This window comes from Aplidium turbinatum, chromosome 5, assembly GCF_918807975.1.
Source record: "Aplidium turbinatum chromosome 5, kaAplTurb1.1, whole genome shotgun sequence".
Taxonomy (NCBI): domain Eukaryota; kingdom Metazoa; phylum Chordata; class Ascidiacea; order Aplousobranchia; family Polyclinidae; genus Aplidium; species Aplidium turbinatum.
This window is the reverse complement of record NC_137476.1, coordinates 33174344-33246266: the sequence shown is the minus strand read 5'-3', so window position 1 is coordinate 33246266 and position 71923 is coordinate 33174344. Positions and strand designations below refer to the sequence as shown.

The 71923-nt window shown below is 36.7% G+C and overlaps 4 protein-coding genes and 1 pseudogene across 7 annotated transcripts; all 5 read left to right on the top strand.

Annotated features, from left to right (window-relative positions):
* Positions 1 to 3986: 3986 nt before the first annotated feature.
* On the top strand, positions 3987 to 8651 carry LOC145770607 (uncharacterized). Its single transcript, XM_082582296.1, has 6 exons — positions 3987 to 4171; positions 4517 to 4677; positions 5002 to 5266; positions 5638 to 5762; positions 6422 to 6619; positions 7256 to 8651. The coding sequence occupies exons 1-6, from the start codon at positions 4015 to 4017 to the stop codon at positions 8483 to 8485; spliced, it is 2136 nt and encodes a 711-aa protein (XP_082438422.1). The 5' UTR covers positions 3987 to 4014; the 3' UTR covers positions 8486 to 8651.
* A 10954-nt stretch (positions 8652 to 19605) lies between these two features.
* LOC145770415 (protein AMN1 homolog) lies at positions 19606 to 60306 on the top strand. Of its 2 annotated transcripts, none has more exons than XM_082582059.1 (2): positions 19606 to 19616; positions 55279 to 60306. In XM_082582059.1, exon 2 carries the CDS (start codon positions 58641 to 58643, stop codon positions 59421 to 59423), a length of 783 nt encoding a protein of 260 aa, XP_082438185.1. In that variant the 5' UTR covers positions 19606 to 19616; positions 55279 to 58640; the 3' UTR covers positions 59424 to 60306. The 2 variants fall into 2 exon arrangements, with proteins under 2 accessions (XP_082438185.1, XP_082438184.1); XM_082582058.1 differs by having other exon boundaries at positions 55279 to 58773.
* On the top strand, positions 22424 to 41399 carry LOC145770042 (cytoplasmic dynein 2 intermediate chain 1-like). Of its 3 annotated transcripts, none has more exons than XM_082581629.1 (31): positions 22424 to 22515; positions 23635 to 23743; positions 24085 to 24149; positions 24344 to 24399; positions 25046 to 25277; positions 25767 to 25804; positions 27242 to 27269; positions 27887 to 27927; positions 28545 to 28569; positions 28711 to 28751; positions 28860 to 28887; positions 29442 to 29488; positions 30306 to 30333; positions 30883 to 30917; positions 31376 to 31400; positions 31658 to 31750; positions 32313 to 32429; positions 32917 to 33014; positions 33443 to 33569; positions 34406 to 34517; positions 34865 to 35086; positions 35626 to 35770; positions 36117 to 36192; positions 36613 to 36724; positions 37197 to 37309; positions 37762 to 37868; positions 38324 to 38402; positions 38856 to 39012; positions 39386 to 39551; positions 40434 to 40482; positions 41141 to 41399. In XM_082581629.1, exons 1-31 carry the CDS (start codon positions 22507 to 22509, stop codon positions 41255 to 41257), a joined length of 2697 nt encoding a protein of 898 aa, XP_082437755.1. In that variant the 5' UTR covers positions 22424 to 22506; the 3' UTR covers positions 41258 to 41399. The 3 variants fall into 3 exon arrangements, with proteins under 3 accessions (XP_082437755.1, XP_082437754.1, XP_082437756.1); XM_082581628.1 differs by having other exon boundaries at positions 24082 to 24149; XM_082581630.1 differs by lacking the exons at positions 27242 to 27269; positions 27887 to 27927 and having other exon boundaries at positions 24082 to 24149.
* On the top strand, positions 44212 to 51129 carry LOC145771162 (uncharacterized). The gene is made up of 7 exons (XM_082582899.1): positions 44212 to 44336; positions 44737 to 44921; positions 45477 to 45572; positions 47220 to 47257; positions 49242 to 49357; positions 49865 to 50037; positions 50810 to 51129. Exons 1-7 carry the CDS (start codon positions 44212 to 44214, stop codon positions 51127 to 51129), a joined length of 1053 nt encoding a protein of 350 aa, XP_082439025.1.
* On the top strand, positions 53067 to 55277 carry LOC145770414 (tubulin delta chain pseudogene; annotated as a pseudogene).
* Positions 60307 to 71923: the final 11617 nt, after the last annotated feature.

Sequence of the window (71923 nt, the reverse complement as noted above, 5' to 3'; positions counted from 1 at the left end):
GAGTACGCGTGCCGAAGGCACGCTCTAACCCCCCATCAGCTTTATTGCTTCCCTTGCTTAACCCATCAGGATGCGCCACTGCACATCAGGTGGCGATGTCTTAAATTAAACACTTTGTCGTTCTCTTCAATTCATCAAATATTTGGACCCCCCAAATTTTTTTTCTGGCTACGCCACTGAGCCAAAGCCACGACTAGTGCATAATGTTGGCCTATCTTTCACGTTTTTTATTTTGCAAAAGAATTAGAAAAAAGTTGCACTTTGTTTCGACAATATTATTAATGTCATATAATTGGGTTTTCTACTAACCTTATGTCATACGAAAATGATTTTCTGCTCTTTTCCAACAAAGCAGAGCAAATATTTACTGTGAAGAGAGGGGCGTTCTTCCCGGCTATCAGCACAAGGCTGAGCACTCCCAGCCTCATGGGCGAAACACGGTGTCTATCGCTGTCAATTCTTGCTACAAATCGGCTGCCGAGAAACAAATATTTACTGTTACTTCAGATTAAAGTTACCTCCGACTCGGCAAAGACAAAGTCTTTGTGGTAAATAGAATAGTTCGAGGATTGACAAAGAAAAAGATCAAACATGGCCGTAACAATAACATTAAGTTTCTTGCATTAGCATTTACACTTCAACCTTGCTCTATTGTTGGAAGTGGGAGCTTAAATAAACACGGACCCATCTAAGCAAATAGAGTCTGATAACTCAGGAAGCAAATCGTTTTGTTTTCTACATTGGTTGAACGTTGGCAGGCGTTGCATCAATGCAAAAAAAGGAAAAGTGTGTTGGTTGGGAGACTATGCTTCTTTACAATGTTAAACAAGCATTGAATAATGAACATGCAATCAGTACGCCTATATTTCTAGCTAAATGCTTTTTAATGTTGGAGAAACGTAAAAGCGAAACGTAGAAAGCTAAACATTGGTTACTACGTCCACCATCGACCACAACTTAACAAAGAATAAAGAAAAGAATCCTTGTTAATAATTGAAAGATTTTGTTCGAAATTGGCATTATGAGCTTCTAGAAAAGTTTCTATGGTAACGTGCCATTTAACGACTGTTAGACAATGTAAGTAACACCTAAAACGACGATTCATTTATGTAAACTAAACTACCTGTTTCATCTTTATTTGCATTAAAAGTCGTCCTTCTCAAGCCAGTGATCAATCCGTCTACCGTGAGAAGCATCAAATTTCAAGTGTAGGTTGTAAGAGGGTAAGAGTGTGATAATACACCTCTTATCACGTAGCTTTAATAAAACCATTGAAGTTCACTCAGTTAGAAAAATAAGTTGAGGATTTAGCAACTTAGAATTTAGCAATTCTTCAATACGACTGAATCAAAATGAAAGAGGAGCCAGATTTGTTGCTATAGGCATGATACTGTAATAGGGATTTGCCGTGCAGATCCAAAGGGTTTCTTTTTGTTTGATTTATTTTTTTGTGGAAATAAATAAATACCTTGTGTTATTTCGACCACAACATATTTTGATAAGGCAAATTGGAAACAACATAAAAATGTGCAAAAGCAAAAATCGTAATTGTTTGGAGCAGCCAAAACCAAATCGTTAACGTCAACAATGATGTGTCCTTGCAAAGAATTAAACTTCTAATTGAGACAGCTTCTTTAAAAGCTTAATTCTGACAGTTTCGCATGCTGCTAGAGACTTTGAACCACTACCGCAGGCCCGATTTATGAATTATTCCTTCTACTGGATGTAGCTGTATTGAGAGTTGTCTTTTATTGCGTTGCCCAAGCGCACACACCGGTAACCGAACCTGCGTTTTTTGATCTGGCTTTTTTTCAGCTATCAGGACAAGCAATTGCTTGCAGGGATAACTGTAAGATGAAGAAGTCCATAGACCTATCCGTAATATTGTAAGTGATCGCGATAATAATTATAAACCCGCAATATAGACGTTATTAAATACATCTTATGTGTGAGTAAACATAGTTCCGGACTTATACACACTGCACTGCACTTTGTTAATATAAAAACCTACTTTTTTGTTGTCTACATGTGTAGTGGTGGGCGTAGTGAAAACCGAAACATAAATTTTTTTTATGTGGAGTCGAAACGTTGATTTTCTTAAAATCGTCAAGTTAAAGAAATGGAGATAGCTGCCCGTAATATTTGTTATGCACGCAATGGGCACAAGAAAAAGGAATAAAATTACTAGTTTGTCTTTGTGTGTTGTTTGGTGTAATTTTGCAGTTAACAATAGGCAGAGATTTTGACAAAGAAGGTTGGATGAAAATTACAACTTATCACTTTTCACTATTCTTCCCGATTCGTTGATTTATTGATTTTCGTTGTTAAAACAACATTTAGTCGAGTTTCTTTTCACGAGAGCATAAAAAGATATGCTGCTGATAAAGAAACTACACAGGGACAGAATGTTATTTTATGAGCTTCAGTAAACAGCTTGGGGTTTTTGCATTGAACAAACGCATCTAAAGTTAGAGTTGTATTTGTAAACTTTGTAGTTACGATAGCGTAGGTTTGTGCTTTGATAGCAAATAAACGCTGTGGAATGTCATAGGTTGTATGTGTTGTTACGTTATGGTAAAAAATACTGGTTTAAAAAGAATAAATTTTTCCAAGTGTGTTAGTAGTGAGTTGAAATTCTCAGTTAGACTTCATTCAAATGATTGACAGTTTGCTAACGTTTGGACAGTTGTTCTAGAATATAACTCTATACACCTGCTTTAGTTGTTTTGTGCAGTGAAGAAGTTGGCAAGGAAATAAGATGAATTTGTTTAGATGGAGCAAAACTATACACAAAAACAGGCAAAGAGTCTAAGAATAAACAAAAAAATGGTTTGAGAAAATGTGTTTTGCAAGAAATAGTTGATATTATTGTACATTTTTCTTGCTTTATATAAAATACATAATTATAAATGAATTTTATATGGCTGCAACTTGTGCGCTTATAGCCTACATTGTGCGTAGACATGATGGTTTCCGCAGTTGAATCAATTGCGATTGTGATTAAATGCACATTTGCAAGTATTTATCCGTGGTATTTATAATCGTAATTGACACTTTTGTTGTGTAATTGTCATTTCAACAAATTAAGGTCCAAATTGCCATTACATTTGACAAGTTACACGCATGACATAGTAGGCTACTTTTGTTGAGTCGATAGTTGGGGTTCAATATACAGTTAGCCTACATTACAACCTAATCTTTATTCATTCTACTTGAACAAGATACTGAATAAGCCGCCTTACGGCGACGAAAGCTTTATCGATAAATTATAACAAGTTTCCAAACCTGACTGACTTTGTTTACTTGTAAATCTTTATGAAATGCAATTCTACTGTCTTTGATAAAATCAAACTGTAAAAAATAATCTAATAACATTTCTATTTGATTATTATTTAATTAATATTATTTAATATTAATATTAATTCTATTTGAATAAGGAATTTTGGTGAAACCCTTTTAGGGTGAACCAGACTGTAGAGGTTTTAGAAAAGAATAACAATATTTGATCTATTAGCCTACATAATTAAAAAAATTCAATTTTGGTAATTGAAACGTGTAATTCAGTACATTTGGAAGTAATAGTAATTCAAAAATTTCAGAAAAATGTAATTGTAATGGAATTAACAATTTTGATGGTTTGGTTAATTTGTTGTTATGATTGTAATTTAACTGAAAACTGTGTAATTGATCCAACTCTGATGGTTTCCATAGGTTGATGGCATGATAATGCTTGAGTAACTTACATTCTAAATAGCCTACAAGATGTTTATAGCTATTCAGTGTAACGTATGAGAAGCGAGAAATCATCCTTCTGTAAATTTAACAAGACAGCAGAAACTTGTTGAACAGATCGTACTTTGGATAATTGAAACCATTCGGACTTAACATTCTCGAAACCTAATTACGTAGGTCAATTTACTAGTGAACTTAAAGGTGCTCACTACAAAGTTACATAGCCCATAATTTTCTGCTGGCTTATTATTTGACTTGAATGCAAATTTGAAGAATTTGGTCATGAGAGTCACCGCGGTATTTGAAGATTCCCGTATGGGCATTGATGTAAATCCGGAGGATACTGTAAAGTCCTTGAGGAGGAAAGTTAAATCTAAAATGGTTGTTGAGACCTCGGAAGACAAAAAAGTCGGAAAAGTCTTAGAAATGAGATTTGGAGGTAAGAAAAATATTAAGCAACAAACTATTTTTATTTCCAAGTCTATAAGTTCAAACTTTCCCAAAAACACTAAACACCAAAATGGAATTACTAAAGGACTTAGCTTATTTTGTATGAGCTTACTTGAAAACTGTAAAAACTTGTAAGAAAAAAGTGCAAATATTAAGTTTACCAAAATTGTGAAAACCGTTATTGGTGCCGTAAAAAGTAATTGTAAGCACTTACTAACTAGTATTCATGTAACCCTGTTATTTTTCAAAAAGATTTTTCACGTTTTTCACTTTTTTAAGTTCCGTTCTGATGATTTAAACTTTAGAATTTTTTTACCATCCCTAATTTTTTTAGGAGCACCTCTGCAAGACAATTGGGTGCTTCAAGACATCGCTGTGGCTTCTGGGTCGGTAATTAAATGCGCATTGAAGATTGTAGAGAAATCAAAGCTAAATGTCTTGACTGTTTACAATCAAGGAACGCTTGCAATTACTGACGATATTGACCCAATTACCGTAAGTATTCTTTGCAATGGTATAGCATCAGAGGCGTAGCAAGTTGATGTATCAAGTTCAAGTATGTTCCGAGGGGGCCACGTTCTTTGTTGCTACGGCCCTGTATAACACACAGCAGAGGTTCTCAGACTGTGGGTCGCGACATCCTGGTGCGTTGCGCCAATTTTCCAAGGGCGTCACACAATGATTCCGTTTCGTGTCGAAACTTGATTCCGTTAATAAAATGCTTACAAGTATTGTTTTTCCTTGACACGTGCATTCGAGCTCATTATTACGAAACTAAGCTTTTAATAAATTAAGATGGCGATGACGACGACTTTTTAGATGACAGTTGGGAAGCTGCGTTCCATCCTCTCCTCCAAACTGGGAATTCCTGTGTCAGTATTTCGTCTCTCTTTCAATCCTGGTAAGAAACACTTATCATCAAGATCGAGAAAAACTTCTCCTGGTCCAAACAGCAGTCCAGTTAAGGTGCCAAATGAACTGTACGACACCAACACATTAGATTACTATGGAATTGAAGTTGGGTCAAAAGTGGTTTTGGATTTGTGGGATGGATGGAACGAATTGATATTGTCTGCAATAGCAGGTAAAATTTTCATAATTTTGATGTAAATTCCGGAGGATAAATCCCACTAAATAAATTTACACATTTTAAAATAATAAATTGTAATATATTCAACAGATAAACTTTTGAATGTTTTTTTTGTCATTTGCTTGGAAAGAAAAGATTTAAGCTAATTTATGTCGTGAGTAGTCGTATCATTTTTTGGTTTTGTTTGATGTCTGCTGCTTAGATGAGCTATAAACACTCTTGCTCGATACTTGCGTCTTTGGGAGGTCCGTCATGACACCTTTGAAAGTGGACACAAAGATCAGCTTCCTTACCTCATCGTCCACACAACTTAAATCTTCCACCACCGGATATAAACCAAAGTTAAACAAAAACATGTTTAACAGGTCATGAGAAAACTGTGGCTCAATACTTTTCATGGGAGAGACCTGTTCGCCACTTTCAACAAAGAGTGGCGTTGTATATCGCTTCTTTCTACGGTCACATGGGTTTGGCCACTGCCATGATGAAAGTAAGGTAGCCTGAGTTTCACGTGTGTGCACTATCTGACTAACTGTTAAATAGAAAGTATTAAGTGAAATACATTTTATTATTTACAAATGGCCTAATGTTTTGATGTCTAGTAGCCATTGACAAGGGCAATTTCAACATATTTAATATATTAAATTAAAATAGGTATTTTCCCTCATCAAGCAGCGTTGTTTGTGTTTTTGAGTTTATAATTTTGATCACATCCTTGAACTCGTTTCGATAGTTCAATGCGAAAGCCATCACTTCAATAGTAGGCTACACAAGCTGACAGCAGTTTATTGTTTCCGTCACTGCTTCTGGCAGATCGATCGAAAAGTTGATTTCAGATTGAGGCATATCAACATACGGCAATATAGGATGTGTGCTGATATGATAAAGAGTCTAACCAAGACTCACAACCGCAAGAGTAGTGGTTCGACGCCCACCGAATCCAATGTCTTGTTACTTGATGACATGCAAAGTTGACACAAAAATTGATAGCTTTGACTTTCTCTCCACTTTATCTAAACCTACACTACACTACACCATAAGGCGACATAAGCCTGGATTCCATAAAAAAGCAAGCAGTTTTTCACTTACATTTTTTCCGGTTCTTGCATTCGAAAAGGTAAGCAACAACGAAATATTGATTGTTTTCAGTATGGCGCGAAAGGTCATGAACCCGTAGGAATGCATCCATATCGGAAGTGGTGCTTTGAAAGCGAACATCCAGAAGCTAGGAAGTGTCCGTTGCATGTAGCTTGCGTAAAAGGCCATCTTCCAATTCTCCGACTTTTCATCAAAAGCAGCCCCCTTTGCTTCATCACAAAAGATGAACAAGGACGAACTCCAATGCGGGTAGGCTACCTATTTTAAGTAGCTTATGACAAAAGCGGTCTCGTTGTGCTTAAAATTTTAGCCAATCTCTTGTAATTTCTACAATATGCGAGGTATATTAGTCCGCAAGAGCAATAGTGTTGAAAGAGGGGTCAGGGAGTACTTTTGGACCCGGCCAGGCATGATTTACGGAGCCCAACATCTTTGAAAGGGGCCCGTGAGTTTAAAGAAACTACTGCGTATACTTTTGGATATTGTTCTTTTTTTTTTTTATAAGTGTCTAAAATTGGGACTCGACGATCTGCGTCAGTGATTCAAAGCCTCTACAAGTATGCGAAACTGCCAGGATTAAGCTCTGCAAGAAGCTTTCCCAGTCCGAGGATAAAGATTCAATCAATCAATTTTTTCTAGTAAATGTCCCCACCAACTTTAGAGAGCGATCGGCGCCCATGCCTCCTGGACAACTGAATAAACATTGATTCTCTTTAGTTACCTTAGGCCTACTGGTCCTACTTTGGTATTCTTTAGTTAACGTAGACTACATTTTGGGATCACTCGATAGTGTAAAATTCTTGGCCAAGTTGCTAATTTTATTCTTTGTTTCATAGCACGAATCTTTAGTGAAACTGGTTCCTAACAATTATTATTTGTTGACAGATTGTTCTGCGCTATCGTCACAAAGCGTGTTTTGAATTCATTATTGCAAGACAATGGGGAAGAAAATCTGGAAAGGACTTTTCTTTCACACTAACACTGTATTGTCGTATCTTGCAATGGTGTGAGAGAGCAAAGGCTAAAACATTGTTGATGATGGGAGTGAACAAATCGACGTTGAAAGGACTTCCAGAAAAAGAAGGGGCTTTAGTGGGAACTTCTGTCATAGTTGACGGGTTTTCAAAGAAACCAGCAAATTCGGTGCCCTATGCTCTGATTCCAAAACCAGCTGTTCCCCCTGAAAAAATGATATCTGCCATCGCTTTGACAAAAAGGAGATTGAGAGCAATGAGAAGACGCAAATCTTCTTCGAGAATACTAAGTCGCCGGAGCTCAGCCATTTCACTGCAAAGCAGCACCAGAAAGAATCGACTGACATCAGCAGACACGAACAACTCTACAACGTCATACACCTCGTTTGATAAAAGCCAGTCTTCGTTTGAGCAATCTTTAAATTTGAAGTTTTCTCACGAACGAGAAATCAACGACAGTGGTAACATCAGATCACCGAGAAAAAACATCAATCAGACAAATATAAAAATGAAAAACTCATTGACACCAAGGCTAAAACAAAACTTATCAAAACAACCCAACCAAAGCAGCAAAGCAACATTTGAAAAGACAATCACGGGAAAAAACTCTGACGATGTGTTCGATTTAGTGAAGTCTGATGTCATTTTGCCAAGTTTAGATAAAGCAGAAGTGTCTAAAGTAATTGGCAGAAAAGATTCCAAAATATCTTTTAAACCTATCACAGGTTCCACAAGTGGTTTGTTTGATAAAAAAGAAAATCGATGTGTTGCTTCCACCAATTCTCGCACTTCACTTTTTTCACAACTTCCCCCAGCAGTCAAACGCCCTCCAGTACCTTTCCAGTCCAAAGTGACAGAGACTGAAATCCCTCTTCCTTCAAAAAGTGTGGATTGTCAACCAAAGCCTTTCTTTTATTGGTCTCCCTATGAACAAATAGAGAACCCTGTGCATGAAACAATGCAACGATTTGAATCATACAGAGGGGAAGCACCCAGACAGCATGCAGTGAAGTGTCTTGGTGTAACAAGTTCCTTCACAGAAAAGACATGGCTTCAACAACTACGCATGGCAGTTTGTCTTACCAAAAGAGACGTGAAAAGAAACGTCGCTTCGCAATCTGTAATCGCTATCCGTAGTTGAATGACATTGAATTTGACTGCTTGTGTGTAGAAATTATGATAAATGTCACAAATCGCCCTTGAACTGATGAATAGGCCTAACACACGAAAACGGTTTTTTAGACTACTTTTATGCTTGTGGCTTAAAAAAAGAAGCACCATTTGTTGTATAATACAACATTAGACGTTAGACCTAACTACTGTACGGTAGTCTACGGCAGAGTTGCAAAAGCCCCACTTGTAGGCGGCGCAAGGCTATTTTGCACCCTAGGCAAAGTTCAATTTCTGCGCTCCCATTAGCTCAACATTTCACTGAATGAAAAACAATAGCAGTTATAATTTTTTCAGTTTCTGTAACTCCAATTGTTATTGGTTAAATTACTTTACAGTAGTAACAGTTCAAAATTTACACAATGCTGGTAGGCCTACACAAATACAGCTTAGGCTACAGTACATCAAATATCACTTTTCATGCTTGCATTTCCATTTGCAAGTTTTGTTCCTACTTTTGCCATGTTGAGAGAAAAAGCACAGCCAGGCTCGATGTAGGCTATATCGTAGGCTCTAGCGTTGACGTTGAAGGTCTAGCCAATTGAGTGCTTTTGGACCAGGGCCCGGGACCATTTAAGCCTTGAGGTAACCAGAGACTTGTTAAAAAGCCGAGATGTTTTAATATAAGTTTTCGTTTTTGCACTCCAATAATTGAGGTATTCTTCGTTACAAAACAAACACCTGACTTTTCTTTAAAAAATTAATTTTTTAATGACCTAGTTTGTTCAGAAAAGGTCCGAAATTACGCATGACATCGGGCCGGCTGTCATCGTAGCTACTGTAATCCATCATCCAGACAGCAAATCAATTATTTTTTTTATTACACTTATTCAACCTCTGTAGACATTGAATCAGTGTAAAAAAGAACTGATTTGCTGACTACGCAAGCCTATCCTGAACTATTGCAGAGTATACAATCGTTTAGTCGAGTTTTAGTTTTGAAAAGCTTCGCTCAGCGCTTGCCACGGATGGTGGAAGCGTCATTGACATATGCAAATCTATAAAGCATATTTTGGTATATTGTCTGAAAGTTCTTAATGCAGCAAAAACGATAGCACATCTTCAAGTGCCAATTGCCATATAGAAGTTAAAAAAAACTGTATGAAAAAGAAAGTTTTGCACCCTCTTATAAAGACTACGCCTCAGGGCCGTTGACAGGATATCTCAGGCCCGGTACCAATTTAGTTTCGGGCCCCCTTCATCGACAAAGTTATGAAAGGTTGTGTTCAAACTTTTATTGATGTCGTTTAAGCATGGTCATTGGTTATTTATAACAAATCTTGCGCGATTAAAATTTCTTGAACCGCAAAACTTACTATCTCTACCTAGCGGTTGCGTTTTTGAACTTTTATTTGTTACATGGCGCTAGAGTATTACTTCCCGATTCCATTGATGTTTCCATTTCACTGATCATTCTAGGCTCACCAAAAGAGAATTTACAGCACTGCAGACGGTCAGAAAGTTTTCAATTTGATTTGGGAAAGGTGTTTGGGCCTAGGTCAAACATTTGCTGATTGTTGCAATCTGAAAAGCGGTTTTGGTATAATTTTTAGTGCAGAAATAGGGATAGTAATTTTCTTACCGGTGGTGCCATTTCAGTTTTTAAGTATGAATAAATATTAGCCTGTTTATTTTGAAATTCGTGTTTCGGGTAATATTTGTGGTTGAGGAAATCATTATACTAAATTCTTTATTTACTGTTTGGTGGCAGAAGTGGCTATTTTACCACCAGAAAGCTGGAGTGGGCCCAGTACCCAGAAGGGGGCCCGGCACTTTACCATCTGACGACTGAAATGGCTGTTTTAACCTTTGTTGGCAATTCCTTTAGATCTGATTGTATTAAGATCTTGATATGTTTGAAGTCGCGGGGAATTTTTTAAATCCGGGCCCTGAAATATTCCGGGCCCGGGTCTAAAAGTACCACCTAGACCCCCCCTGCTGCGCCTTATTGGCGACCACCTAATTTGCCTAATAAACGCGCCGGCCTATGGAGTGTGAAAGTTGGCTATTACTGTAGCCTACCACCCTGTGAATATTCTAGCTAGGCATTTTAGCACGTTGTTAGCCTATGTAGTCTTGGCCAATGGCTAGGATTAAGCTCTGCAAGAAGCTTTTCAGTCCGAGGATAAAGATTTAATCAATCTTTTCTCGTAGGCCTAAATGTCCCCACCAATTTTAGAGAGCAATCGGCGCCCATGGGCTATCTAAAGAATACGGTAGGCTGTGGTTTCTTTATGTTTCCAGGCGCCCCGACAAGGTTCCAGGCCCTTAAAATTATCTCGGGGTGGGGTTCAAACGTACCCTCTGGCCCCCCTATTAACGCTATTGCGTGAGGTGCGGGGGGGCGGTTATAATACAGCCCTGGCTGCTGTTAATTGATGGTTATTTGGCAGTGAGGCAAGCATCAAACGCAAACTCTGAATCTACCATAGCCTATTTGGTTTGAGCATTATTGAGAACAAGTAGCCTACGGTACCTGTGTATTGTCACTCAAGTACCGTATAATGTCTTACAGGCTACAAATTAAAAGCATGAAAGATTGGGTTCAATTGTTCAAACAACTTTCTATCGATCGTACAACATCGCGTTAAGTCAAAGGTAGCCAATCAATCAATCAATCAATCAATGTTTTATTTGTCAGTAACAGGAACATAGGTACATGTTTGAAATATGCAATATACACAGTACAAAAGTTACACAAGTTCCCATACCGACAGGGAGACAACGAGACGACCATACGGTCTACTAGTCAATTGCCACCCTACGGAAATTACGATTTTGCCATTTAAAATAAGCTTACAAGAGAAAAATAATAATTGAAACGTTCCCGCGCTTCAACAACAGCATACGCACAAAAAAAAAACATATTGATGATAACGTAGGCCAAAACACAAAATTCCATGAAGCAAGCAGAGAATAATAAAGTTTCCGAAGCAACTGACAAGTTGGTTTCCATAACATATCACTTACGATGCACTGTAGCTTTGTAAAATTAACGTTTTGATCTCTTTTTTAAAACAATGAAATGATAAGTTTTTTAGCCTACTTGGAACCTCTGACCAGAGCATTGGTCCCAATACCTGCATGGATTTCTTGCCAAATTCTGTGTTTGATCTGTTTATAAAATAATTGTTGCCTGTTTGATATCTTGTGTTATGCTGATGAATAGATGAAGCATTTGTAAATAAATCACAATACGTAGACGGATACTCATTCATATGAACTTTGTACATATGTTTTTTTATTTCAATGTTATGTATGTCTTTTAGTTTCAAGATGTTCATTTTGAAAAATAAAAAATTAGTGTGAGCATAGTAATTTTGTTTAGTAATTATTCTTATAACCTTTTTTTGTAATTTTATTAATGGATCCAGTGCACTGTCACAGGCCTTTCCCCAGCTTGAAATACAATATTGCAAATGACAGTAAATCAAAGCGTGATACACATCTTTTAAAGTGTCTGTGTTGACATAATTTCTGAGTTTAAGCAACGCCCATGAACCTTTTGCTACTTTTCCGCAAATTTTATCTATGTGATATTTCCATGTTAATTTGTTATCTATGTAAACGCCAAGGTATTTTATTTGATCTTTTTGTTGAATGCTTGTGTTACCAATGTTAATGTTAAAATTTTTTATGTGTTTTTTATTTGTTATTAGCATGTATTCAGTTTTTGAGAAATTTAATGATAATCTATTAAGCTTCAACCAGTTGTAAACTTTTTGCATTTCGGCATTCACATTGTTCTGCAAATTTATTTCACATTTGTCGCTCATCGTAAGATTGGTGTCGTCAGCAAATAGTTTAACATTCATGTTTGTTGAATTTGGTAAGTCATTTATATAGAGTAAGAAAAGAAGGGGTCCCAATGTCGATCCTTGGGGCACACCGCAGGTAACCTGTCTTGAGTTTGAAGAGATTCCATTGACGACCGTGTGCTGTAGACGATTGCTGATATAGCTTTTTAACAATTGTAATGGAAGGCCCCGAAAACCGTATGTTTGCAGTTTCTGTATGAGAATAGTGTGATCAACTGTGTCGAAGGCTTTAGCTAAATCAAGAAATACAGAGCAAGTTGTATCTTTATTATCTAGGTTAGTTAAGATGTTATCACAAACGTTTGACACAGCTAACGAAGTGGAATATTGTGGTCTAAATCCATACTGATGTGGTGTGATCAGGTCTTTTTTTGTTAGATAATTGTACATTTGTTCATACAGGCATTTTTCGAATATTTTGGTGAAGGGGGACAATAGTGATATGGGCCTATAGTTGGAACAATTTTTCCTGGAGCCACTTTTGAAGATTGGGGTAACTTGAGCGACCTTTAGTACATCAGGATATACACCTTTATCGATACACTCATTGAATAAGTTGGTGAGGAAAGGGGCGATTATTGGTGAGGATAGTTTGACAAATCTTATAGGTATTCCATCATGTCCCGTACTTTTAGAGACAGAAAGATTATTAAGATGTTTTAATACTTCTTCTTGATTGACAGGTTTTAGGAAAAAGGAGAATGGGACACTTTGCAATTTCAATAATGAGCCAGGAGACGGTAGAGGGATTTTAGATGCCATAGAAGGACCAATTTCTGTGAAATAATCATTAAAACAGTTACTTATTTGTGCAGGGTCAGATATTTTTTCATTGTCAGTGCTAATTATTTCTTCTGGTATGTGAGCTGTGTGCTTATGTTTGTACTTGATGATGTCATTTATGGTTTTCCATATTTTTCCAGTGTTGTGCTTGCTTTGCGTAATAAGAAAACTGTAATGCATTTTTTTTGCTTGCTCTTTGGTATGAGTAAGTACATTTCTGTACTTTTTGTATGTTGCTTGTGCAGAAGTGTTTGTTGGGTCTTTTATTTTTAAGTGATATAGTCTGTTTTTAGTTTTGATGGAGTTCAAAATTCCTTTTGTTAGCCATGGTTTGGTCTTGAGTTTTCTTTCTTTCTCTCCAATGGTTTTACTAACCAGTTTAGGAAGCTTGAGGTTGGGCTATTTTAAGTCAGATATTTTTATGTTGTGAGTTTGCAGAAAAATATGGGGGTTCGCTCAGCTACTTACCCTGCACAACACCGAGTTGCTATTTTTGGAAAAAATGAATAAACATTTTATTGAGACATTTCGATATCAGGCAATAGGCTATCTAATTTTTAGAGTATTCGCTGCCAGGTCACAGTCTCTATATTAATATTACTAGCACAGTCTCTATATTAACACAGTCTCTGTGTTACTAGTCTGGAAGCTCAATGGCGTTGTTATGCGAGGCAGTGTCGTAGCACAGTCTCTATATTAGGCTACAGTAATATAAAGACTGTGGCCAGGTTGAAGAAATGTATCATGGTTTACGGTACTCAAAAAATTGGAACGGTCAGTGATACTTTGAACACTAAAGATTAATAAAAAAAGATATGAATGTCGTTTTTAATTGTTACTTTATTTAGACAAGTTTTAAATTCAATAATTATTTTTGCACGAGGGTTTAAGCAGAGGTTGAAGTTTGGCTATTTGTCAAGCGTCATTTTTGCAAGTCAACAGCTGGATTTAAGAACTACGCACATAATGCTATGCAAATTGAGAGACGAGAGATGTAAGCAGAGATGTAAAGCTACGGCCTAGTATTTACTTTCTATGAAAAAAATAGTTCAGTTTGTTTATATTTCTGACCATCACAAAGAAAAACAATATACTCTAATCATAGTAGAGGTCTAAGTAAGTTTTTTTTATGTGCATACCCAAGAATTAAACCACATAAACTTAATTTTAAGTAGGCTATAGGCTATAGTATCATAACAGCTCTGGTCTGACCTTATGAGAACTCTTATTCAACATAGTTTAAGAGCATGTGATTTTGTTCAGTTCAGCTCGATTCACTTGTTTTGTTGGCGAAAAAATAAAATTATGCAAACCACAATAAACACAAAAAATCCACATAACAAGGATGGCAGTGAAAGACCAAAAGGTAGCCAAAGTCACCTGCCACCAAAATATTTGTTTGTGGGTTTGTAAAGCATGTTTTTGGAAATTAATTTAAGTTGGTTGTATACTTTTTAATCCATTTTTTAGCTTCTGGAAAAACATTAATCAGCCAAACTGTAGTACGGTATCCAAAAGTTTGTGATGATTACATTTTAAGAACATAATGTATTTCATAGTTTCTATGCCATCTTTTATATTTTCTGGGAGCTGGTATACAAATCCCCCCTCCCCTCTTGGCAACTCATGACAAAGAGGAATTGACCAAAACATGTGGATTGAACTGTGTGAACAGTAAAGCAAAGGTAAAGTAGTTTGGATACAACCTAGTTCGTACCCTGAACAGTTCGTACCCTGAAAAGATCGAGAGAAAAAATTAAAAAAGCGGAAGTCGCTGATCGCAGTTTCCGCAAACATTTTAAAATTCCCCCCTGAAAAGATCGAGAGAAAGATAGCACAAAGCCGAAGTCGCTGATTGCCGTTTCCGCTATCCCTCACCCTAACGCTAACTCTTGCTGATTGCAGTTTCCGCAAACATTTTTCTGTACTTTCCGCTAACCCTAATCATAGACTAATCTATGCTCTAACCCTCGCTGATTGCAGTTTTCGCAAACATTTTTCCGTAGTTTCCGCTAACCGCAGTTTCCGCTAACCCTTACCCTAACCTTAGAGTAGTCTATGCTCTAACCTTAACCCATGCTGATCGCAGTTTCCGCAAACAATTTTCTGCAGTTTCCGCTAACCTTTACCTTAACTCTAACCATAGACTAATCTATGCTCTAACCTTAACCCTCGCTGATCGCAGTTTCCGCAAACATTTTTCCGCAGTTTCCGCTTACCCTAACTCTAACCATCGAGTAATCTATGCTCTCTAACCCTAACCCTCGCTAATCGCAGTTTCCGCAAATATTTTTCCCCAGTTTCTGCTAACCGCAGTTTCCGCTAACTCTAACCAGGGATATCTGTAACTACGGGATTGGAAACTCTATTCAGTGCTATACATCAGTAGGGTCATTACATTACTACGACTACAGAAAGATTAACAAAATAAAAGATATACAAAATTATATTTTACAATAATAATACAAAATGTACACTCACATTAAAATTTAATTGATGTATAAAAGTACATTTACAATTCTAGAAAAAAAACGATGAATCCAAAAATGACTAAATGCAACGAGTCCAAAAACCACCTACTGTTGTTCTTTAGCATTTTTTTTGCTGCAAATCGGATCAGAAGTAAATGAGGAGTGTTCAGCAATTAGTGAATATGCTGTTGTATCATCAACTTGTTCACAGACCAATTCAGTATGAAACCAATACGTTTACGATGTCATCAGAACTAAAACCAATAGTCATTCTGGAATTTTTTTGAGGAGCAAACAAAATACAACATGACTGCAGTAATGGAATACAAACAAATAAACAAACCAGGCAAGCGTAGACCTTACAATTTACAGCAGGTAAATTGATTGTTACGCTTTTAGTTGTTCGTTTAGCCTACTACTTGCTGCCCTTTGAGGTCAATTTATGTGATTGTTTACCACAGCAGCGCACAAAGAAAAATGACCCTACTGGTGTATAAAATGGTTTTCAGTTCCACAGAGTTTCCAATCCCGTAGTTATTAGGGCTACCATATGTCCTCTTTTAGGAGGATTTGTCCTCTTTTTTCATAAAAAATGAATTGTCCTCCGAGGACACATGAAAATGCTCAAATGTCCTCTTTTTTGCATTGCTATCATTTTCAACAAGGTTTTATTTTGATGTAACGTTGGCGAAAGCTAAATAAGGCTAAGCAACCATACCAAAAAAGAAAAGTATGTTTTCTATGAGTTGTGGCAGAAGTACAGTAAGCTATCCTTGTTCAAGAAAAGTGTTTAGGGTTATTGACTTTGAGGTTGACAATACATTGCTTGCTGTAGATATGATGGATACATTTATTTCTGTGGCAAACGAAGGCAGTGTTTCTCGATGACCATGTCAGATGTATTTCTATAGTTCGACTCTTGTGTTGCCCATTTGGATGAATGGACCCGACCACTAATTTCATTTTCCGAGTTCATATCCTTTGATTGGATGCTTATTGCTTATGCTGTCTTACACCAAAGAATGGCAGATGGAGACAGCAGAAAAATGGTCTACCACAAGGGAGTGTTTTAGCCCCCATCTTGTACAACATTTATACAAACGACCAACCAATCCATCCTGGTACAAGAAGCTTCATATACGCTGACGATTTGTGTATAACAAAACAACACAAACACTTCACTTCCACGGAGAGAGTACTTAGCGATGCTCTGGATGGGCTGACAACATACTACACGGACAACCACCTGCGTGCCAACCCCAATAAAACTCAAGTCTGCGCATTCCACCTTAGATCCGGGGATGCATCACGCCAACTAAACATTTCCTGGAATGGAACCAACTTGGCACACTGCATCAATCCAACATACCTCGGTGTCAAACTAGATAGGTCCCTCACATACAAATCCCATATCGAAAAAGTAAGAGCTAAGGTGGCTTCTAGAAATAATATTTTATAGAAACTCGGAAACTCTGATTGGGGTGCCCTCCCTGACACAATACGGTAAACTGCTTTAGCCTTATGCTATTCGGTTGCAGAATATGCTTGCCCAGTGTGGGAAAGCTCAGCACATGCCAAGAAAATTGACCCCATATTGAACCAAAGCTGCCGTCTGATTACAGGTTGTCACAAACCAACCAACATCACGTCGCTGCACATTCTGTCTGGAATTGCTCCCCTCAACATTAGAAGAAGCGTGACCAGCAGAAAGGAAAGATCTTGTCAGGACATAGATTTGAGACATCCACTGTATGGTCAAACTTTAGCACACAGGCGTCTGAAGTCAAGAAAAAGTTTCCTTGCTTCAGTTGTCCCATTAGGTCAAGACGATGTCGCCGCTAATGTACAGATTCAACTATGGCAGGAGGGACTGGCAGCCGGACCGACAATGGCCAATATGGAGCTCACACCCATGGAGAGCCTTCCTCCGGAAAACGTGAACCGTGGAAGTATTGGCGATGCCTCAACCGCTTAAGAACTGGTATTGGCAGGTGTAAAACCTTGATGAGACACTGGGGGTATTCAATGGGGAGCACAAGTTGCAAATGCAGACAGTAGCAAACGATGCAACATCTACTCGAATGCCCTGATCTAAAAGCAAGGTGCTCTGCACAAGATTTGGCCGAGTTCAACGATAGAGCAAGAGCCTGCGTGATGCTCTGGGCTACGGCCGTGTGACACACGATGAAGAAGATCAAAGAATAGGATAACGCTTTTCAGCGGTGTGTGGAAGTATCTGTCAGAGAATAATGTTGGCATTGATGATGTTAAACTGTTCGATCTATAAGTATTGTTCGAATTAATTGAAACTGTCAAGAAAACAGGCTGAATTTGTGTATCTTATATTTGGTTTATTGCGATAATTTAACAGATGTGTATAGTTTCATGTCTAATATGGCCTCCAGCTTCTTTCAATATTGCACGAACACGGTTTGGCATGGATTCGGTTAGTTTTTTTGCAGTTCTCTACAATTTTTTGGATCCGAAACCACACCTGAATGATGGCCTCCATGAGCTTCCTTATGGTGGTGCAGTCCTTCTTGCGTGATCGTGCCTTGATTATGCTCCACAAATTATCGATAGGATTTAAATCCGGAGAATTGCCAGGTCAATCTAACACGGTAATCTTGTTTTTTTTTCAAAAAATTAGTGTTTTTTAGAAGAATGGCATGGTGCGAGGTCCTGCTAAAACATGCCCCCACCTTCTGGAAATGCCCTTCGCAGGTCTGGGATAACTTTTTTTGTGATCACATCGATATATCGTTCAGAAATCGTCATTCCTTTCACCGGAAACAGTGATTCAACCCCGCTGTGGCTAAAACTTCCCCAGAACACCCTTCCCAGTTTCCACGTAGCAGAAATATTCCTAGTTAGCATAAACATCCCAGTTTCAATTAATTCAAACAATACTGTACCAAAGCTGGTCTTAAACCTGATAGCTAGCTTGCATTAGTTTTTTTTAAAATGATGGCAGATTAGAAAATGGACAGAATAGTTCAAATATTGCAGAACTATAGATTTGTTTAATGAATTGTTAAAAATCCAGCATTGTTAAAAATCGAGCATGCAACAGACTATGGCTCAAAATGCAAAACGCATGTTTTCTGTGAAGAAAATCAAATGAACAGCAAAATGTTCATTGACTGAATCTGACAAATAAATATGTCGTTTCTAGCACTAGTTGCTACGTTCATCTGATGAAATTGAAAGTAAAATCAACAACAAACAAGATGGTTTATTGTTTCACTGACGTTTCGCGCACCATGACAATGCGCATCCTCAGAGCGAATAACATACAAAATAAAATTTCACCAGGTTATATACTGCAGTGCGATTGAAGGCAAGAAAAAATAAAACACGCAATATTTTAAAAATTGGCCAATGATGTGTGAGCGGTTACTTTCCACGTTGATTTATGTAAAAACTTCCAACAATAGACATAAAAATTCGAAGCGGTGACGACCAACAGAAAAAGTGCGATTGAAGGCAAGAGAAATAGAACACAATGCTTTAAAGATTGACTAATGATGTGCGGTTACTTTCGACGTTAAATTACGAAAAAACTTCCAACAATAAACATAAATTCGAAGCACTGACGACCACTAGAAATTCGAGACAAAATTAGATTGCAATAACGTTTCCAACTGTGTTTAAGTAGGCTTGAAGCCTGCACGTCGAGACAATAATGATTTATAAGGTTTTGGTAAAAAGTTTCCGTCGTTCCGGTTGAGTACATTGCAATGTTTGGATGTGATGTTGATGAAGCAACTTTCTGCGGTGGTGCGTTGATAATAATTACTTTCATTTTTCAAAATTTTCGTATCTGACCAGTTAATTTTGTGATCCTCTTCTAACATATGCAAACAAAGGGCTGACTTTTCATGTTCCATATTTTTGACCGCTCTGCGATGTTCTTTGACCCGGGAATTTATACTACGTTCAGTTTGGCCAATATAAACTGCGTCACAATCATTACAAGGAATTTCATAAACAACACCACATTTATTGTCAAAAGGGGTGGGGTCTTTTGGTAGTGATAAAATATTGCCGATGGTTCGAAATGGTTTCATAGCGACTTTAACTCCGGCGCGATTCAATGCTCGTCTTATCGACTCAGAAACTCCCTGTATGTATGGAATGGTGGTGAAACTGTTATAAGTTTTGCTGTTGCTTTGTTTGACCTGTCGTTTGGTCGAGAAATGAGTGTGCCGTTCTGCCATTTTCTTGGGAAATCCATTAAGTTTTAAAGTGTTATAAATTTGTTTGTTTTCGTTTTTCTTGTTCTTTGCAGAGGTGACCAAGTTGTTGGCGCGGTTGTAAAGTGTTTTGGGAATAGATAATTTGTGTTGAAGAGGGTGGTGTGATGTGTATTGCATGTACCTGTTGGTGTGTGTTGGTTTTTTGTAAATCTCTGTGGCTAATGTACCGTTGGTTTGTCTGGTGACCTTCACATCAAGAAATGCTATGCTTTGGTTGTTTTCAACTTCTTTAGTGAATTGGATGGAGTCTGATATGGCGTTTAAGTGTTGATGAAATTGATCTACTGCGTGCTTTTGTAGTATAACATAGGTGTCATCTACATATCGAAGCCAAATTTTGGGTGGTGATGAAAAAGTGTTGAGAGCTAATTCTTCGATGTGTTCCATGACTAAATTGGCCAAAACCGGTGCGCGAAACGTCAGTGAAACAATAAACCATCTTGTTTGTTGTTGATTTTACTTTCAATTTCATCAGATGAACGTAGCAACTAGTGCTAGAAACGATAATTGTCCTGATGAACACCCAAACTTTTCAGTATTCAAATAAATATGTTATGTTTTTAATTTGTCACTTTTGCTACGTAGGCCTATAATCATCTAAGAAGATGTAAAAATTGTTTAAACGTAAAAATCCACTGGCATTTTACTTGCTTACTAAACATGTCCTCTTTTTGGGTGATGAAAATATGGTAGGCTTAGTAGTTATAGATATCCCTGACTCTAACCCTTGAGTTGTTTGCAGAAACTCCGATCAGCGACTTCGGCTTTGTGCTATTAAACTGCGATCAGCAACTTCGGCTTTTTTAAATTTTTTTTCTCGATCTTTTCAGGGTACAAACTGAGAGTAGGCTACGAACTGTTCAGGGTACGAACTAGGTTGCACCCAAGTAGTTTCACCCTATATGTTTGGTTGAGTCCTGTTTTTGTCATGAGTTGCCAAGGGGGAGGGGGGACTTGTATACCAGCTCCATTTTCTGAATGAAAGACAACTCATAGCCTATCTCTTATTTTTACTTGTATTTTTTTCAGAATTTGTTACAATGCTATTGATATTTGCTGAGTTGTTTTTGAATCAACCTAAAAATATGACTATTATAAAATAATTACTACCTCCTGTACCCATGAAATACAGAACATGTTAACATTGTTAACATGTGGAGATTCTAAGTATATTTGATTAAGGTGTTTTTAATTTTTGTTTAAATAAAATGTAGCTTATTACTGCAATTTAATATGAAATCGGCTGCTAACATTACTTTGACACAGTGATTCGGCTACAATTACATATATTTTAATTGTTTCACCATAGCTGTAAATATTTAAAGATTGTTTAGAAATACAGTACTAAAATGAGATAAATCAGCATTAATTTGTAGGCCTATATTGCCTTTTGAGGTGGTTGGTGTGCTGTGCACCTGGAGAACAGTGGCATACGGTGACCATTTTATGAGTGTTCACTTTTTTTCAGCAGGCTTTAAACACACTAGGTTTGCTCAATGATCTTCTTCATCTGTTCAGTCGTTTTCGACTCTCGGTTACTCTACATGTCATCTTTCTCCGCATCTCTCGATCTCACGCAGCCTCCTTCAATTCATGCACTCCCATACCACTGTCATTTACGATTGTGTCAAGCCATCTTGTTTTTGGGCGCTCCCTTCCTCTTCCTTCGCTTACCAAACCAAGCATGATGTCTTTTTCCATTGATTTGCTTCTCATTATGTGGCCAAAATATGAAAGTTTCTGCCTCACGATTCTAGCTTCTAGGGATATGTCCGGTTTAAATTGTTCGAGAATTTTCTCAGTTGTTATTTTGGCTGTCCAAGGAACACGCAATCACCTTCTCCAACACCACAATTCAAATGCGTCAATTTTTCTTCTGTCTGTTTTGTTCATTGTCCATGTTTCGCATCCGTCAGTTGCAATTGGGAATATAATAGTTTTGATCAGCTTCTTTTTTGTTTCTAATTTTACATTCTTGCTCTTCCAAATGCTATTCATTCCAACAAATGCATTTCTTCCCAGCGCTATTCTTCTCCTTATCTTTGGTGAGTTATTAGAGTCTCAGCTTATTTTTGAGCCTAGAAATATGAATTCCTTCACTATTGCTCACTGTTGCTCAATGATCAGAGCATATCAATCAAAGCAAACTGATGTGATATGATATAAAGAGTCACTGTGCAAATTAAACATGTGTTTGTAACTTTCGTAAAAAGTAAACACCCAAAAAAATGGTCATTGTATGCCACTGTTGGAGAATAATCTATTCGGAGTAAGTGTCATGTGATCACTGTCACGTCAAAATTTGAAAATTGTTGCAAATAAGACCACCCTTTTCTCTTCTATTACCTATATAAGACCACCCTGTCAGAAACCTTATAAGATGCTATCCTCTGACTAACTTATATTGAATGAGTATGGTGAGAAAAGGTTCTACTGCACAGAATGAATTTTCTGAAGATCTGAAAATTAACAATGCATTATTCCCAGTGCCATTACTGTATTGTTGAAGATACAGAACTGTGTTTTAGTTACTGATTGCCACAGTTTTATAGCATTGTTTACAAGATAACTCTTTTATAGTTCGAAGATTAGGCTGTAACTAGTTGCTGATTTGTGTACTTTATATCATTTTCAAGTTTGATCTAACTGATTACGTCCACAATGAGTGAGGTATGGCTGTTGATTGCAAATCTACAATGGTGTTTAAATTTACTGTAGTAGGAGATAGAAAAACTCCAACTGTTTTATATATCTTTATGGATATTGTCTAAAGAAATGTAAATTGTTCATTGTATATCACTTGACTGTAGATCACAAATATTTTTTTGAAAAAATTCCTTAGACTTAAATAACATTATACACACATTAAATCTAATTGTGAAATACTTTACACTTTTAAAAAACTTTTATACTCTATTGGTTCCTAATTTCTGACCTATGTTATATATTTTATCAAAAGATTTTATGCTAGTCTTCTCTATCATGTATCACATAGCCATAATCATCGCGCACTCTCGTGCTCTGTCATTAAACTTTAACTTGGCAAAATATCTTGTAGGATATTTTGATTTCAGATCAAAGGAATTCAAGCAGATGTCTCTTTGTTTGTTCCAGTCTACCTTTGCAACTAAAGTTACTTAAGTAATACCAGCGTTGCTGCATTAATGACATATATCTGCCGATGCTAGCTCTCAGGCATAGTTTTCCATTGATGTTAAAATGATGTATATAACTGATATAAACTGATGTAATATGATATAAAGAGTCACATTGCAAATTAAACGTGTGTTTGAAACTTTCTAAAAAATCTGAATACCCAAAAAGATGGTCGTCATACACTACTTATCATCACCTAGATTAAGTGAGTAGTGTTTACTGCCAAACAACTATATGCTTGTCAATATATGCATCACTAAGTAAGCCTTAACAGTCTGTTCCACCATTGATGGATCTTATAATTTGAACAAGAATAGATTATTAAATAAATATATTGTTGAGTTTGATTCTATTTGAACACACACCACTCAGCAACAACTTGGCATTTAACATAATAAAAACAAGTAGAAAACGTTTTCAGCTATGCATTTAACCCTTAATAAGTTATTAAAATATTCTATTTGAATGAGCCCTAAATATCAGACCAAGGGTGAAAAAAACTGCTAATTTTTTTTTGGAGAGTAGGTTATGACATTATTTGCCGTGACTCTCTTTGACTTTTTGCTTAGCATTGAGCACTCTTTGTTAGTGTTGATAATATTTATTGTATGCATAAAAACATGCACTTTTTAGAGACGGCCTAAAAAGAAAGATGACACTTGGACACAGGAAGAATTATCTTCAGCAATGCGTAAGAAAGAAGAACGTCGAGTTAGGAAAGAATCATCTAAATTGGCATTAGGTTAGATTTTTTTTGTTAGACATTTGTGTAGATAATTGTAACTTGATTTTTATATCCTAAATCCATTATATACATTATAAGTTTCTTTATGTTTGTCTAAATTTATTGATCTACCCCCTTTTGATTAATTGCAAGATATTTTGACAGCATTTTGTCTCAAATTTAGTAAGCAAGATTGATTTGTAGACTTCTTACAAACTGGCTTTGCTTAATTAGTCAATGGGGAAATTATTGTTTTATTTTCTATCTTTGGTGCGATTTGTACATTAATGTGAAAATTAGTACCAATTCACTAGCTTATCGACTGTTTTATTTCTCAAACTATGTAAAATTTACAGCAGATGGTCCTCACAGTTCAGCCAGGTACAAAAGTGAAAGAAAGAGTGCTAAAACTGGTGCTGACAAGGTAAATTAACGAATGGCTTGCATTGATAGCCCAAGTAATGCTTGCCAAAATTTAGCTCCATTTGGATGTAATGTGACATTTTAAACTTATTAGAAATGAGCCACATTTGAATAATTTTTGTTGTCACAAGTACAGTATTGCAATTGCATGATAGTTTTCTTGTATTTAATTTGCTAACTCTTTAAATCGTGCAGAGGTATGAAGAAGAAGATGGTAAAAGACACAGAAGTAAACGAGAAGAGAAAGAAAGGTTTAGTTTCAATAACTTGTTAATTTTTTAGTTTCAACTTTATGTTTGTTGGAAGTGTTCCTTCTTAGAATCATAGTTACATACAGTTTACATTTGCATACGTTTTGTTTTCCTTGACACTCCTATTAATTATTGCAAATTTTTTATGTATAGGCTACACAGTTTTTAAAAAGTTTGATAACTTAACATCAAATACACAAAGTTTTGAGAAAAATTTAGAAATAAAAACTTACCATGAAAAAGACCTTTCGGAATAATGAAACATATAAAGGCAAAAATCAGAGACGACTATTCGATGTAGGTTTACAGAATGTTACAAATACAGCCATCTTCTCTCAATCAGACTACACCCGGTCCAAGTCCCATTTAAGAGGTGTTAATCGTATTATTACTGTATATATCATTTAAATTTTGACCTTTGTTTCAAAGATTCCCGTGCAGAGGGGATAATAATTTAGAATTGAAAAATGCAATTTTTATTGGTGTCCCAGACAGCAAATCAGCCGTTTTTTACACTGATTCAACGTGTGGAGACGTTGAATTAATATAAAAAGCGGTTGATTTGCTGTCTGGGATTGTTGTAACTGATTCGGGTTCAGTTCAATCCAATTCAAATAAAGTGACCAGTTTTATGGTTGTGGCGCAGACCATCGGCGAGCGATCGTAAACGAACAGATCCAAGAAAAGAACGAGATGGGGAAAGGCGACGTAGGGATGGAGAAGATGATGAAGAGTATAGAAGAGAGAAAGAAAAACGAAGAAGGGAAAAAGAAACAAGAAGAGAATTGGAATCAACTGAAAAACGAAGAGAGGAAAGAAGTAGCAGGAGAAGTGATAAACACTATGATGAAAATGGACATGACAGAAGAAGCGAAAAGGTGAGACTTGTCCCGGCTGATAACTTTGTTTTTTTTCGGAATGGCCCGATTCGGTGAGTCCGATTCGGTGAGTCCGATCCCTTAACGGGGAATTTTTTCAATTTTTTTTTAATTATCGGGTACCGTGGCCTAATTATCATTGCCGTTTTAGGGTTAGGGGTTAGAGGTTAGGAACTCACCGAATCAGACTCACCGAATCGGACTCACCGAATAGTAGCAAACCCGCTTTTTTTAACACAAAAGGGCCAATTTTTTGTTGGGGCATTGTTTTAAAGTTAGAATTTTGAATACTAAAGTGTGGAGTGTACTGTACACTGTATGGTGCAGATGTACAGTTCTTAACTTTATGACCCGAAGAGCCATTTAATACTTTTGCTCTGGTGGCACAATCGTGGTTTGTAACTAGCTGTTTATTAATTATACAGTATTTTTCTATTGTTTGTTGAGTGGAATGGGACAGTACATGATTCTTTGCACTTACTTTTACAGGAAAGGAGACACAAAGACAGAGATGACAGAAAACATAGGTATATATTTATGAAGTTTTTAATTTTATCAACAATCATCCGACTTGTGTTTTGTGACACCTCTCTTGCTTGTATGGACCACACGCACAACAAACATTTTGCAAGATTACAGAAGAAAGTTCTTTGCATACAATGTCACTACGTCAGCGGAGCCGAACCCACCAGTCCAGCTTAGGGATAGTAGAAGTAGGGGATTGCTCACTCAAAAAGATGGACAACTGGAGGGTTATAGTGTTATGACAAAATTTGGTGCAAATATAGCTTGACGTCTACCGCCATATGTCGTATACCAAGGTGCAGTGTGTGTGACCTGGCTGCGTGTGCACAAAGTGTGTATTGCCAAAATATATGCATGAAAATACGTGATATCATATTTATTTAATATTGTTCTAGTCATAATAATGCAGCAATAGATTTCACGCTACAGTGGTAACAATAGTTAGCCTCACACAGCTGTAGTAAGGTTCTGCCGATGTTTTAGCACCCAAAATCCCACGTAAAATATAGCATTTTATTTGATAAAAATGAATTTATGTAAAAGCAAAGAAAACTTTTTGCAGTTTTGCCAATTTTTTAATTTCGCAGTGACCTTCCAGCTGTCCATATTGCGAGAAAAATCAGTAAAGCGAGTCGTCCTGATATTCCACTGTCCTTAGTCCAGCTAACTGTTACTCCATGTGGTTACGGAATAGATGAGATGCGGTAGTCTTGTTTTCTACACTTGTCCTCTCTGTATTTCAAATACTCCCGGTTTCCTCTCTGTTATTCTCCATGTGCCCGGTTCACACTTGTCTCTGTGATGGACGAAAAGGCAAATTGAAGCAACAATTGTTCAACTTTCGACGTGGGCTGTTGAGCAGCGCGCTTCAAGGACAACATTTTATCCCGCAGCAGTAAATGGATAGAATGGTCACTTGGTCAGAAAGCAAATACACTAAAAAATAAGCTAAAAAAAATTACAAAAAATTTACATTAAATTTTTTTTTTAATCTTAGTTTATTTTCATGTTATTAAATTATGTTAAAGGCCGTCTGGTTGTTAGGTCTTATTTGTCTATGGTTAAAAAAATCACCTTTCTACCAAAATTGTACTTTAAGTTTAACATAAGGCGAAAAATTCATGCTTTTTACCTCAGTGACCAATCTTGCGTCAGTAGTTCAAATCTTTTCAGAGTTTACTATCCTGTCAGGATTAAGCTTCAGACGAAGCTCTATTCATTCTGGGATAAACATCCTTTAAATTTAGCAACCTCGCTGTGATTCGTGCGTAGTAATTCAATTCAAGTGTTAGTGTTTTTGTTTGTAGCTATGATAATAGCTACAGCCTACTGATGTGTGTATGTATATGCAAATTGTACGTTAAAATTACACAGTAAAATGCACTTGTTGGTTGTGGTAGAACATTAGAAGATTGTTTGAATTTTTGGTCTGTTTTCAGGCAAAGAGATGAAGATGTCGACACAAGGGTATGATATTAAGTGAAGGTTTTTATATTGGTCATGCTGTGCCTTAAGATACATCTTCTTCTCTCGTTTGACTTGTAGTAGCTTAGATTGGCAATGCCTTCTCGTGCAGCCAAGATACGGTAGTTGGGTCCAGTTGTCGAATACCAGTGATTCCACTTGGGGGCCGTAAGATGGGACATTCGTGGAGTATGTGTTGCATTGTTTGTTCTACCGCTCCGCAGACACATATCGGCGTATTATGCAACCCCCACCTAAACAGATTAGCTCCAGTGCAGCCAACGTCACATGTGATCCTGTTCAAGATACATCATCGCTTAATCACAGAACTTTGAACAAGAATGTAAAAAGATATAAACTTAAAACATCAATTGACAATTCAGTAACTTTGTCTTTTTACGTAAGAATAGTAGAAAATCAGTTGAGTGTTTTTATCATGTACTGACACGTTTTACCAACGTTTTACCGTTTTACGTTTTACCAAATGGCAACAAGGCAGTCTAACCTGAAGTTATAGTACGGTAGTAAAATAAAACGAAACTCATATATGTTTATTACTTGCAAAATTTGCGTTTATTCAATGTTAAAATATTCAAGTTAATCGTTATTATAAAACACAGGAGAGAAGACACAAGGAAAGACGTGATGATAGATATTCAAGGTGATACTGATAACTGATCGTCTAACATTAAATTTTGTTTCATTAAAATCTTCTATTTAACCAGATAGCACTGAAGGCATGGAATATTGTTTACAACTAAGTATCCATTTCTTTCTCAAGGCATAGGTAGATTGGAGAAACTATCCCACGTTTAACGGTTTGCACGTTTGAGGTATTACCCCCCAGACAACAAATTCCGTCATTTTTACATTGATATAACGTCCGCAGACGTCATTTTCTTTACATTGATTTAACGTCTGCAGACGTCATTTTTAAATTGATTTAACGTCTGCAGGTTTTTACATCAAATCAATGTAAAATGACGGCTTTTGTTGTCTGGGCCTGCCTGCAAATCAGTTGTTTCAGGATTGATTGCATTTCAACGTCTTCAGATCTTGAATCATTGTAAAAAAATAACTGATTTGTTGACTGGCTAATGGTGAGAACGAACACGGTTTGATGACATGTTTGTTTTAGAATTGAAAATCTTAATTTGAAAAGGATAAACTGGTTCAATACCATTCAATGAGGAGGGTATTGGCAAAGCAATTAAACGCAATTTTGGTACCGATCTAATTTATGTTACCAACATAAATTACTCTTCATTTTCTTCGCAGGGCTTTGGATGTCGATCAAGAACAGGTGAGTTATGTTTTATCAGGCTTAAAACAGTTTATTCATTGAGTGTTTAAATATATGTATGCTCTTGATTGTGGATTTTGGTGACATCACCTCGAATGAGTCAATTTCAATATTCACGCCCTTTTAAACTTTTATTTTAAGGAGGTAAGAAGAAGAGAAAAGAAGGAGGAAAGGCGAAGAAGGTAAGTTGATGTCAAAGTGGCGTTGGCATGCACAACTGCGTAATGCGATTTAAGATATTTTTATGAGATGCTAATATTTTGTATTTTGTTTTATCTCTATAACTTTAGAAAAGAAGAGGAGAGACTGGAAGACAAAGTGAGTAATTTTCATTGATGATTTTTCTAATCCAAAACTTTATGGATGGAATACAGACATAACGCTGCATTTTTTTTCTCTTTTTATTGGGAAAGGACTTAAACGTAAAAATGTTCAAAAAAGGTTTCGTCTTGCCTAGTTTTGTGCTGTGATACTGTACAAACAAGTCAAAACAAATTATGTGTGGCAACAGTGCAAAACTCTCCGTTCAAATGCAAAGTAAAAGCGGAGATAAACTATTTAAGTGCCTGTGAGAAGACTGTATTTTAGCTTGCTTATATTTGTTGAATTAATATGCGATGATGTTCAATGTTGGAAGCCCAGTTGTATTAATTGCGTCGTTACACAGCATGTCTGAAGCTAACCTGCAAATTGGTAAATATCTACATTGATTTATTTACGAGCATTAGCCTACAACCAAACCCAAATGTGACGATGTCTTGCCACTGGTACAGCAACTGACTTGATCAAGTTGGCTCGGGCCTTCTGATGTTGTTGTCTGCCGCGGTCAATTAATTATATTATTTAAAAAGGTAGCGACAATTTATTTCTAGGAGAAACGACCCCGTGACAAAGACAGAGAGAGAAGCAGTAAACTTAGGTAAATGCCAAAATAATTATTTCTGATCTATCGGTTTATTAAGTGATGAGACTGATAACTTTATGTGTTGTTTAACAACGTAGGAAGCGCTTCAGCACTCCTTTTCGACATTGGTCAGTAACTCCTGTTTTTTTAAGTTTCACTTTCATTCGAGTACAATGAAGTTTTCATATTGTGGAGGGAAATGGGATTCTTTTTGCAAGCAATAATGTTTCAATTACACCTATCTCTACTTCTTCTTCAATTGCCTTGTCTGAAACAGGCATTGACGGCCTCAGAGTAGACCAAATATTCCTATTATATGTTGCGTAGATGGTTACCTCCACTAGTGAGTTCTATTGAACTGGATTCGTTGGTATTGTTTCAGTTCTCACGTATTTAACGCAAGGAAGTTTACTCTTGACTTTGCTAATTTTACTTGGTGTATCAGCAATATGGTAGTAAATTCTGCCTCTATAGCCCTGTCGGCTGCGCCTGCCTTTGTGAACGAAGATACGGCGAGACCAAGAAATGGTGGTTTTACTCTCCGATTGTACAGTTAGTCAATGCATTTCAAGGACTGCCTTCCATTCTGCGGCAACTAGTAGATAGAATAATTTCATGCAACAACATTTCAACGATCAGAAACTTTATTTTGTCAATCTTTGTGACCTGCGTCCATGGTTCAAAGCCTTTACAGCCCATGTATGCGAAACTGCCAAGATTAAGTTTTTAATGAGGCTTTCTCAGTCCGAAGATAATAATTCAATCAAAAAATTACTTCCTCAACACACGACCTTGATCACGTTATTTATGATCACGTGACTTTATTGTTTAGATTGAACGATTCGGAATCTTCTTCAAAGGTTGGTCTTGTCCTTTGCTTGTTGTATGTTGGCTTGTAGTTATAAGTTCTAGACAGGATCTGTGACGTTGAAAGTTGTAATAATGCTTCGCAGCTTGAATCGTTTTGCAAGCCTACAAGGAGTTTCTCTTTTTGTTAGTCACGGAATTGCAATAGGAAATTAGTTCAATTGTCTATACTTAAGGCAACATCACGGCTGTTGAAAGAAATGCTTTGCTTAATCAAAGAAAATTTCTTGATCACTAATTCCCACATTAGTCAGCGTTGCTATTTTTTGATCTCAGTTTATTGTACTGTTAGATATTTTTATGTTTTTGTCTCGATTTAATTTTGTATTGAAAGTTATTTGTTATATAAAATTACTTTCTACGGTACTTCCATTTTATTGACGTAACAGTGTCATAGCCAATTTTGTCAATTTTAAAGATTATCCGCTATCTGAATAGTTAGAAGTGGAACCTACATCATAACTAAGACTTCTAAGGTGTTTTCCGGTCATGAATATGTGTGTGCTTGTTTCTATAATAGACTATATGTTTTTTTTCTCCAGCAATCATCATCTATCAGAGAGCTAACTTCTAGCAGGTAATTTCCATGAAAAATTGCAGAATATTGCATAAAATTGTTATCTCATAGTGTTTAAATTAGCCGGACAATAATAATTTACAATGTATGTGACGTTGTGGTTATGTTTATAGCTTGCTTCCATTAGTAACAACTCAGTCCTTCATGAACTGATTTGCTACTAGGAATGTATAACCGCTTGATGCAATCAACCACTAACATAATTTCACTTTTAAAAATCTTTACTATGTTCCACTCTGGAGTCTTGATCAATTAAAACCAGTGGTGGGAAATTTGATTCTCTGACTCTCAGCTGATCATGTTTGTTTCATTTCTTTTTGATGAATTTGATTAATACTTCATTAGGCTATTATTTTATTTAATGTTTTGTGGTTTTTTGATTTCATTCCATGTTTTTAATGTGTCTTGCACCTATTTTGTTTCAAAACTAATTTTTAACAAATCTACTTTGTTTCTAGGTCTGCAGAACATGGGCTGGATAAGGTAAAAAAATATATACATCCAGATAATTAACTTAGCCGTTAAAATGTTAATAAAAGAACAGATAAAAACTAACTTTGCCTTAAAATTTCTGCTTTTGCTTCAAAGCAAGTCATTTGATGGGATTTCTTACATAAATCGTATTTCTGATTTCTAAATTATCGTATGATAGTTTTCATGTCGAACAAAATGTACGCTGAGGAAATTAGGTCCACAACTTCATACTTCGATTGCTTAAATGAAATGTGGTGCACTACTAGGAGGATCAAGAAGATTATAATTACGATGATGAGGAGTTTGAAGATTACGAAGATGATTTTGAAGATGATAATGAAGGGAGAAGTGAAAGTCACGTAAGATAAAATTTTGACAAGCTTCTGTATTTTATTACCTTGCACTATAAGTGACCTTTATTTGTGATGCTTGCGCAAAACCAAGAAAATACTCGTTTTCGAAACAACATTTTTCAAGTAACTTTCAAAAAGCACAATTTAAGAAATTCATTGCAGTGAGTATATTTTAACATTTTGAAAATATTTTTTGTCGTATCCAGGCTTTGGCCAGGTAGTTGAAGATTTAGATCCGGTGGATAGGAAGGCAAGGAAGCCAATGTCCACATTCAGGCATTCTATTAAATGTCTTGCCGAAGACACAATTGAATGCTCTTGACCGGTGTCGAACCGGTGTCATTTCATGCGTTATACCAAAGCTTCACCATTCTGCTATGCAGCCGATTTTGAAAGTTTTGTGTGTATGGAAAGCTTTCACAAACATCTTGTGCGCCATCACTTGCACATGATTTTTCAATTAATGTTTTCCCAATTTCTTCGATTTAATTCCCAGCTTGGTTTCGCTTTAAACATTTCATATTTTTATTCCATACTTAACTTCCATAAATATTGAAATAAAATTTAGGCTGGTGAGGAGGAGGGAGGCTCGGAGGTGAGTGCTGTTATCCGAGCCATCCAGGAGGAGAACCAGAGGGTAACATCCGCCAGAACTTCCTCTGCCAAGAGCGATCGAGACTACGCGGTACTTGGATTAATTTTAGAAATGTTTCTTTTCAACAGTGATGTTCACCCATTTGTTGTTTGGTGAACATAAATCCTGTTGAAATCATTACCGATATCATGCATTGGTAGAGTTGGAGTTAAGCTTTGTGTAGTTCATTCTGTGTGTTTGCGGTTTGCTGCTGTTATTCTTTAATGTCTTTTTTGAAATACTTTTAAGTGTTTTGTTCCATTGAACTTCATTATTAAACAGGCAACCGCAGTGACGGTTATGGCTAGTTGTTGTTATTTCTTTTAGAGGAGTATATTTGTTTTGGGCTAATGAATGAATTGGCTTTCGGCTCTTGTGTTGGAGGCTCACACGAAAAACTTCCGTTTACTAAGAAGATTAAGAGTATTTGTAGTTATTCTTATGAGAATGCGACAGTGTCCCTAGCCGCCTTTTGAAGTTTGATGTCTTCATTTTTTCCTTTGTGCTTTATGCCATGTTTTCTATCTTGATGTTGCAGGTATCAACAGAATCAACTCCATCCCCTCAAGTGATGACGACTAACATCAATTTCAAAGCAGCCAAAAAGTCAAAGAGTAAAACAAGTCAAAGGGTCTTGTGAGATTGCTTTAAACTTTTTTTTGTTTAATACGTCTTTGTATATTGATATAATGTCTGTAAACGATGAATCATTGTAAAAATGACCGAGTATAAGTTCTGGGTATGTAACATCTTCACACTAGACGCATATTTGTATGATTGTCAGTTTACTGATTCATTGCAATGTATTTTCCACCTAGTGTTTTTGTTATTGGATTACTGCGAAGGAAAATTGCATCTCTACAAGCCTTCTAAACATCCCGTTTGATGGAAATTGAAAGGAAGAAGCTATGGTCGAATATTTTTCATTACTTTTAATGAGAAATTGTAATTTTAATGGCAACTTATTGTCTTTTTGTATTTTAATGAAGTTACTTCTTTTGTCTTGTATTTCAATTGAATTTTATTATTTTCACGTAACATTATTTCAACGTAATTGACAACAGAAAGCGTCGGGATGACCTCATCAACCTCATACAGCTCGACGTGATCGCCTTCGACCTGTTCGACCTCCCCCCGGTTACGGAGTATAATTTCTACATCAAAAACTTTGGAAGTCAAAATTCTCGACAGGTCGGTGGATGTCAAGAGAGACGATAAAATTGATATTTTGAATTTTTGAACTGCTTTTAATCTCCCCGCTTTCGGCTTTGTGACTAATAAGGAAAGCGTATTGTGGGTGTTCAGGAGGTTAATGGTTCGCCCCCTTTTCGAAAGTACACGTCTTTGGCATAATACTCAATGACATGCCCCAAGGTGGACACATGGCTGTCTAAAGGTACGGCTAGACAGCCAACGGCTTGACAGAAACGTGACAAATCACGTTTTGCAGAAATTTCTAGATTTTGCCAACTTTTGGCGACTGTTTAAATGAATTTTTCTAAAAATTATATTTTTTCGCCTTCTTTACTGTTTTCCCCAGATGACACAACAGGTTTTAACATCTTCAGATGTTGAAAAACAAAGACAATTTGATTTTGAAAATTTTAGTCAGACTGTTAATTTTTCAATAACAGTCTGGTTGAGCGTTTTTCAACTTATTTTTTTCTCATTTGTTACTGCTTCCCCAAGGCAGCAAACAGCTTTTATGTCATTAAGAGATAGTAAAAAGATCTCAGAAAATGTCAGTCAAACACTAGCGGTAGCGGTAGTCAAAATCTGCAAAATGTGACAAATCAGGCCGCATCTCTACGTGGCCATGGTGGACATAAGCTTGTCTTTCATACTTTTCCGTCCATCTTTCTAAGTTTTTAACTTAATCTGCACCCATTTTGGAACAAAATGATTCCTCCATGTGTAGTTTTCCTATGCTGATAGACTATTCTATCGAGACTACATTGCAATCTTTATACGTTTGTTTGCGTTATTTTAGCATCATGAAGCAGTTGAACACCATAGTACATTCGCAGATTTCTACTCAATGCAATGATGATGCCTTGACTGTCGAAACACAGACAGATCTTCCTGATGGTGTTGAAAAGTGGACGCAGAATCCTCAAGAAGGGGAGGTTGATTGTGGAGGTTAATTTATTTGGTTTTAGGTTTAATCAAAATTGTATAGAAAATTAAGTCCTGTTGTGGTACCATGATATAAAATGTCGCACCTACCTTTAACCACTTTTATGGGCTCCTCTGGGAAAAAAAACTTATATAACCCCAAGATTTAAACCTTTTGATGCGATGGACGTTTAATTGTAGAATGTTGTTCGTGAATGATTTAATTGACCATTCCATGATTTAATTGACCATTCCATGATTTAATCGACCATTAAGAAGATGCTAAACTTCCTCAGTAATATTAATGGATTGTTTCGTATTCCTAAAAGCCATGAATCGCAATATCTTTTGCTTTTTACGTCGATGTCTAGGGACAACAACTGAGCCGGATACAAACCGTGGAGAGGCGTTCCTTGCACTCATGCGAGAGGGCTCAAACCGCTTCGGAAGTTTCATAACTCACGCCAGCAGCCTTGTAGATGCCTCGTTTGCTGAGGCTAACATATGGAGCGGCAGCAAGCCAGGGAACAGGAGCTCCCTGTCAAGTTGTGTTTCTTGCACGAAGTTCAACACCAATCTCTCGTACTTGCAAGGTGAGTTGTCGCGTTTTCCACGCAGAAACATACAGCTTTGATGATATCTAGTACAGTATATTGACTCACTAAGTATATTTTAACTCGTTGAAAACTTTTTAAACAAGGTTTGTAAACAATTATCTATATCAAAGAGAGTTAGCACTATTTTGAAAATAGAATGAAAAGCATGTCGGAATTTAAACAAAAGGCCAAACAAGACGCAGACAGTTTAATTCTTAATGGAGACTATAGCTGATCAAGCAAGATCAATCTGTTGAAGAAGTAAATCACTAAGCTACTGTACTTAGCTTACTTGATACAGAAAGCACGTAAACTGTTGAAACATACCTTGTTACAGAAATTAACATGGCGTGATGGTTAATGAACGAGAAGTTCATATAGTTCCCATCCAGTTCATATAGTTCCCATCCAGTTCATATAGTTCCCATCCAGTTCATATAGTTCCAATGAAGTTCATATCGTTTCCATAAAGTTCATATAGCTCCCATGCAGTTCATATAGTTTCCATGTAAGTTCATACAGTTCTCATGCTTCAGGTCGTCGGATACTGCACACTGTGTTTGGAGACGGAGGAATCATGGCTCTGTCCTTTGGAATGTCCGACCGTGAGGTAACGACCAGGTTTGATCGGAAGGGGATAGTCACTATATGGAAGCCAACCAACACAGAGCAACCTGACAAGTAAGTACGGATCGAAGGGACCCTGGTTTGATTCCCAGTCATGCTATTGTTTTTATTTTATATATCTATAGCCGATTCAACGCTAGAAGTTCTTTTGAAAGTTCCAAGTTAAATATTTCTTGGAATCAGACTTAATTGAGCTCGAAGTCATGTGGGAGAAACTTCTTTCCAAGTTTTAGTAAGAGGTTGAGAATCATGTTGTGCATTTTGCAAATCTGAAAAGTTTTAACTTTGAGATTTGACAGGTTGTCAATGGCATACCTGAGTGAATAAGGTGATGCCAAGCTGTATCCAAAACAAAACATTTATCAAGAAATTCTAAAATAGATATTTATTAAACATTCAGGCTTCTGATCTGCGATGCTCTTCCCATTACTTGCTGTTTTGTGCCAAACAAAAACAATCTCCTTTTCGTAGGGGCGGTGAGTGTTATCTACTTCACATAACTTTACGAAGATAATTTCCAGACAGCAAAATCCGTCATTTTTATATTGATTCAACCTCTGCAAACGTTGAATCAGTGTAAAAATGACGGATTTTGCTGTCTGAAAATTTCAATACGGTTGTTTCATGCAGTCAATTTTCGTGCTGATGTCGTCTTAGACTATAGATCGTGGTTAACTTTCTGTAATTTTCATTCCGTATCGATCCAGCCAGTTTTTATGTAGATTCCACGTATGCTATCGTGTTTATTCGGTGTCGTCAAGGTTGTTTTCGTTGTTCTTAAAGTGTATTGATTCTGATTCCCGGTTACCTTGCGCCGATTGCTATGTTACCTCATGCAACCATCGGAGGAGCACAGTGATCCTAATTTTCCGTAATATCTTGTACTTCCACCTTAGGATGACGGCAGTGTGTTGATGTACGACCTGAGTGAGCCGTCCACGATGCACCAATGCATCGAGATAGAGAAGAATAAGACAACTGTCTTCAGAAATCCAACTTACACAACCGGTGAGGAGTTTACTTTATTACAGTGGTTGTCAGCTTTGATCAGTTATCCAAACCCCGTTTAATGGCGGCTCTAGAGGTAAATTATGCGGAATTACTCCAAATGACTGTACATGGGTTTTAGTGCACTTTAATAGTTTTTCCTAAAGTCAGTGGCATTAATAAATGCCCTTGAAAGTTTTTCTTTACCCCAACTTAAGCCATTGGTTTATTGTGAGATAATTTTGTAAAGTTGTGGCAGTTTATTTGTGATCACATGATCGAAAATCGTTCTTTACGTCAGTTTTGCTTTTGCATTCATTCGAAGGGACCCTGGTTTGATTTCCAGTCATGCTATTGTTTTATTTTACATATCTATAGCCGATTCAACGTTGGAAGTTTTTTGAATGTTTCGAGTTAAATATTTCTTGGAATCGGACATAATCGAGCTGATTGTCTGGTATTGTAAAGTAATGCAATTTTAACGTATTTTTAGGTTGGCAAGCGGACGTTCATACCAGTCCAATTGTTTGTTTAAATCCTGTTGGAACCTTTCAAAATTCCAATCAAATATTTTCTCTTGAGGAAAGTGCTAGGTTATGCGTTTGGGTGAGTCAATGAATATAAATATCGTGAACTTCATATCACTTACTTTTTCCGGTTAGTTAAAGCAGTGATAAAAGTATGTAAGTGAAAGTATGAAATAACGAAAATAAAGCATGTATAAAGTGAATGCAATCTTATAGTGTATGTGTCTTACTTGAGTGAAGAGCTCTTGAAAACATAGATGATAAACTTTTTTTTGTATTTCATATAAAACTCTTAAGAAAAAGGATTTCTGTGCGTTTCTTGTTTTCCTTCGCAAGTTTAGACATGTGCTTTGGTGTAGCGTTTATCATTACAGTCCTGTGAGCTTCTAGGGCCGAGAGTCTATCCTTTCACCAACCCAGATTTACAATATTCCGGACTCCCGGACAGTTGGACAGTTTATAAACATCAAGAACAATTGAAATAACGGATTGAAATTAACATGACATGTATATGCGATTCTAACTTTTCAGACGTTTGTTGAAATAATATCCGACATTGATGATGACGTAGGATTAGTTCCTCAAGGCCGAGTGAAACTTGTTAAAAGCACAACGATTGATGTAACTTCTAGGAAAAAGTAAGAATGTCTGATTTTTGGAAAAAAAGCAGAGAGATCACACTACATTGATGAATTCAAGTTAAACTTGAATGTAGATCAATGTAGTGTGATGCTCTTACTGTATTGTTTCATTTGTTGTTTTAATTTATTTATTTTATTTTTATTATCTTGTATTTTTTAATTATTATTTTTATTATTATATGACTATATTTAATTGTTTTATTTTTTAATTTTACTTTATTTACTTTTATTTCTCTGCTTTTTTGTTATTTATGGTTAGTTTTTGTTTCTTATTCAATTATGCATCCCGTTTAGATCATTGGTAAACTTAAAAGGAAGATTTTTAATCAAAAGTTCATTGACAAAGTTATATCTTGTAGTTTAAGAAAGTTGTTAACTTGTTTAAGGCCCCAGTGTATTGACGTACATGCGGTATGCATGAAGCTGTTCATTGACTTTTCTTGTATTTCCAGCACGTCTGCTGAGTTGGGATGCCGAACCACTTGTGCCGTGTGCCCTGATTCCAGTGTTTTCTACGTAGGCACGCAATCAGTAAGTGCAGTTTTGTATTCATAACAAACAAACTAATGCAACTTTGTTCATAAATTACCTCACATCGCTAACATGTGTCACATTGGATAGCCAAGATCTTGTATGACGCTACATATGCAAATAAAATCCAACACGTAGCTCAGGCCGGTGTTTAGAGATACGAGTTTTTCTATCACACATGAATTCCATGAATCATTAATATTAATTTGAAACCGCTGCAACCTGTGTCACCTTTTTGAGATGTCAGGAGATTCTTATACAAATATACTGTATGTAGATCAAATCTGTTATTGTTATTTATGAAGAACATATTTTTAGTTTATTTTCATGTTATTAGCCTATGTTAAATATGCCGTATGATTGTTGGGTTATATTTGTCTATGGTTAAAAAGAATCACCTCTCTACCAAAATTCTATACTAATTCATTAATATATCTTTGGCTGTTCTGGTAGGGAGAGGTATTGAGCATGTCACGTGACCATACTTTGAAATCATATCGTTCCCACGGCGTTGGAGAGGTGACTTCAATATCCGTCAGCCGACTCAGTCCTTCCCTGATGCTGGTGTCATATAATGATGGAAGGCTGTCCCTTTTTCAAATCAAACAAGGTAGTCTATCGCTTTGAGTTGTATTAGGCTATTATTGATGACTGCTGAGGATACTGGGTGTAGGGTCTCAAAAAAAAAAAAAAAAACACAATCACTTCCGATTAAGTGCTTAAAACACAATAAAATAATTAAAGATGATGGAATGAGTCATATTTTCAGTAATATTTGCAGGGGTCAAAAAGTTGGCTTGTAGTGAGAAAAGTTAACAATTACTCCAATGAAGATTGGTATTTGATAGATCAGAATAGAGTAATGATGTAGAAATTTACATGTAGATTAAATAAAAGGCCCATCATACGTTTTGCTGGTATCACTGTAACTTACATTCACTTGAGATATATTGTATTACAAAGCATCGTTGACCGTTTTTTAGAATTTCCTACAATGACGTGGTCATTAAATGGTCCCGTACTCTTCTGTGATTGGTCAAACTGCCGTTCTTCCGTCTTCTTTGCACTGGATTCGTCCAATCAGCTTCATGTATGGGACTTAATGGCATTAGACTCTGCCCCTGTCGCTTCTGACGCATTCGAACACAAGTGAGTGACTCTCTCTATTTGACTACACAATATTTTAAAACTTAATAGTCTTGTTTGTTTCTCTTTCAAAAAAAAAGAACGTAGGCCTACTTAACGTTTCCAGCGACGACGAACATACGTAACGTTTACAGTAACGGAGAATGTAAAGAGAACGTACGTAACGTTTACAGTAACGGAGAATGTAAAGAGAACGTACGTAACGTTTACAGTAACGAAGAATGTACGTAAGAGAACGTACGTAACGTTTACAGTAACGGAGAATGTAAAGAGAACATACGTAACGTTTACACAGTAACGAAGAATGTACGTAAGAGAACGTACGTAACGTTTACAGTAACGAAGAATGTACGTAAGAGAACGTTCGTAACGTTTACAGTAACGAAGAATGTACGTAAGAGAACGTACGTAACGTTTACACTTTACAGTAACGAAGAATATACGTAAGAGAACGTACGTAACGTTTACAGTAACGAAGAACTTAGGCCTACGTAAGAGAATGTACGTAACATTTACAGTACCCAGACAGCGAAATCCCTCATTCTTACATAGACGTTGAATCAATGTAAAAATGACAGATTTGCTGTCTGGTTAACGAAGAACGTGCGTAACGTTGGTTGCGTTTCAGTTGTTTTTGAGCTGAACTGAAACGCAACCAACGTTACGTAGCCTGCTTACGTTCTCTTTGGTACGTTCTTTGTTAAAACGTTGGTTGCGTTCTTGCAGCTGATGCGGTAGATTGCTTTAAAAGCGATTAAAATGATAAAATTGACGTTTGGTTATATTTCTTGCTATGTTATTAGGCTACTTTGAAAAGCTGATGGAAGGTTGTTTTAGCTGAAAAGCAAGAATTTACTGACAATAATTTTCTACGTTTTCTTTCAGGACACTTCGTTTTTGCGTTGATCGCCAATCAAGTAAAACGACCGATTTGGTATGTTGTAGGTTATGCGGTTTTAAATGCAAATTAGGGAATGTGTACTTAGTTCTCTGTTTTTTTCCAATGTGAAGCTGGACAACACGTCAATAGAAATCTTATTGTAGCCTACCATTATTTTTAAATTTTTGCACTTCAAAAAATTTTGCATCCTAGCCATAGTCCACGATCATGGTATCCTTAATGAGACAGTGAACCTATAGTACGCGTATTTGTAATAGCTTAAACCAGCAATTCTTAATCTGGAGAAGATTGTCTTCAGTTTTTAATCTTGAAAGAAAGTTGCATCAAGCGATAGTTGCAACACATGCTGCAAAGTTTCCATCGGTCCACTGAGGAATCTCAATCCGATATTTTTTTTGTAGCCAAATCTACTTTGAGTGTTTACATTTGGAATAAATCTGGCAATCGTGTGTGGGGAAGAGTAGCCTAATATATGCGGAAAAGGTTAAGAACCACTTGCTTAAAATAATTAAATAGATCGAATTTTCTGCGTAATCTTGCCTTGTAAGCCTTCGACGGACTGTGCACGTTGCTTGGTCGTGATGAGGTCGTATCATGGAAGGTTACACTTTGAATTCTAATTGCTCGTTCATTGGTATTTCTTTATTCGCAAAGGCGTTGCTTGGTCATTGGTCAACTTTATGTTTTACAGATGATTGCGTATGATTCATGTTCTTTTGAAGTCCATCGCATTTCTCCTCATTTTACCGATTCAATATCTGCAGATGAAGATGAGCAAATGATGTCTTTGGTTTTATCTTTCGGCTGACATCAATTAGTTTCTTTTTATTAGCTTACTGTGACCCATTTTTAAATTACATTCAAATGATCAGATTGATGTTGAAACAATGTCATGTAGTGTTGGATCAACGGAGCATTGATATCGAATGGAATTTCATGGAAAAGCTGCAATTATGCTCATTTGCAGAATAAATATATATTTTTAGAATAAAGTGTCATATGTTTGTGTTAAGTGAACTGAATAGACAAGGCTTCTAAGCTTAGTGTGGTAATATATATTTTACATGTAGCCTAAAGATGATTGTAGGCAAACCGGGGCGTGTTGTCACAGGTTTGGGGTTTTTCGATTTGTGCTTTTGCTATATAGCCTACAATGCAAGTGATTTGATTATAACATTCGTACACTGTCCACTTACACTTCCTTTTGCCACTAGTTAAACTTTTTAACCGCAAAAGGATTTCAAGAAAATCAAATTTTTGTAAAAAAAAATTTGTGACAATACGCCCCTGCACGGGGCGTGTTGTCACAAGATTACAACCGTTTTTTTGCACATTCAAATTTTGAAAAGTTAGGCTAGTGAAATTTACATCGATGACCAAATTTTTGATACCGTAATAATTTAATTTAAGCTAAACCTGCTGTCTTTTCTTGACTTTGCTAACCTCAAAATAAAGATGACTCTTAACGAAGCACGTGCTACAAATATAGACTCGAAGCAGTCAGTGCAAGTACAAAAAAAATTGCTGTGACAACACGCCCCTTGTGACAACACGCCCCGGTTTGCCTTACTTGTTTTGAGATTTTAGATGTTAATTGGCTGTCTTATGAAATTCTGTTTGCTTGGTAGACATTCTGACTAACTTGGCTATCCAACTCCATTAAAGTATTTCCACACAATTGTTAGCCTATTATAGCCTAATTGTTAGTCATCAGAAGGTGTTCTCATAATGTTGCAGGCCTATAAGTTAACAAAAAAGAATTTGACATTAGGCTACACTAAGGCCTACAGAATAACGAAACAATAGCCTATAGGCTAGGCTAAGGTTACGAATTATCACATTTTAGCAGTCATCCAAATTGTAACTTATACGTTCTAATTTTTACTTGCTTTCATGTCTGTTCATCTCTGTCCATCACAGGGCGAATGTGAACAGTTTTATTTTCTGCTTTTTCCTATTTAAAGCAGCTTAGACTGAAAAATACAAAATCTTTAAAAAATGATGTAGGCTAGACCTATGGGTCAAAATGGTTCACTTGTTAGGAAGGAAAACGTGTTTGGGCATGATACTGGATTGCTACATTATCATTCGTTCTGATAGCTGTTAGATAGGCCTAAGCGCTGACTTTGCAAATGAAGAAGTGGAAAAATTAAGCAACTCTAGCTCAACTCTCGTTACGTGGTAGGCTATTGAGTAACGCATTTCAAGGATATCTCTCCATTTCCAGCACCAAATAGATAAAATAATTTGCGGTCAACGGTCAACCACACTTTAAACCGTCACGATGATCGCCAGAGTCGTTAGGAGGTTAATTTATAGCCAGTGGGAGTTGGACACCTGTGACATTTCTTGATCTCCAAAACAAGACAGACCAAAAAATCTTTTGGAGATAGCTTACCTGAAGAGTTGAAATGGTGGTAAAAACATTGAGAAAAGTATCCCAAACTAAATGTACTCAATACAGAATTACTACAGACAGCTTGTAAAGTCTTAATTTAAAACAACGGTTGTGAAAAATGACAACACTCACCAAACAAAACAAAAAAGTCCACTAAAATTCAATAGGCTATAACTGGTCGAAAATATATGTTTTACCCTTTCCTTTTATTTTTTGAAATTTTAAAAACTAAGTTAAAGCTGTATTAATTTTAGAAGTGGCTTTCTTGAAAATTAAACTACTTGCAGCAGATTAAATTTTCAACGATCCTTGAAAATAACAATCGAAGTTGGACGTTTGCCGTTTTTGCGGAAACCCTGGTACTTGTAATTTTGAATGATTTGTTTTGATTTTTAAACTAAATTTAAGTTGAGTTGAGGTCTTACTTTACTCTTACTTGCATCCTGGTTCTTGTAGTTAGTCAAACTGTCAAAGACTTGTTTTGTTGCAGTTGTCGTATGATCAGGCATGAACAATTGGACTCTTGTTTGAACTTGGAAAAACTGAGCATAGGCAAGAGACTGGTTAGAGAAGGAGAGTATGTTTGTATTTGTGTCAGTCTGCATAGGACTGATTGTAGGCCTATGCCTCTGCACTGCATTTTTACTGTTGAGTGTAGGTTTAGTGGCTGTACAAACCAACAATAGTGGTTTCTAAAAAAACAGTTCATCAATGTATTTTTCGATTTTTCCATTTTTTTATTGGTGCCAATTTCATTTTGTTTGTACGTCCCCAAATGGATGATGATGAATGATGACGCTTGAACTTATGCTTTACAAATCATACATACACTTAAGCCCATGACATCTTGTTGATTTAGCATATAGAAACTATAGCCTCATAGATAGATTAAAACTAATTCATCCCTGAAAAGATCAAGATGAAGAATGGAGTAGGCCTAGTGCTGTGGTCGTTGATCAGAGTTTCTGCAAATATTTTTCAATTGTGTTTGGAAGAGTTGGGCAGTGCCAAAGTCGCTGAAATTGATGAGAGTTGGAATTTGTTGGAAACCAACATTGAATTGTTATGAACCACCACAAACTCTAAGCTTAAACTATTCCTTTTTTGACAAAGAAAGATTCTTAACTACTTTCGACAAAATTGAGAAAATTTTGTGGAAACTTCAATCAGCGGTTTTGGGACTGCTCTATTTTTATTTTGATCATTTTGGATAAATTCAGGCTATAAATTAGTTAGAAAATTGCAACCCTAAGTGGCTATGGTTATTATACATACATGGCAACAATAGCTTTTGCCTTTATTCAAATATGATCTAACATTTGTTTGATATACACATAGTGCAAAAATTTTGTTTTTGTTGCAAAATGAATGAATTTGCCTATGCAAGCATCTTGGAATTTGGTCATGCTCCTTTGAAAGTGATTAACCACTTCTTGTCTCTTTTTCGTGAAAAGACATTGTCACAAGCACTAAAAGATCTTTTAAGCAGGTATTGTAATTTGTCTCAATGTAAATCAATTCAGTTACCTAAGTTCAGTTATTATTGTATTGAATTGTTAGTTGATTGTTTATTAATTTTGGTCGAGAAATTACACAATGATCTATGATGTGCTGTTAGAGGTTTGCCACAAACAAATATTAAGCATACATCATTGTGTGTAGTCTTTGTGTTTTGCTACAATGTGAATATGTAGATCTCATAGATCTTAACACTGAGGCAGTGTGCTGGTTACAGCAGTTGAGAGATGTTGCCTGAAGTGCTGCCTTATAAGCAAGAACACCACAAATAATTTTTTTATGTTTTGTGTTTGCTTTTTAGTTAATTATTTTGTGTTTATGTTCCAGCAAGTAGTACAATCATACTTATTATTATTTTTGTTGGGTTTTAGAAAAGATCAGCTTCACTACTACTTATTTGAAAACCCAATAAATTGCATCCAGTGGAACATGCCGTTACAGGATGTTGAAAATGTTGATGAGTTGCGGAATATGTTGTTATTGCTTGATGACTTTATGTGGCGATCACGATTGGATAGCCGTGCTGCTGCCATAGAGCTGTTGATGCTTTGCAAAAGTATGATGTGTTTAACATGATGTTGCCTTCTCTTGCTAACAGTCAAGGGCAAGTTATGGCAACTTATCCCAACTTTACCAAAAAAAAAATATATATAATAAATTGTGATCACTTCATCACAAAAAGTTTAATCAAGAAAGGGAAGTCTTTTAACAAAAATTACAAACGACTTGTCTTCATGTCATGCAATACAGTGTGTATGCAATAGATTGAATTTTGCTTTTAGCAGCATGATCTTTGCTTACTTCACAATGTAGTGTAGACTTCATAATATGACTCATTGACTTCAACATCATTCGTCATATCCACGGCACATGGCATGACTAGGGAACTGTGTTTCGAAAGAAGCTAATGTAACTTGCGATTACTACAGGGAACTCGCAGCATCAAGCTAAAACAGGTTTTTACCTATCTATTCTACATTGTGAAGTAAAATGCAGTAATCTGTTATCACTTAAGTTTCATTGTTGTCAAGCAAGCAAACTTCCATGATACTGTTCGATTGAAACTGTTTTACATACCATGCTATTGTACTGAATATTCTTTGATATTCAGGAAATGATACTCGGGATGCTTTTGTACAGACAGATGAATCTAACGCATCAGATGTTACAAATTATGGCAGTGTGGACCAAGAGGAAGGTGATTCCGGTAGAAGACCTAGTTAGTGTACTACTGCACTGGTACAACTAACTCTTGCATAGTTTATCATAGTAAATGATACTTGAAAATAGTGCTGGTAAATAGTTTGGTCACACATCTAGGCATCTATCGTTGTGTATAAGTGTGTTTAAGTTGCTGAAGTAAAGGCGGCCGAGAGAAAGGAACTGGCCACCCTACTCTCGTTAGTGCCGAAGGCTTAGTCTAATGAGAACCTTATCTTCTCGTTCCCCGATGCTTGGATCAAGTATGGGACTCACCTTTACCTTATAAGTGTGTTTAAAAGAAAAAAGAATGTTCATACGTCATATTTAAAGAAAATGATGGAGTGGTACCAACAAACATCTACAGCTACCGCAAAATGACTTCGGACCTTTTTGCGTACAGCAAAATTATGCCAGTTTGTAGCTGCGCGTTTTACATCAGATCATACCACTAACATTAAGCATTATGACAAACAATGCAAAGATTGTGAATAATGTGAAGAAGATTTTAATAATGTCAAAATGTTGAGCATGGTCGATTGTTTTTAATGAAAGATTTCATTGTATATATACAAAATGTTAGTTTTTCTTGAAAATTTAGAAAGGTCCAAAGTCATTCTGCGGTAGCTGTATAGGATTGGCTCATGATACGAGAGAAGAATCCAAAGAGCATACAAACTGGTATGCGTGAATCAACAAGTTTCTTTGATTTTAATACTTATTTGTATCATTAGTACCGGTATCCAATGTCTTGTATTTTGAATCCATCTTAGATGATTGAATGTTATGTCCTAGTTTAGTGATAAATTTCTGTCTTTTTCTCAAGTTTTTATTTTTTACAAATTTAAATCATTTCTTAGCACAACTTTTCTTAAAAAAATCACGCTTTCTAATTGACTGTTTATGTTTTGCTGAAGTCCAAATTTAAAAATTGTATTTATATACATAATAAATCAATTCTCATTGGCTTGTTAAAATCACTCTTAGAAACCATCATCTCAAAACTTCAAGACAACTCTCTACTTTCATTTTACTACGCTGAAGAGATCGAAAGATTAAAACAGTGGTCACTGTCAGTAGTTAACTTTTAACGATGTCTTTTTAGACATTATATATCTTTAAAGAAGTAAAAAAAGTCAATTAAGTCATGTTATTTTCACTTTGTGTGGAGCTACATGTACTAGAGAGATTACTGTTGTTTTTTTATTCACTTTTTAAGAATTTAATGGTGTTAAAAAAGTGTTGAAAAAAAGCTGTGTTTACCGTATATATATTAAAAGAAGTAAGACGATTGCCTTTTTGTGTTACATTTAAAGGAAATACAGAATTATAGTTTTATTGAAAGTAAACCTTTTGTTGTATAGATTAATAAATATTATATAACTGGAGCCATAGTTCTTTTGCTGTCAACTAACAGTGCAATAACTTTTGAAAACCACTAACTGTTTTTTCATTACACGTTCGGTTTATGCTTCAGCTTTTTTTAAGACTAGAAGAATGTAATATATTTTTGATATTTATCCGACTTTGATAGTTCATTTTCAGGGTTTCACTTGGAACTAAGCACCCCTGCAACATGCAATGCATTGTAAGTAAAATACTTTCAAAGGAATTATTTTTGTAAACCAGTATTCAGATCTTGTATCTTTTACAGAGGAATTTCCAGACCTCGTTGAGGATTGCTATGAACAGGTATGTTGTCGCTTGACTTTAACTGTTCAAAATTGCAGGCCTCGAAATTCGTTTTTGTTGACGGCGGACAAACGTGTCCGGTCTGAGCAGCTATCTCGGCAGACAAATTAAGTCTCACGGCAGACACACCAGTTTTAACGTCGATGGTCATGCTTAATCCCTTTATCTTGATAAATCTTCGCCATTTGAGAACCATAGCTACGGTTTAGGCTTTTTTAAATTTCAGCAAAGTCACTCTGAAAGGCTTTCATCAGATCAACAACGTGCACTTGACGCCGTGTAGCTACTAAATATGATGATGATGATTGTTAAAAATTTGAATTCTATGGACTTTTTGTGTCTGATGCAAATAAATAATAAAAAAATAATATGCCACATAACTGATTAAATTCCACCGAACGAGGTCGTGTGGCTTCTTGCGTCACAATGCTCTGGGCACGAGTCGGAAAACTCTAATGCGTAACGCTACTATTTTCTGATGCGCAAAGTTTCACTATAGGCTTTTTTCTTTAGGTTTATTTTTGCGTGTCATGTGAGCGAAAGTGACGAAAAAAATAAACAAAACATTAGAAAAAAGCACAATTATTTTTCCCCCTCTCCGTGATGCGGTCGCCTCTCCAAAATAGTATCAGTATTCCACGAGACCACGGCAGGCTTGGAGTTATAATCAGCGCAGTCAAGGCCATCCAAACATATGCGCATGATGAGAGCTTCAATAGCATCGATCTTCAAAGACGTGCGCCAATCTCCACGAGATCACTGCTTGGATTAAGCTCTGCAAGAAGCTTTCCCAATCCGAGGATAAACATTCAATCAATCAATCTATTCCGTTTCTTTTCTCCAGACCGGCTAGTTGAGGGAAAAGCGTAAATGCGAGCTCTTCTTTAGCGATGAAATATGTGATTTCAAACAACCTCTTAATTTTTTTCGTTGTCACTCATATTGTCGATGGTCTTGATGATCGGAAATTGATGGCTTGGGGTAAACGATGTGTTGTGATCTTTGACAGAGCTAATCCTTACATTCGTTGTTCGTTTAATATATGCGTCTATCACAACTAAATTTCCTAGTAGTAGGTTCATCGCCCTCATTCTCATTTTCAGAATTTTCCCTGGGCCTTTTCTTTCTTACTGTAGAGTGTAGGCCTAATACCAAAACTTAAGTTTTGCTGCATCTTGTTATAGTAGCCTACTCTTATAATCTAACTTTGTAACCAACCTTGCCTTATCAATATTACTCGGAGATCAAAGCCAGACATTGTGACATAAAACTTGAACTAAGTTGCGCGTGATTAGTGTAGAAGTACTGGTACTCCCATCGATTCTTAGTGAAGAATTCACCTTTGTTACGCTGATTCAATGTCATCAATCATTGAAGCAACGTAAAATTTGAAAGTTTTTCTGCTTGAATGGAAGCTAAGAGATACAGTATTAACTTTTTTCTAGATGCGCGCTTGGAATGCGATAACTTCGCATTCCTAGCGCAAATTCTATTCTACAATTTTGGTAAAGAGGTCACTTTCTTCAACCACAGACATATACAACCAAGCAACCACACGGCATTTAACATAATCGATTAAAAATTGAACAAACTATAAGCTACAAACGTTTTCGGCCATACACACGTTAGCCCTTATCAAGTAACAAAAAACACCTACTTATCATATCTACATTCTACTAAATTCTATTCTGGCAACAGTTGTTCGTGCTATGCAGAGCTGGGCAAGGGCAACAGTTGTTCGTGCTATTCAGAGCTGTCTGCAATGACGATTTGTATCGCTAGTTTCTGCGATATTTCTCGGCGGACAAATATGACCGATCTAGAGGTGCTTCCCGCGGACATCACATGCTGTGACGGCAGACATGTCCGCCGTGAATTTCGAGGCCTGAAATTGCAATGCGGTACTTTAACAGCCGATGCTGTCTTGTTCAGATAATAATAAACGTCTTTTGCTGGCATCTAATATAATTTTTGTTTGTTCCAGAGTGCGTTTACTTGTGATGTTTGCAAAGAAACATTTTCGTGTCGTGATCAGTTGCAAGAACACATCAAACTGCATTGTACAAAAGACAAAGAGTCACCAATGACGCACTTTTCAAAGTAAATGATTGCAATGTACCATCATATAACGTACATTACAACTAAGTTGGTAGAAAAACCAAGAAAATGTTAGTGTTATCATTCGTTACCAAAGTATTAATTTAGTTTCAACGTTTCTTTCCCCAACAGCACTTACTTTATCCATGATTCAGTGTTAGCTTTTTTGATACGCTGTACGGACTCGGAATAGCCCGTTTCGGCAAGTCAGATTCGGCTGGTCCGATTCGGCTAGTTCCCTATTCGGGTACAGTATTTCTCGGCTAGTTCCCTATTCGGCAAAGTTTTGAAAATCCAACCATAATCCTTCTGTAATCCAACAAAATCCTTAAGTAAATCCAACAAACCAGCCGAATCGGACTAGCCGAATGGGACTAGCCGAATCGGACTAGCCGAATCGGACCAGCCGAATCGGACTAGCCGAATAGTAGCAAACCCGTACGAACTCATGCTTACTGACCATGTGCTTTCATATTTTAAACCAAATTATTGCCACCTGTATCTTTGTAGGCCCCTTGAATCAAGTCAGTGCGGGTCGTCCCACACAGACAAGAAGTCTTTCATTTGCAACGTTTGTGGAAAGTCGTTGTCAGCCAAAAGACACTTGGAAAATCATGTAAAAACCCACAGCAAGAAACAACATGTTTGCGAAGAGTGTGGGAAAACATTCACTCTTTTAAGAGGTAAACTATTAAGCTTATTCGTCTCGATTGTAATAAAATTTTTAAAGATATCGAGATGATCTTTGCGATTTTGCGCTCATATGAAATGAGTGAATCAGTCCTTTTAATTGTAGTATTTTAACATTTGCCGACAATATTGGCTGGGTATTAGTTATTCTAGGCTGTAAATGAAAGTGTTTTAAACATATTTCAGACAAAAAAGCATATTTTAGTTGAAGGCAATTGCAGCACACTACAGTGGAAACAATTCTTTAATGACGCGTTAATTTTTACTATGTTTGCTGTATCACCGAGTGGTGAGAGCTCTTCTACGACACTTGTAGAGACTCGGTTCAACATCGTTTAAGAGCATGTGGCTGCGCTTTTAGCAAAACACCTAATGACGTACTTGAAAGTGGATATGTGGATTAGCTTTTTTTTCCACTTCTAAATCTTTACCCACCGCCAGTGGGCCCAAGCCTGAATACATCATATCCCAGCTTTACCTGCTGTCAATTTTACCAATCGGTTAAAATTCAACCAAAAAATGCAAGATAATATTTGTCTTCAAACTGACTTGGTGGTGCTTTTCATCTAACTACACACTACACAGTATATGTGTTCAGACGTTGTGCAAATTTCAATTGGTTTCACTCAAGTGAGAGTGTATTAACTGTATTATGCCGTACCTGGGCAGTAGAGTGCAGGATTTTAAACTGTTGGCCAGACTTTGATTGAAAGAAAAAATGACTCTCACAAAAATACACCACGCGTTATCTTTCTCTGTATACAGGTCTTCGTCTTCACATGAAAATTCATTCGGGTGAAAGACCATACGTTTGTGACTTCTGTGGGCAGAGTTACATACGCTACGTGCATCTTCGCGACCATTTGACTGTCCATACAGGAGAGAAACGTTATAAATGCAAATTTTGTCAAAGACCATTTCGAAAGTTTTGCAGCAAACTAAAGCACGAGAGAATTCACACTGGAATTAAACCATTCGTTTGTACACTGTGCGATCATAAAGGTTTTACTCAGAAGTACAACCTAACGTCGCATTTGAAAAGGTTTCATAAGCTAGATGTGAATGCAGTTTTACCTCAAGTATAACCGGCTTTGCAGCGTCTCAGACAGAAAATCAATCGCTTTTTTACATTGCTTCAACGTCTGTAGTCGTTGACTCAATGTAAAAAAGCGGTTGATTTTCTGTGTGGGGTACTCGTTTCTGCAGGGTTGTGGGAGTTTCTTTTGTGGTTTTTAGGCTCGATACATGCATGCGTGCAATTTTTACATGGACAGAAGGTATTTATAATAAAATGGTGCAAGCGTTCACGATTGCTCTTACAGTGTTACTTGACGTGCGCACTGGCAAACCGTGTTGTGGAGTGTGACAATGACCAACAATTACAAAAAGCGAGGCTGATGTTTAGATGAGCCGAATCATATTTGAGAACTTTAGATTCAAATTAATAAAATAATTTGTGACTTTAATTATCCAGCATTTGTCCCCTACATCTATGGCTTTTATGATACGTGATATTATTAGACTGATCACTAACGAATTTCAAGGAACCGTTTTAATTCGTTTTATTTTATGCAGTGTTGTATATGTCTTCTACAAAGCTACTTACGGATTTAACGTGCAGGTTTTCAAACCCACTCAGACTCAGTACAACACTGTTTGTTGTAATAACATTTGCCGTCTCGGAGTAGCATTTTAGCCTGATGTATCAAAACATGGCTTACGAAAATAGTTTGAATATTCATTGAAGAAGTGATAGACTCTTTGCTTATAATACATAATGATTGTCTTTGTAATGCCTATGTTATTTAAGTGCACTTTTCAATATTTTATGAGTTACCTTTTGTAAACAAACTCTTTCCAAGTGAATAAAAAAATTTTTTTTTTTATTTACTTGTTGATTCATTCATATCAGTTTGTATCCTCTGGGGATCCTTCTCTTGTATCATGGGCCAATCCTATAGATGTTTGCTGGTACACCCCTTCATTTTCTTTAAACTCTTTCCAGTTTGATTTTTATTATGTTTGCATTTTATTTTCCTTTGTGGGTGTTCAAGCGTTCCTGTTCCATGTTCAACCACTTCTAAAGAGTGATACGGTTTCTTTCCTCATCTCAACGTACTTTGTACGTGGTGTGAAGACAATAATTTCCTCACATTATGCTACGTTGCCTACGTAATAGTTTTCCATCTAAACTTGCATTAAGCATAAATATTAATTACTGAAAGAAATTTACCCAACGTTGCTAGCAAAGTCAGCCTTTTAAATTGTGCTTGGTTAATCAATATGTATAGAAATCGTTTTGCTAGCTGTTTGAGTAGTCAAAGTAACAGAAAAATGCAATTGCACTGAGTTTTCAATCTTCCCCACTGAAGATGAAGCAGTGGGTTTGAACAATATAACTTCGTCCTTGAACCGAATACAAAAAATAACCCCGTTTTTTTTGTAAAACAATTTTGTTCTGGATTCTCGCACTATTTTTGATTCGAAAATTGAAGCCACTTTTGTCAAAGTATCTTAACAGACTCTATTTCACCTGGCATGGGATCTACAATGGTTACAAGAACCTTCTCAGAATTAAATTTTCGATTGTACTAGACTGTCAAAGTGTCAAATGAACAATTGTTAAACACAAAAATTAACCCTGTTTTTATAAAAAAAAATAACAGTTTGTTCTGGATTTTTGCACTATTTTTGATTCGAAAATTGAAGTTACTCTTTGTCAAAGTATCTGAACAGCCTCCATTTTACTTGGCATGAGATCTACAGATGGTTACAAGGACCTTCTTAGACTTTCATTTTCGATTGAATTAAACTGACAAATGTTGCTTGGTTAATAATGATTTTAATTAACTTGCATTTGCCCTTGGCAGTGAACATTCTTTTTGTGGTATTTATATTATACAATTGTTGTGCAGATGCAGCCTTTTCCATCTGTGACATGTTTGAATTTATATTTTTGTTCTTGCAGGAGCGTGCAGCAAATGCTGTCTTAGCGTAGGATCTTATGTGTAACTTGCATCAGTATGGCGGCCTGTGTAACTGTCCAGTTGGGGCAATGCGGTACACAAGTTGGGCACCAGCTTCTGAACACTCTGTATGATGATGCGGTGAAGTCAAGTCCACTGGTGTCATCTGCGGCAAACGAAGACTACAAGAAGACGTCTCTGGGAACTTTTTTCAACGAACCAGAATCCGGAACTCCAGAAGCAAGATCAGTGATGATTGACATGGAACAAAAAGTAGTTACACGTGCGTTACATGGAACTTCTGCCAAAGCGTGGTGCTATGCGAAAGGGCAGCAATTTTGTGAGAAGAGCGGTTCCGGAAATAACTGGTCGTACGGGTTCAAAGTTCACGCACCTCGCTGTGAAGACGCTATCTACAATTTAGCGCGCAGAGAGGCTGAAAAATGTGATCATTTTGGAGGCTTTTTGATACTGTCGAGTTTAGCAGGCGGTACGGGATCGGGGCTTGGTTCGTACGTTACCGGGATGTTGAGGGACAATTTCCCGCGAGCATCTCTAATTAATCCCGTTATATGTCCATACTCGTATGGGGAAGTGGCTGTGCAAAACTACAACGCTGTCCTTTCACTTGCCCATACCTGCTCAACTACTGATGCCAATATCTTGTTTCATAACGACAATCTCCATCAAATTTGCAGCAAATTATTGGGAGCCAAAAACGTTTCATTTAAAGACGTTAATGGGGTCATTGCTGATCAACTGGCATCACTCCTCCAGCCGGTAACTTCCTCAACATCTTATAAACAGCCCAACGTCTTAAGCGACATAGTAGATGCTACGGCATCTCATGGACACTACACCATGTTAAATTTAAAGTCTCTTCCTCTTGTTGCTCCTTCTAGTGTTGCCTACTCCACGTTTTCCTGGGATGCTCTTTTGAGGAGGATATATCAAATGATGATCACAGACTTTTACATGGACGAGGGTTTGGATTGGCATCGGAACATTCCCAAGTCTGCTGGAGGATATTCCGAAGGATGCTACCCGCGTTACACATCTAATCTTCTTGTGATGAGAGGAAAGCAAGCTCTTCTACCTCCGGAACAAGATGCTCCTAATTTTCAAGATGAGAGGTTGTATCCACGATGGATACCTCGCTTAAGCCGATGCCCGGTTTGGAAAAACAATGTTCCTTTCCAAAAGCATGAAAAAAGTATCGTTTTGCTAAGCAATGGGACGTCCTGTGTTAAGCCACTAGATGAGCTAGTGAGCAAAGCGTGGCAGATGTACGGCTCCCGCGCGTACTTACATCAGTATACCAAGCATGGGTTAGAAAATGATGATTTTATAAATGCATTTGTCGCTGTTGAATCAGTTATATCTGCCTATAAGCAATTATAGCGTTGTTTTATTATTGTTTAAAAGATTTTCTTTTCATAAAACCTCCGGGAAGATATGCGACTGGGAGATCTCGTCTCGGTCAACCTTCAGAACCGAGTGGCATGGAGACCGTAAGTGGATACACAATAGCATCGTCTATCCCAGTGATTCACAAACTATTTTCCTTGCTACGTCCCAGGAAAAGTTTGCTGACCTTACGACGCACCCAGCGATAATAATTTTTATATTTTTCTTTGTAACTCCTCTCTCCATCAATTGCAATAGTTTCGAAACAATGGGTTCGCATGCTCATGTCAGGAGATAACAATATCTGTGATAGATGCCAAACGGAAGTCATTGTGTGACGCCCTTGGAAAGTTGAAACGACATTTCAATAATTTTGGCTTTATGACTGAACGAACACCTCCGCAGCATGGTGCTTTAATATCTTTTGAGAACGGTTCATATGAGATGGTTCGTAATATTTGGTTTAAACCTGTTGACAATATTGTCGCGACGCACTGTTTGAGAACCTCTGACCTACCCGATTAATCGTTGACTGCAAATGCAATCATTTTCTTTGGTTATATGCAAATACAGTACTCAGAGCTTTTAGTCAAGTCTTGGTCTATGTTCTTTCTATTAGTTTGTGTGCAGTGTTGGCGCGTAGATATGGAAAACATTAATAATTAATTCCATCTATATGGAGCAGTGCTCACGTAAATATTTCAAACGAGGCATTGTGGTGTTTTTATGCAAATGTTTATTTAGTTCAAGACAAATGTACGACTAGTCCAATTGATGTCAAGTTATCTTGTTGTGTATCGCGATTTCAAATAATAAATTCTCTTCAGAACAACTTTATAACAGGCATAGTAAAATCTTCAGTAGGTCAGTTTAAGAATGCAGCAGTTAAGTTTAGAAAGAAATCAATAATAGTGTTTTTCGGTTGCTAAGAAACAAATAAATTTAGTCTGCGAGCAGTAGTGACAATATTATTTAAATTATGAAGGGAATTAAGTCATACATTAGTAAAACGGAGTGACAACGCCAGGGAGGGATTCTGGGGAGGCAAGCCATCCTCGCACAAAAGTGACACAAAATTGCCCTATAACGGATCAAATTGATACAGTCACTATCAATTAAATGCAAAAATAATGAAAAAGGCAATATAACGCAAGAGAACAACTGCACGCCCAGCAAGCTGATGCAAGAGAGAGGCCCAATTACGGACCCATAGGATGCACTGCATAATTTAAATAATATTGTCACTACTGCTCGCAGACTAAATTTATTTGTTTCTTATAGCAACCGAAAAACACTATTATTGATTTCTTTCTAAACTTAACTGCTGCATTCTTAAACTGACCTACTGAAGATTTTACTATGCCTGTTATAAAGTTGTGCTGAAGAAAATTTATTATTCGAAATCGCGATACACAACAAGATAACTTGACATCAATTGGACTAGTCGTACATTTGTCTTGAATTTATAATTATTTGGCAGTGCATCCTATGGATCCGTAATTGGGCCTCTCTCTTGCATCAGCTTGCTGGGCGTGCAGTTGTTCTCTTGCGTTATATTGCCTTTTTCATTATTTTTGTTTATTTAGTTGTTTAACCTTTTCACATACCTTTAGCATTTGTTTCAGTTTTTATCAAATATACTGAGCTTATTTTTCGCTTCATGGCAAAAGATTTCTTACCCTTTGCCGAAAATGGCTTTTCAACTTTACTGGCTCAAAGTGGGCTAAAACATTGATCAAGAAACTTTATATCATGTCCCAAAGTAGGCCTAATGTGAAACTACGTTGTAATTATTTTTGTATTTACAGAAACAAACTTCTAGTTAATAGTGCATGCGAAGCATGACTTCACATGGGAGTGTTGACTCGCTTGTGAATTCTTGCTTGTACACAGTTGTCAAATATTTTTCAAGCTACAGCCACGACATGCATGCGATTCCAAATAGTATAAAAGACCGTATGCTGAACTTAACCTGCAAGAGAGGACTTTTGAACGATGACAACGTTATTTCCTGCTGCTATTCATCACTAAGAGAAATCGATCTCAGTGAGTGTGAGGTTTCCGATGCAGCTTTAGAAAGCTTGTCCATTGCTTGCCAACAGCTGAGAAAAATTGACTTAAACTCCACCAAAGGAAATCGTGACGAAATAACTTCTAGAGGAGTGATAGCTCTTTCCAAGAGATGCAAACATCTTCATGTTGTCTACTTGCGTCGCTGCGTCAACATTGCGGATGACGCTGTAATCTCTCTGGCTCAGAACTGTCGTCAGTTAAAAGAAGTTAATCTTTGTGGTTGTCCCAACATTACAGACCTATCTTTGCAAGCATTTAGCGAAAACAACTGTTGTCTGGTCTCGCTGAATGTGGCGAAAACTGTCATAACAGACCATGGTGTTCATAGCTTGTGTGCGGGTTTGCCTCGCAATACATTGACCGAACTGCATCTTAATCAATGCATTAATCTCACCGACCAAGCTATTGATCACGTGATGAATTCCTGTCCTTCGATCAAGATATTGCTTCTTCACGGATGTCCGAAGGACGGATTCTGTTCGTGTGGCTATCGACCAATTAGCGAACCGAATGCGTCAGGTCACGTGGACGGTTTATTGACCAATTAGCGAGCTGAATGCGTCAAGTCACGTTGACAGTTTATTAGCTTCATTCAGCTACGTGTCATATTGTGTAGCGTTGACGGGGGTTTTGGGGAGTGCCTTTGGCCTTGTTCTCCGGGATGATTTAAGGAGCCCGTAACCATTCCATGGGCCCGAAAACTTGAAGCCACCGTAAATTTTTTGGATATAGCGCGTTTTTCTGAAAAGTATCTTCATTTGGGGCCCGAAGATCTCATTTGTACTGGGCTCAAATTTTCCTTTAAACGGCTCTGATCAAGCCTGTCATACTACTTTCGAATACAAGTAGGTTGGTAGTTCTCGGACACGCTGATGTACCAAGGCGTAAAGTTGAATGCATTCTTTAAAGTGAACACTACGTTTGACTTTCTTGCCTTTCTGTTAATTTAATCTAGTTGTTCAACTACCTGGAATGTGACTGAATTCACCTCATTTTCTTTTTATACAAAGAGCACTGATATTGTTTCGTAAATCCTTACACTGTAATACATAAAAGTGAGTTCGTTTCACACTGTGAAAATGCAATCTCTAGTTTTTTGGCTTTCACCTTATCTATAATTTTGTATACTTGTACTGTGTTTATTTACTAGTAAATGCTGACTATGTTAGAATCAGCTGATTAAAATGTTTTCTATATGGAGCAGCGCTCACGTAAATATTTCTAACGAGGCATTGTGGTGTTTTTATGCAAATGTTTAAGTATTTGTTGATCCTTTTCACATACCCTTAGCTTTATATCAAAAATACTGAGCTTGTTTACAGTATTTCTTACCTTTTGGCCGAATATGGCTTATTGTTTCGTAAATCCTTACACTGTATAACATAAAAGTGAGTTCGTTTCACACTGTGAAAATGCAATTTCTAGTTTTTTGGCTTTCACCTTATCTATAATTTTGTATACTTGTACTGTGTTTATTTACTAGTAAATGCTGACTATGTTAGAATCAGCTGATTAAAATGTTTTCTATATGGAGCAGCGCTCACGTAAATATTTCTAACGAGGCACTGTGGTGTTTTTATGCAAATGTTTAAGTATTTGTTTCCTTTTCACATACCCTTAGCTTTATATCAAAAATACTGAGCTTGTTTACAGTATTTCTTACCTTTTGGCCGAATATGGCTTATTGTTTCGTAAATCCTTACACTGTAATACATAAAAGTGAGTTCGTTTCACACTGTGAAAATGCAATCTCTAGTTTTTTGGCTTTCACCTTATCTATAATTTTGTATACTTGTACTGTGTTTATTTACTAGTAAATGCTGACTATGTTAGAATCAGCTGATTAAAATGTTTTCTATATGGAGCAGCGCTCACGTAAATATTTCTAACGAGGCATTGTGGTGTTTTTATGCAAATGTTTAAGTATTTGTTGATCCTTTTCACATACCCTTAGCTTTATATCAAAAATACTGAGCTTGTTTACAGTATTTCTTACCTTTTGGCCGAATATGGCTTTTTAACTTTGCTGGCTCAAGGTGGGCTAAAACATTGATCAAGAAACTTTATATCATGTCCCAAAGTAGGCCTAATGTGAAACCACGTTGTAATTATTTTTGTATTTGCAGAAACAAACTTGTAGTTAATAGTGCATGCGAAACATGACTTCACATGGGAGTGTTGACTCGCTTGTGAATTCTTGCTTGTACACAGTTGTTAAGTATTTTTCAAGCTACACCCACGACATGCATGCGATCCCAAATAGTATAAAAGACCGCATGCTGAACTTAACCTGCAAGAGAGGACTTTTGAACGATGACAACATTATTTCCTGCTGCTATTCATCACTAAGAGAAATCGATCTCAGTGAGTGTGAGGTTTCCGATGCAGCTTTAGAAAGCTTGTCCATTGCTTGCCAACAGCTGAGAAAAATTGACTTAAACTCCACCAAAGGAAATCGTGACGAAATAACTTCTAAAGGAGTGATAGCTCTTTCCAAGAGATGCAAACATCTTCATGTTGTCTACTTGCGTCGCTGCGTCAACGTTGCGGATGACGCTGTAATCTCTCTCGCTCAGAACTGTCGTCAGTTAAAAGAAGTTAATCTTTGTGGTTGTCCCAACATTACAGACCTATCTTTGCAAGCATTTAGCGAATACAACTGTTGTCTGGTCTCGCTGAATGTGGCGAAAACTGTCATAACAGACCATGGTGTTCATAGCTTGTGTGCGGGTTTGCCTCGCAATACATTGACCGAACTGCACCTTAATCAATGCATTAATCTCACCGACCAAGCTATTGATCACGTGATGAATTCCTGTCCTTCGATCAAGATATTGCTTCTTCATGGATGTCCGAAGATGACGGATTCTATTCGTGTGGCTATTGACCAATTAGCGAACCGAATGCGTCAGGTCACGTGGACGGTTTATTGACCAATTAGCGAACCGAATGCGTCAAGTCACGTTGACAGTTTATTGACTTCATTCAGCTACGTGTCATATTCAGTAGCGTTGACAGGAAGGTTTTGGGGGTACTTTTGAACCTGTTCCCGAGATGCTTTAAGGAGCCCGTAACCATTCCAAGGGGACCGAAAACTTGAAGCCACCGCTTATTCATTGGGTATAGCGCGTTTTTTCTGAGAACTATTTTTGGTACCCGAAGATCTCATTTGTACCGGGCTCAATTTATCCTAAACGGCTCTGATCATACTACTTTCGAACTCATATTATATACTTTCAATATAATTTTTACTCATTCTATATACTTTCGAGCTCATACTACTTTCAACTTTCTGATCAAGCTTGTCATACTACTTTCGCATAGGGAACGTTCAAATATTATGTAACGCTTTTTTCCGAATTTTTGACCCCCCCTTCCCCATGTAACGCTTTTTCACTACGAATTAAGCACAAAAAACTACCGTTCCGTACTCGAAAGCGTTACGTAACGTTTTGCTTGAACCCCCTCCCCCCCGATGTGACGCTAACGTAACGCTTTGCATAAACCCCCCTCCCCCTCGAAGGAGTTACGTAATATTTGAACGTTCCCATAGGCTACAAGTACGTTGGTAGTTCTCAGACACGCTGATGTACCAAGGCGTATGGTTGATTGCATTCTTCATAGTGAACACTACGTTTGACTTTCTTGCCTTTCTGTTAATTTAATCTTATTGTTCAACTACCTGGAATGTGACTGAATTCACCACATTTTCTTTTTATACAGAGAGCACTGATATTGTTTCGTAAATCCTTACACTGTAATACATAAAAGTGAGTTCGTTTCACACTGTGAAAATGCAATCTCGAGTTTTTTGTCTTTCACCTTATCTATAATTTTGTATACTTGTACTCTGTTTATTTACTAGTAAATGCTGACTATGTTAGAATCAGCTGGTTAAAATGTTTTGAAACAAGGATTTCTATCTTTATTACTGAATTCATCGTGTCATGGTCCAGACCGGTTTAAATTACACTTTTGAGTATCAAAGGTTCCATAGTTTAAGCTACTTGAGATTAGCAGATCTTGATTTTGAAAAAGAAAAGAAAAAGTGATTCTTCAAGTTTTTCTTACTGCGTTTGGGAGAAAAAAATCTCTCAAAGTGGTAAAATAGTGTTGGTAGATCAAGGTATCTCAAAGTAGAACTTTTCAAGATTTTTATTTTTTATGCAGTAAGGTACCAAACCAATCAGATGTTAATTTTTTTCAGATGTAACAAATTGTTAACTTGAAGTTGATATGCTTTTCTTGATTTTTTTTTCTTGACTTTTACTTAGCCTCCTGTAACCTACAGTAGGCTACAACCATGGCGACTTTTATACACAGACCATGACAACATGCAACTTAAAATTTGACTGAAGGCCGATCTATTAGTCGCCAAAATCGCTAGAATAAGTTGATAGTATGAATCTTAGTTAATAAACATAGTTTTTGTGTATATTTTGAGTTATTTTAGTGTTATTGTTAGCCTACCATTCGAGTAATGTAGGCTACTGAATTTAGGCGCTTACTGGAAATCCAAAAAGCGTCTGACAACAATGGTAGGCTAATTGAAAAAGATTTGTTACTTTTTCAACGTAAAATTAAGAGATTTGTAGTGATTTGAGATCCAGTGATCACACTTTGGCAATTTGGATTCTCAAAACTATCATTTCAAAGAAATAAGTTATAAAGTAAATTTAGCTTAAAATCAAAATTACATCGGCCTTCAGTCAGGTCTCCAGTTTACACGTTGTCAAGGCCTGTGTATTTAGATCGCTATGAAAATTTTTGTCTCAGCCTTAAATCCTACTTGGTCTTACCAAAACTTCAAATGAAGATGTAAAAAATTGTATTTTTTGCCAATATTCATAATAATTTCAGACCAAATAAATTTTCCCCAATCGTTCTTTTGGACTTTTTGAAATTGTCCCCATTGGGCGATATATCGTCTAGTTCTAGAGTCACTGGTCGATACTATCATTATCTGCTGTCACCAGTGTTACCGTGTAGCAGTTTTTTCAAGTGAAATGTAAGATAGCTTAGGTCGGCTACGTACAAATGTTTATAGCCTAACTGTAGAAGTTTTAGTCACACTTTTCTTGTCAAGCACGAAAGTCTGACCATCTGTCGTTGGCTTCTTGTTTCGGAGACCACTCGGTTAAGGTTTTAACAACAGTGAGTTCATTGGTTTTGTCAACGATTGTTGGCCTAAGTATTTTACACAGTAAACTTGTTTAGTTCATACTGTCCACTTAGCCATAGCCTAATCCGTAAGGGCTATATCGTATGATTTAGTTTTCATAAAAAGTACGTCCGAACGGCAGCGCCGAGCCAAAGACAGACCGCAAAATATTGCATAGATCGATTGATGGGTTATCAAGCTATTAAGCTTACTTGCAGGCTGCAAAACGTTGTCAAAAAACCAAGGAATAAGTGATGTCGCGTTTTTGAAAGATGCATAACATGCTTCAGAACTGGTTGGCCAAATGGTATTTTTTAGTGACACCATGTTGAAAAGCTGAAATAAGCTATCAGTTTCGTAAATGAATTATTGATAGGCTACGTTTTACTAATGCGATAAAACGAGATTGTTGTAAGACTTATTGTAGGCTCATGATCTGTGAAGCAGCATGAACCTTTTTTCAGAAAAGTTTAAGCATAGGCTACATAATATAACTTATTTGTATCAAAAACAAAACTAAAACCTTAGATGTGACTCAGTTGACCGAAAGATTATTAAACACAAGTAGACCATAGACTATGCTTAAAGTTTGCTAATAAAAAAACTTCCAAAAAATAGTCACGCTACGCCAGTGCTCATAAAAATTGCATTGCCGTACGCTGAACAATCAATTTGTTTTTCATTCGATTTTTCATTGTTTTTCTAACAGGCTGTAGATAGTAAATAATTCCCAGTGTATAGATATATATAGGCTATAGGCAACACTGACCAGTTTTATCCTACTAATTTACAAATAGGCCTATAAATCTTAACTTTGGCGTGCATAAAATAGTTTAAGTTAGTAAAATGCTAAAATCACACAAATCTCTGGACAGACTTTCTTGCGTAAAGCTTCATTGCAAAAAATAATTTACAAGATCCAAAATGAGAGCCAAGCTCAGATTTGTAAGTAGCCTATTTTAAGGTCAATTTTTAGAATAAGAGCGCAAACAGAAAGAGGCTGCGACCTCTAATCAACGTCTCCCTTTGTGACGTGTATGACCTCACAATAATCATTGAATTAATATTAATAATAGTATGATTTATTACTACTATTGATTGATTCAATTATCGTGACGTTACACCCGTATCAAAAGGCAGGGGATTGGAATTTACAATCCCTTTTGGCCACATCAAATGAATTCATTAGGTTATCTTTGCAATCTACAATAGTAGACGTTTTGGTTTGGTTTTGAATCTTTATCCTTTAACTGACAAAGCCTTGATATAAGTTATTCTTGGTAGTTTTGCATACTTGTAGACAGTGCTGTGTTAAGGGGAGGGCCAAGGGGGGCCCGGCCCCCGGGCCCACCATCTCAGGGGGCCCACAAATAACAGACATTTGCGTTTCAGTGAAGTTTTTTTTGATTTTCTAAAGTTTACTGCGTGTACTTGTCCATTATAAAGATGATTTAGGTCTTATTATACTAAAACATCTCAAATTTGGGCCCTTACTACACTGAAACTTCTCTAAAAACACCATTACTATCTTAAAGAAAGTTAAAATACGACAACGTTAGTTCCGGTAACATGATCTGCAGAATTATATTTAACATATAGGCTATATAACAGATAGGATGCAATTGAATATTGAATTCAAGAAGGGCCCAATTGCCACAAAGTGTTTTTGCACAACCGTTTTAATTATTTTGGTCATTTACTTTTGTGGTGAAACTATGCTTACTGGTAATGATTTTATGCTTACTGGTAAGAAGCATCATACCTAATAAGTTCACTCGGTGAAGATTCTATGGAGAAACTATTTAGAAGTTGAAGTGTAATTGATGTAGTTGGGCCCATTTCAAAATCAATGGAAATATTGATAGGGTATTTTTTATGTGTTTATCGATATGTTTGAAAAATTTGGCTGTTTTTTTAGTATAATTTACAAGACATTGAAAGAAATTGGAAAGCACAAATAGTGAAATGAAAAAAAAATACTAAAGAGCCCTTTTTGAATTCATATACCGGTATTCAATTTCTTTTGATTGAAAGAAATCGGAAAGCACAAAAAGTAAAATAAAAAAAAATGGAGTTGGGCCCTTTGTGAATTCATATATATACGGTACGCCACCTATATATTCAATTTATTTTATGATTTATCATTTCATTTTTAACATTTACACTACTGTAATTATAAATATCCTTGACTAGTGATGTCACGAGCAGAAAAAAACTGTCCGCTGCAGCACTGCACATGTCTTCCCGTACACTACAATGCAAAACATCTCGAAATGTCATACTGCCTCTGCAGTCTGCACCATGAAGAATAAGAGTGCACTTGTGCAAGTGCACATCAAATGCAAGGGAATGTATTAAACAAAAGCAAATTTTGGAAAAAAATTTGGGCCCATTAAGGCAATTGAGGAACTTGCACCACTTGTTATCCACCTTTTATAGCTCATCTGAGTTGCTTTTTATTGAATGCTGGATACTTTTAGCAGAAACGTTCCTCTGTATTTACTTTTTTCTGAATATATGCACATGAAATTTCTCTTATCTTCAAATACCTTATAGGCCTGGCATATCACATGTTGTATGGTAGCCCACTGAAATTGCTTTGATCCAAAATAAAAATCATTCTTTCACAAGTTGTATGGTACATGTTGTTTCACATGTTGTATGGTAGCCCACTGAAATTGCTTTGATCCAAAATAAAAATCATTCTTTCACAAGTGACCTGTTTAAGTGTTTATTCTTGACACTAACCAAGGCTACCATACCCTAAAAACTTTAATTAACTTGAATGCCTGCATAAAATAATGAAAGCTTTGCCTTGGAATGAAATAATGTTAAATAAAAATAATTAAACACATGATTCTCAAAACTCTTGACACTGCTTTTGTTTACAAATTAAAATTTACAATCACAATGTTTTTACCTTGGTTGACTGAACAAGTAGTGTTGCCAGATAAACCATAAAGTTGGTGAAAAACAATAATGTTACCAGACCAGATGACCAAATCTGAATGAAAATTAATAATTTCTTCAGTTTTGGTTTTATCTTCAGATTTTATCGCGGTACCCCAACGCAAAGTTCAAACATTCAAAACTCTGCACGGTACGGTGGTATTACCGCGTCGTCACTATACTCCATTGCCAGCATTTTTTTTATTAGAAATTGTTAACACTTTTGGCTTTCATTCCGAGCAAAGGTGTAGCTAAGAAATGATAGACCTGTGTTTGCGGTTACTTACACTTGTGTTGTTTTCTAAACTGGTGAGAAAGTCTATTGAAGTAAACCACATTTCCATATCAGTGCAGTGAAAGTATACACAATACTATAGGTCTGCTTGACGATAGAGGGCCCAAAATTATTCTGGCCCCGGGGCCCACAGAGGGTTTAACACAGCACTGCTTGTAGAGGCTTTTAACGCAGGGCCGGTCACCGAGATTGACAAAGTGAAGTTTCCCGATTGTTGAAATGTTGTTGCCGAGGAATTATTCCATCCACTAGTTGCCGCTGAATGGAGTTTCTTTGTGTGAGATTTTTTTTTGCAGTTTTGTTAGAAGACCTGACCAGTCTATATCATTACTTCATGTTTTTGGTGGTCTGCCCCTGTTTCGTTTTCCATTGATTTTTTTCTTCGAGTAATTGTCTTTGAATAGAATTGTTGCGAATTATATGGACAGAATACTTCATTTTTTTTGTTTTAATTGTTTGTAGAATTTCCATGTTGGTTTGCAATCAAAATAGTAGGCCTACATCTTCGTTTGTGATTTTACGCTTCCATGAAATTTTAAGCATTCTTCTATAAACTCACCTTACCCTAGGGTCTAGGCTGCTATATAGCCTACTGCTTGTGTAGCACACAACTATGGCCTACAATGGACAATGTTGCGAAATTTTCATCCAAATTGCACGAAGGTGGCAACTTTAGCCGGTTTATATTCATGACATTGAAATTTTACTTTGGCTTACTTAGAAAATGGATTAATTGTATTTAATATGCCATCTGTAAAAACTTCATGTAAAAAATAACTTTTGTGGGAATGTTCTGAAAGTATTTAAAGTAAAATAAGCTTATCTTGTAAACTGACCGCTCTACCGGGAGGCCTCAGAAGAATCAAGGCAGGGGCTATATTTGTCTCTAATTGAATTCATGATCGGATCTAATCTAACGTAAATCTAATGGAGCAAATCTAATCTAACGGATCAAATCTAATGTAGGCCTAAGTCAACATCAGATCAACATCACAAGTGACGATCAGAGATGTTGATGTGTGGAATAGCATATTGTCCTCATATTGTAGCCTGCATGCGTCCATGCACAAGGTTTATGTTGGACGCCAATTTCAACGCACTAAAATCTACTTTGTATAATATTATATAAGGTGATAGACTAAATACCTTGTTTTCTAAAGTTTAGACACAGTAGGTATTTTTTTAATTTAAGTTTCGTTCTTATATTGTTTGTATAGTTTCAAAATTCCGTATCCCAGCACCTTTGTAGATCATTCGTTTTAGTTGATGAATATTATGACAAATATTTTGACATTTCTGTGTTTTCCAGTTACAAAATATCAATTATTCTTTATGCTTGTCAAATGTGTCCCGATTTTAAGCCTTGGTCCTTGCGGAGGGCCGGCGAAAAGCTGCACCCTAGGCAAGGTTCTATTTCTGCGTTCTCATTGGCTCAACATTTCATTTGGATAGTCCAGTGAGTACTTTTGGACCAGGGCCCGGGATTATTTGAGCAAAGCCCGAGGTATTTTACTAATGTCTTCGTTTTTGCATTTAAAAAATAAACACCAAACTTTTTAAAGAAAATGAAGGGGTGTACCAGCAAACATCTATAGGATTGGCCCATGATACTAGAGAAGGATCCACAGAGGATACAAACTGATATGAAGGAATCAACAAGTGGAATAAAAAAATAACACTGGCCTTTGTCCGTAGTTACTTTTAATAATGTCTTTTTAGACATTCTTTTTGGACAAAAATGTCTTTTTAGACATTACTTTTAAAGAAATAAAAAAGAGACAAAAGGCATGTAAACTTCACTTTGTGTGGAGCTACATGTACTTGAGAGGTTAACTGTTATTTTTTTATTCACCAAACTTTTTGTTGGAAAAAAACTTTTTAAAAGCCTTATTTTTTTCAGAGAATGTCCATAATTACGAATTTTTTTCTCACGAACTTCCTGTACATATTTCGGTAAGTTTTGTCCCGGCAATTTTGATACAAATTTTCTTTCGCTGCCATGTTCAACAATGCAAACAGTGACTATTTATTTACGAGCAGTGCACAAACTCTTACTTTGTGGTAGGGGAACATCCAGACAATAACGTTAAGGCGGGGAGAGAGAGAGGATTTCAAAAAACATAATGAATTGTAGGTCTCCATTAATTCAGCCTTGTCAATACACCTTGAATAAAATTACTTTTCAGTGTGGTATGGAAGAGGATTCGACCCTCTGGGATCCGCGACTACTTTGTGGCAACTCTGTTTAGGATTTTTTTGACGTCACAGATCGACTGTCCGCGTTGTGTCTACCTCGTTCTGTGCAAGTTGTTCTGAACGACATTTTAAACAGAAATTTTTTGTTGATATTACAGTATAGTACTCTTAGTAGGCCAAAAATATAGCATCTAAAATCAACCCAAACTTTTAAAAACGGTCGAGTTTGTAATTTGTTTTCCTGAAACATCAGCACTCGTCAAATGAAATTTTTCAACTGTGAAAAATATGCGGTGGCCTAATGACAGTAACAAAATGTCAAAGCTCTCCTCATTTACAAAAGTAGCCAAATTTGGATTTCTTCTTCTTTCGTATGAGACAAGATTGCTCAGATTTCAAAACAAATGATAGAAAGCAAGGGGAGTGCCGCTTCGTCCACTTTGCCATGCCATGCTTTCCTGGTAGGACACTAAAGAACGACATGGCTAGCAGTTTGTTCTTCTGCGCCGCACAACTTGGATTTGACAAGTAGTGAATGCTATAAAAAGATAAAATGAAGCAATGTATTACTGAAAAAGGTGTTTGGGACAGAGTAATACCATTGATTCGTTGTTTCAGTTTAGTTTGAGTTTCGTTATTTATTTCATACCATCGAAGAAAAAATAATATTCCTTCGTAACGTTGCAGGGTTTGAAAAAAGGTAGAAGCGACAAAACGCGAATGTTAAAGCGTGTTCAAGATCAACATGAGATAGTCAGCAAGAATTTAGTAAGGCTACAACACCTCACATTGTGACACGGTATTGTTTATAAACGTAATTCAGTTCGTTTTGTTGTATTTAATAAACAAACATACAGTAGCTGAGCAACACAACAACATCTAACGTTATCGCAAAAAAAGCAACGTTTTCGATTATGCAAATAGTCCTTTTCAAGCCTTTAAAAGAAAAATAGTTTTCCATAGTATAAGAAATTATTTGGCTGTAGTTGAAAAAAGTATCCTCTTTATCCAAATTGTTGCAATTAATAGCAAGTAACACTAGGCCTACTGTAATTGGTGATATTCCGAAAACGTTATCTTATTGCGCGTATAATAAACCTACATAATTGAAATTAATGTCGATTGAAAAAGGTTGCGGTATTTTATTCAGTGCGATAAATATTACAAAGCTTTACAGCCTATTTTTTGCTGAAATGAAGTTATTAAAGCAAGAAGCATGAAGTGGCCAACAAATTATTTAAGCATATTGAGTATCACCACTCAAGCATTTTAAGAATTTCGGAATTACAAATTTGTTTTGTTTCGATTAAAACTCTCCTTTCAAACAGCTCAACTGCAGAAATGGTTAAGCTAGCTGGCTGTTACTGCGTTATAATTTTTTTCTTTTTCGCTTAAGAAGCAATAAAAAATAAATCGATTGATTGATTGATATCAATTATTTCTTTTTAGAAATATTTATTCTCTATAAAAAAAAATTATCGTTAATCGACTTCTTATAAGTAGCAGTTTGACGTTTAACCTTCCTCAGTTTATTCATAAGCATTGCGCTGGATCATACCACGAACTTCACAAGTTCTATAGTACTGTAGGTAACGATTGAGTTCTTCGTTAGAAATATAATTTCTTTGAATTGCTTTGAATTGCAAGCATGGTTTGTGAGTTGGTTCTTTCAAAACCTAATCTAGCACAAGCAATTGCATTTTAGAATCTACATTTATCAGCATTAGTGTTGGCGTTCGTTAATCAGATTCGAATAACTTCTGACAGTCACCAGCAGGAAGTTAGATCATTATTAGATCGCTTGATTAAGATTTACTTTCGGGAATATACATACATCGAACACGTAGGCTACATTAACTCACAATAATAACTGTCAGGATTATCAAATTCGATGCGCATGTACGTAGTCAGGTTAGAGTTTGCATTGTTTGATGAGATATCTTTCAACAAAGATCAAATTTGTGAAGAAGGGGTGTTCTTCCCGGCCATCAGCACAAGGCTGATCACTCGCTAGCACAGCGAGCAGCAGTAACGCTTTGCTAACCACAACGGTGTAGCTTCCACGCTAGCCATAAAGACCTCCAATAAACGATAAGTTTCTGGGCAGCCGATTGTAGCATCGAATAGACAGCGATAGACACGTGTTTCGCCCATGAGGCTGGGCTCATCCGTATCGCACCGAATTCTTGCCATGTTTTGCCAAAGATCTAATTCGTATTCTTTCAACAAAGATCTAATTAGTAGGCCTAGGCCTATTCAGGCTGATGAAATATGAGAAACTTATTAATTCCTACTTCTCTAGTGTACAACGCCGAGAAAGGTTAGTTTAATTTGGTTAAGTTATCATAGTGGCCAGTTAACATGGTTAAAGGAGATGACACTTTCTTTTTGAAAAAATTGTTTGTTTTAGCAATACTTTACCTTAGTCATAGGGTAAGAGTTCTCAACCGGTAACAACTAGAACATCACACAACTAAGGCGAAAGAGCCACGCAGCTTGAGTCCTGTCTTTGTCATGAGTTACCAAGGGGGTGGGGGGACTTGTATACCTGGGACTGGTATACAAGTCCCCCCCACCCCTTTGGTAACTCATGAAAAAGACAGGACTCAATGGACATTAGACATGGCTCTTTCGCCTTAGTTGTGTGATGTTCTAGTCGTTACCTTCTCAACCAGGTGTGCAAAGTGACGTCAACAAGAAAAATGGTTAAGAACCACTGCGTAGCGTGTCATCAATTGACGTGTTTCTTTAATGCAGTTGAGCTATCAAATTACGCAGCAATTTTTAAATCAATACCAAGTGTTCCACTCAGATTCCTTAGCTGGTGTAAGGTCAAAGCAATGTTATAGTGAGCGGTTGTACAATAGTAGTAGTGGTAGAGGAAAAGTCACAGTCTCAAACAGTACAACTTTTCTGCCAAAACTTAAAGTAAGGGCACTACAGCAGTAATCGTTTCAAAAATGAAGTGCAGATTAATCTACTTATAATGCGATCTACAAAGTAAAAGAGTCTATATCGATACAAATGCAAAGTTTAAAGCTAATTGTGTTTGGAGGGTAAGTGACATAGCTAACATACAACTACAACTAGATGTGTTGAGAAATGGAATACTCATTTAAACTTTTTTTTAATAAAAAATGTTAGATACTTGGTCAGTTCTTTATCGTCGTCGTTACCAGTGGGGGCGCATCCACAAGGACCACATCCTCCTATTGTTTTGTAAGAGAAAGCAGTTAAAGTATTATTCTTCCTAAATTAATTAGTTGGCTTACTCCAACAATGTTTGTTCTCTTTTACTATTCGAAAATGTGTTGTTTGTATGAAAATATGGGCTGCATTGCATCACACCTCCCATGAATGAAGTTTGCTTATTGCAAGGTAAGTTGAAGAAAGCAAGGTATTGCTTCGCAACCCAGATAGAAAAGCAATATTTTTTTAACATTGATTCAACCTCCGGCATAAAATCATCATCGGCCAATAAACATATCAAATGAAGACTGCATCCTCTTCATTACACATGATCACGAGCCTCCACTGGTCGTCATCATCATTATCATGCACGATCTCGCGGATTCGAAAGTTAGCTGTCTATTGTTCCCACAAATCCTCATCTTCTGATCAATACTTACAGGCAATAATTTAACTTGCATCATCTCTCAAGTTCTTTCTCGTTATCTCTTAAACCCACTTTCTTATTTTCTCCCACTATACTTCAACGATCAAGTAAAGCTGCCAGCCCACCCAGTGAAGGATCCAGAGAGGGGGGAGATTTCCTCCTAAAACACAGAAAAGTAACTTTATTCGCAAATCTGGGTTAATGCAGACCTACACTTTAGCCTATGGCATTTTGTTGAAAACGCTTCCTCCCCCCCTTAAGACTACTTTTTGGATTCTCCCTAGAGCCCGTCAATCATCTCCAAATATGTCTAAAAATTTCACTTTTTGTTTTGCTGACCTAAGTCACTTGTCCATCTTCTTTATCACTCGAGAAAAAGAAAACGATCTTTTGACATCGACTGAACTCACCAACAGTTCGACTACACATCTCGTGATACAAATCGATTTATTGTCACCGAGCTCGTTCAATCATATTCCGTCAAAACAAATTTCAATCCACTGCATCAAATAGAATACATCTGGATAACAATCGTTACTTTAATCTCTTTGAATAGATTTGACTGAAGATGATCTAGCAGATTGAAATTGATTTTTTGTTAAATATGATTAAACTGACACTAGTGAGTGCAAATTGATTTAAAATTTTTTTCATGTGATCATGATGTGTTCAAAAACGTAAAATTTCACTGTTTTGCGAAACACTCGCAGTAATGAGCCGCGCTGTTATAATTTGTTGTTTTGCTCACAGGAGGAACGGCACAGAAGAAAGTTCCGTTGGAATGATGCACTATCCTCTATCCTAAGTCGGCTGCACAGCCGAGTGGTGAGAGGCCTGGAACAGCAATCGAAAGGGCGCCGGTTCGATACCGCTCAAGAGCATGCGACTGTATTTATGGCAGGCCACTTTGAAGACATGCCTGAAGGTGGACACAAAGATTGGCTTCCTTGCCTTCCCGTCCACTTAATCTAAATCTTCAACTACAGGACGTAAGCCTGGATACGACTAAAAATCCATTGTCAATAAGCCGTTGTGACCAGCTGATTAAAGATCGGTTTTGTCTCGTTTGAAATAAACCTAAAGCGCCCAATTTTACAATCCGAATTCGACACGAATATTCATGAGGGGCTGCTAATCAAACGACATGATCCGATTTTCAACAAACAATAATTATATTAATGCAAGGCGCTTTGATTTTCCCCAATCATTATGAGAT

Excerpts from the sequence above, each read along its gene's own strand:
- LOC145770607 (XM_082582296.1), top strand. The coding sequence starts at position 4,015 with ATGAGAGTCACCGCGGTATTTGAAGATTCCCGTATGGGCATTGATGTA. Across the intron at positions 4,678-5,001 it reads ACGATATTGACCCAATTACC|ATGACAGTTGGGAAGCTGCG; the intron begins GTAAGTATTCTT and ends ACGACTTTTTAG. Across the intron at positions 5,267-5,637 it reads GATATTGTCTGCAATAGCAG|GTCATGAGAAAACTGTGGCT; the intron begins GTAAAATTTTCA and ends CATGTTTAACAG.
- LOC145770042 (XM_082581628.1), top strand. Across the intron at positions 32,430-32,916 it reads AGAGCGATCGAGACTACGCG|GTATCAACAGAATCAACTCC; the intron begins GTACTTGGATTA and ends TTGATGTTGCAG. Across the intron at positions 37,310-37,761 it reads GTGCTAGGTTATGCGTTTGG|ACGTTTGTTGAAATAATATC; the intron begins GTGAGTCAATGA and ends CTAACTTTTCAG.
- LOC145771162 (XM_082582899.1), top strand. The coding sequence starts at position 44,212 with ATGAATGAATTTGCCTATGCAAGCATCTTGGAATTTGGTCATGCTCCT. Across the intron at positions 45,573-47,219 it reads CCAAGAGGAAGGTGATTCCG|AGGAATTTCCAGACCTCGTT; the intron begins GTAGAAGACCTA and ends TATCTTTTACAG. Across the intron at positions 50,038-50,809 it reads AACATTCACTCTTTTAAGAG|GTCTTCGTCTTCACATGAAA; the intron begins GTAAACTATTAA and ends CTCTGTATACAG.
- LOC145770415 (XM_082582058.1), top strand. The coding sequence starts at position 56,250 with ATGCGAAGCATGACTTCACATGGGAGTGTTGACTCGCTTGTGAATTCT.